This window comes from Coffea arabica, chromosome 10e (genome assembly GCF_036785885.1).
Source record: "Coffea arabica cultivar ET-39 chromosome 10e, Coffea Arabica ET-39 HiFi, whole genome shotgun sequence".
NCBI lineage: Eukaryota > Viridiplantae > Streptophyta > Magnoliopsida > Gentianales > Rubiaceae > Coffea > Coffea arabica.
Window position 1 is genome coordinate 14,636,492 of NC_092328.1, and position 72,089 is coordinate 14,708,580.

General features: G+C 34.2%; 3 protein-coding genes and 1 non-coding gene across 6 annotated transcripts; all 4 read right to left on the reverse strand.

The window, feature by feature from the left end:
• Positions 1–2,488: 2,488 nt before the first annotated feature.
• LOC113711660 (indole-3-acetic acid-amido synthetase GH3.17-like) lies at positions 2,489–7,307 on the reverse strand. 3 transcript variants are annotated; one of them, XM_027234829.2, is made up of 5 exons: positions 6,974–7,307; positions 4,927–5,220; positions 4,672–4,773; positions 3,794–4,575; positions 2,489–3,411 (listed from the first exon to the last, which is right to left on the reverse strand). In XM_027234829.2, exons 1-5 carry the CDS (start codon positions 6,976–6,978, stop codon positions 2,840–2,842), a joined length of 1,755 nt encoding a protein of 584 aa, XP_027090630.1. In that variant the 5' UTR covers positions 6,979–7,307; the 3' UTR covers positions 2,489–2,839. The 3 variants fall into 3 exon arrangements, with proteins under 3 accessions (XP_027090630.1, XP_027090631.1, XP_027090629.1); XM_027234830.2 differs by having other exon boundaries at positions 7,028–7,305; XM_027234828.2 differs by lacking the exon at positions 6,974–7,307 and adding an exon at positions 5,307–6,184.
• Positions 7,308–16,255: 8,948 nt separating this feature from the next.
• Positions 16,256–16,807, reverse strand: LOC113711330 (indole-3-acetic acid-amido synthetase GH3.17-like). Its single transcript, XM_027234494.1, has one exon. It carries the CDS (start codon positions 16,805–16,807, stop codon positions 16,256–16,258), a length of 552 nt encoding a protein of 183 aa, XP_027090295.1.
• A 16,537-nt stretch (positions 16,808–33,344) lies between these two features.
• LOC140004532 (indole-3-acetic acid-amido synthetase GH3.17-like) lies at positions 33,345–36,809 on the reverse strand. Its single transcript, XM_072067538.1, has 4 exons — positions 36,755–36,809; positions 34,514–34,807; positions 34,264–34,365; positions 33,345–34,167 (listed from the first exon to the last, which is right to left on the reverse strand). Exons 2-4 carry the CDS (start codon positions 34,804–34,806, stop codon positions 33,360–33,362), a joined length of 1,203 nt encoding a protein of 400 aa, XP_071923639.1. The 5' UTR covers position 34,807; positions 36,755–36,809; the 3' UTR covers positions 33,345–33,359.
• A 7,849-nt stretch (positions 36,810–44,658) lies between these two features.
• LOC113713124 (small nucleolar RNA R71) lies at positions 44,659–44,765 on the reverse strand. The gene has a single exon (XR_003453454.2). It is a non-coding gene; the product is annotated as a small nucleolar RNA R71 (small nucleolar RNA).
• Positions 44,766–72,089: the final 27,324 nt, after the last annotated feature.

Here is a 72,089-nt window from a genome sequence, read left to right on the forward strand (position 1 = left end):
TTTTATTGCTAGAAATTATTTTATTATACAAAGCAAAACAGGCTGCAATTGCTTCAGGAATTCGGTCAATTCGGTCAATTCGTGTTTACCGAATTCAATCCGAATTGAATTCGAATTCGGAATTTGGTAATTCGAATACGAATTAGGTCGAAATATCCCAACACCATTTACCGAAAATTACCGATTTCAACCTACCGAATTACCGAATTCGAATTCGATGCTCACCCCTAGTCTCAGCTAAGCATTTTGACAGGTGGTCAAATCCAAAGGAGTATGCTCAACTCTGTTCTCATGGTGATAACGACCAATGTACCCATTACTAACTATTATATCTTGTCCAGGTATAATAGCAACCAATCTGGGTATAGTTACATCTATGACATCTAAATTCAATAATTTTCTAAACACTTCTGGTGATGCGTCAAAGAATTTAAGTCTTAAGGTGGGTTTGATAAAACTGAAATTTGAAAAATAAAAGCTGAATTTTGAATTCATTAAGTAATTAAATTGTTAACTACTAAATATGATACATTTGGGTGTGTTTTACATTATGTGATAAGTGAATAACTTATCACTTATTTTTTAGAATTAATCTTTCCTACACTGTCAGTATACACTGTCAGTCTTGGATAAATGACAATTATGCAAAATCTGAATTTGAAATCCTACTTTTGCACATGTGTTATGAATCTAACGGCGATGATGTATACACTATCAGTGAATAAAAAATTTACCCTGTTTTTAGAGCATATTTTACCTAGAAAATTTAGTGCCATTTAATTAATTCAAATGTTTTATTTTTTATTATCAAATGCATCCGAATATATTACGATGTAAATTCAATAAATTTAAGTGTTGAATTGGATTATCAATGGAGATTTAGTTTTGCCAAATAATCCGTGCACTTGTTACCCTCATGCCATTCATGCTTCAATTCTCACTTCCATTGTTTAGCTAGCCAATTGTTTGATGAGGTCGAGGATCCAACGTTACAAGTTGAGCAAGTTAAGATTCCACTTGGACCAATGACACATGCTCAGGTTAAGAATGTGAAGGAATTATTACAAGCATTAGTGCGGGCCATTCAAGATCAAGTTGGTGTTCCAAGAGCTATTGAAGGCATGGAGGAAGCACGATTCATCAACGTGTTGGTGAATGAGGGTGAAGAAAAGTCGAACTAAGGAAGTCAAGAAGGTAGCTCGCAGGTTGCTCACCCAAACCCTAGTTCGCAAGCTTTAGTCTCGGTCTCATTAGTTTAGTTCGTTTATTAGTTGTCTAAATAGTAATAGTTGGCCGAATGTACTAGTGTTAGTCATTTGGTTAACTAGAGTTAGTTGATAGTTAGTGGATGAAATAAAGTTAAAACTATTGTCTTAACCGTAGTTAGGAATCAAGTTAGCCTTGTTGGCTTAGCCAAATTGGAATCCTAGTAGAATTAGGATGTTATAGTCGTGTCCTTTATAAGGGCCGAGACCACTTGTGTAATTCATTCAATTATCATTCGAGAAATAAAAGAGAGAAATTCTCAAATTGCTTCCTTGAAGCTTTCTTGAATTTCTTAGAGTGTAGATCTAAGAGTTCAATTGACTTATCAACTAAATCTCATGTTTTGGTTGTGAGGTCTTCTACCCTATACCAAGATTCGTTGCCCACGTGAACAACGGGTTGAGATCTTCCGCTGTGTTTGTGTTCAAATCTTGATATCAATTTAGATCCTCGGGCTTGATTTGCTACAGGTTTCGTCACAAGGTTAGCGGGTTCGTATCAGTGTTTATATGCTAAATTGGAGTGTAGTTGGGGTTTCCTCATGTGCCTTTTCATTCAGCTCCAAACTCACATTTTTGTCTGATTCAATCATCATTTTTCTGCAACAAATATCCCTTGCCATACTCAACCCATAAATGATGGCCCATAGTTCTACTACGATGTTATTTGTAGTTCCTAAGCTGACACCGAACCCATTCATTCAGTAACCCTCTTCATCTCTAATTAGTCCTCCTGCTCCGGCTTGTCCTAAACCGTTGCTTGATGCTCCATCAACATTTAGTTTGACCCATCCAACTTGGGGCTTACTCCAATTGATAAACTTCAGCTCCTTCTTCCATATTGTTGATATCCAGTCATAGCCTAGCAATCCATATTTATCAATATTGAATAACATTTGACCAACTTTTTTTTTTTAATAAAACATCATCATAACATTAAATCTATACTAATAGCACAAATTACATCAATCATCCACAAATACATACAGATTTGAAAAACAAATACTTGATATTACAAATCTAGAAAATTAATAGAATATTACACTGTGAAACTCCAAAAATATCAAAAGATAAAACACTTATTGCCCCAATATCATCTATGCATGCTTCCAACTGTGCTGCGTCTTTTCTCCCAGTTCTGCTAAAGAATTGATTTAAATTCAGACGTTAAAGTGAGATCTCACGAGGTAGATCTAAACGATTCTAGATCCAACAACCAAATATGAGAAAACTTAGATCTAATACAAAATAGAAAAAACTACAAAAACTGTCATTAGAAATCTCTATGAGAGGAGAAAACATCACTAAAAATCCTTAGGAGAGAATAAAATCTCACTAGGAAACTCCATAAGAGGAGAATATCTTTTGCTACTAGAATAGCATTACCCTCAATTTGACGAGTACAAGAGTTTCAGATACTGTCCTCATCCACCATGCTTCACAAACAAACTGAAAAATAGTAGAACACAAATGCATCCATACAATGGTGAAGTACTGTTTAATTTCGACATTGCAAGACAAGGTATATGAACGCCTAGGATGAAATATGCAAAAAGATTCTTGAAGACCACAGGCTACGAGTCTTGATTAGGCACTTCTCTGCTGTAAAATTTTCCCACTACTCTGGAGTCCAGAATTTCAATGGCTTTCTCAGACTTTATGTTCTTAGGTGTCTTGTACTGATTTAAAGAAGTTCCTTGAGAAACATAAAAGTCCATGAGCACGTTGAATGTTCCTTGTTTCACAACTCTAATTTCCAAAGGACCAATGGTACTGATGCTCTGATTCCTCAGCATCTTATATTTCTGGTCCAGAGATTGTTCCACTAAACTACAGCATTTTTCCATTTTAACCTGATCAAGTTCAGGTATATCATCGTTTGATCTGAGTTGAAGCTCCCAAAAGAGTACATAGTGACCAGGAATAGAAGATGTATCAGCATAGCTACTGTAATCCAAAAGAAAGAAGCCAAGTGGTTCAAGGATCTGCATTGCTATTGCAACTGCTTTTTGGAGGTCTTGTTCAGTTGTTTTATCTGTGTGAATACTCAAAACCACATTTGTCCTTTGTATAAATTTGAATTGGGGAGTGGAATTGTGAAACCCTGTCACCAGGAGAATATCCCCCATTCTGTACCTGTACAAACCTGAAAATACATTCTTCCATCAATATTCTAGACATTAGAGCATTTAAGCATTTAAACTGTCTAATCATCATTGGCTGTGTGTATCAGGAAAATAAATGTACAGAAAAAACAGAATGTAATAAACCTATATTCGACAAATTTGAACATCAGAACAAGTCGTGCACATTAGATGTCCAAGGCAATTGTTAAGTAGAAATTAATGGAACTACTATCCATATTAGAACATGATAAAGGGTTTAAAATGGAGACCAGTAGATAACTTCAAGAGGCGCTTCTGTGTTTTATCGAATACTTTTTCATGGGTCAGACTAACAGAATTATAGTTCATATCTGTGGTACACCACGGGCAGTTAGGGTCAATTCAAAAGTACAGTGATCTCACCTGTAAAGGTCGTGACAAGAAGTTCATAATGCTGGCCAATCTTAACATTAGCAAGATCCACAATGTGATCTTTCAAATGAGCATCTTTCCTGTTGGTGCAGTTTGGATCTTGATGATTGTCAATTGGTAAGAACTCATAGTAGGCCATGTTTGGTATAAAAGTATACGAGACATCATAAGGACTGCACAAAGGTTTCATGTTTATCCCAAAAAATGCCTCTGAAGAACCATAAACTGGTGAAACTACAGGTAACCCGCCCGTATAGAACTCAAGCGCAGGGATATATTGTGCCATGGACCCTGTAATAATGGCCAGGACATACTTGGTCCTTGGCCAGATCTTCTTAATTATCCCTTCCCAAGACTTTTCATGGCATACAATATCAATTGAATCAGCCAATTCTGGCATTTGTTTGTTCAAAATCAAGGAGACAGCCCTTTTGCAGTTAGGATCAGTGATCCAATCACTCATTTGTCCAGTTCTTATGTTGGAAGACATTTCTTGCCAATGTTCCTCGAAAAATTTGATTACCCTTAGCAAACCCGAGGCGAAATATGTACCAACACTTGCTATCGCATCTCGCTGCACAAGGCCACAAAGTAATTGACTATACAAGCTCTGATCGGTATCTTCACACAATATAAACTGAGGATATCTGTCTTTTCTGTTCTTTATCTCGCTTTCTGAGGTTGTTCTTAATACTAAGCCACCGGGAGTGTGGATATCCGGGTTGATAAGGACAAATAACAGCACTTTCCCATCGTTCAAGCCCTGGAGGTACCTTAGTTGAAAGCTATACGTTTAGCACTTTTTGTTCGACTCTTATAATTCTACTGAAGAAATAGCAACTGTAAATTCATTGCATTAGTGAATTTACCTATTCTGAACAGTAGCAAGGAGACAAGAAAAATAGGCCCTGCGCTCTCCCTCTTCAGCAGTTTTTGGAATCCACTTTTGCTTCCCACCTGAAGTGCCCGAGCTGCCAACGAAGTTAATGATTTCAGTTAAGAAAAACAAGAAATTCATGAAAAAGAACAGAAATGACTCGCGCTTCAGCATTATTGACTTTACTCTCACTCCATTCAGGAGTTTCCTTTCATCTAATTAGAACAAAACAAAGAAACTGATTTACCTTTTGAGTAGCTCAGTAATGGATTCATTAGTTAAAATCCGAGATGGCTCTCCATCCAGTGCAATTCGATCGATGTAAATCTTGATATCTTCATAATCTACCACAGGAACTTTATTCTTGAATAGTCCCTTATCAGAGTGACCATCAAGAAAACCTTTCAAGTAATCCGTGCTTGCATTTTTAGTTAAAATCTCCTCCAGGACCTGTTCTTGTATATGACCAGCATTGCTGGTTATATCCTCCAAAATCCTCAAACCAGCTTCAGTATCTCTTGGATCAAAGGTTGGCAGCATTCTGGTAAAGAAAAGAAATGCAGAATCTGAGTTTGGGGATGGGAAATATACAGGGAAATTAATTAATGAATAAGCACGCTCAACTACATTGTCTTGAGGAAAAGCTTCACGCCATGGTTAAGCCCTTTTAAACCCATTGGCCAGGTGATCCATCCTTTCATCCTCATTCCCTTCTCCAAGATGCCTAGTTAGCGTGCTGTTTGTTACCATTGTATATTTGTAATGGTGTAAACAGAAAAACTCATTGAGTTGCTTAGTCTCCTTATGCTATGCTCATCAATTGCACAATCCAAAATCACCAAATCTTGAATGTACCTTCGATCGAGCTCTTATGGATCTATATCCATGCTTGAGTTCAGTCAAAATCGAATTCAAATCGAGTTCGAGTCATTTGAGTTGCTATATGAATTGAGTTGGATCTCCATATAATTTTCCTCATTTCAGTTTATCCTCATAATTTTCTTGAGTCAAACTCAAGCATGAACACATGATATTCATTGAACTTGAGCTCGGACTCAACCACAAATTTATTTTCTTTGATCTTGAGTTCTATTTGGGCTTGATTTGGCTAATAACACCCCTAGAGAGGTGATCCAAAATTTAAATGAATGGCACATTTCTAGTTGTAAAAGGAAGCTTATTCGTATGCATCTTCCAAAATATGGCAAAAATATACTAGATACCAATTGTATTATGGAATTATCCTCTGTGATTTAATACTTTTCCATGTAACCCTCCTATAGTTTCCAAGGCTATGTATAAACTCTCATGTTTGAACTAAAGTTTTAAAGCGACAGAAATGGTACTCTGTAAGGGAACCAACTCATAGGGCTAAAAAATGAACTAACCTACTCGCTGTTCGAATCAAGGTCGCTTGGTAAGAACTCCTTCGAGTTTGATTAACCAACTAGTTAAGCCAAATTTGAACTGCGTTTATGCTCAATAACATTCAAATTTAATAAAAAAAAACTTGTTTAAACTCGATTTGGCAAATAAACAGGCTAAGTTTGAACAAAATTTCAAACTTGTTAAAGTAATCAAACAAACTTGACCATTATGGTTTTCAACTTAATTAGGTTCGTTTACAACCCTACCAACTAAAATGTTGAGATTACCCTCATTTAGAAACGAAAATGATTGAAATGACCAAAATATGTAAACATAGTGTGCATGATATTTTAGTCCCTTATGGTTTAGTGTTTTCCACATAACTCCCTTTTGTTTTCAAAATCTATACATAACATCCCTCTAGTTAATAAATAGTTTTCATATTAACATAGGAGTATTTTTCATATTTTAGTAGATTATGTTACTGAATGCAAATTCGGTCATTTTGACATTTTAGTCCAAATCATGATGGAGTTACATGCAGTTTTTGAAATGGTAAAAGGTCGATATGGGAAAAACAGTAAATCATAGGAGACTAAAGTGTAATCTATCCTAATTAATACAGAAGTGTTGATTTTGGGGGTTTTCTAGTAAACGGAGTTGCCAAATAAAAAGTGTAACTAATGTCACCAAACTTGTCAGCATGATAACCAAAACTCTGAAAAAAACTGAACTAAAAGAACTACATATTAAGACAGGATTAACAACTTGACTGTATGAATCTTGTTGACTTTCGACCTACAAATGCAAAGCATTAGAAAAAAATGTAAATATGCGGCCAAGTAAGCATACAGCATAGGAAAAAGAAAAACATATGAATCACATCAGAAACAACAAGAGGAAATTAATCAAGGAAGCCAATATACCTCATCTAAAAGGGACATGATTGCATGTAATCCTACGGCGCAAATATACCTCACCTGGAAAAATCTTGATTGGACTATGATTCCACCGCAAAAATCTTGCAGAAAATGAAGCCTTTGAGACCTAATTTTTGTCGACTGTTACTCAGTGACGTAGGCACTAGGGAGCAGTGAACTGAGTGAAGCTGCCAAGGTTGACCAATTAACAGTGATACAGGAGGTTGTCTGCATCGGTCCCTATTCATCAAAAGTTGACCCAAAATTGTAGGGAGAGTTGCAGTTTTAGTCCCCAATGTTTGGCCCATGTATCAAATTAGTCTTCAATGTTTCGATTAAAAGAAATGGGAGATTTGTAATTTTGGTCCTTAATCTATTTTGCAAAGCAAATGTAGTCCTCAATCTATCCAATTTTATGCAAAAATGAGCAATTGACGGATACCTTCCAATGTCTAGCGGAATGATGGCACATGTAGGCAAGTGCCAACACTTAAAGCATTTTCTTTAACTCAGAAAATTTAGCACTTAAAGCAGACTAATATCGGCTAAAAAGGGAATTATGCTGCAATTTCTGAAACGTAGTCTTCTTCTCCAATATTTGATGGAAGGGCAACTGAAACAAAAGATTTGTATGAATCCAACTATACCATCCTCTCTGCTGGCTGAAACATCAACAAGAATACCTCTTTCTCCCAAAGCCCCAACCACCACCACCATTATTACTACCCTTCCTACTCTCATACTGCGAAATTCATCTTTCAATAATCTTCTCACTTATCACCTCATTCCGAAGCTTGTCATTCTCTGAGTTCCAATAATACCTCTCTTTTGATGACAAGTTTCTAACAAGCACCTTTTTCGGAGAACATTTCAAAGGGTCCCAATTGCTTGATCTTTGCACTAGAACCACATTAACAACCACCGGTTCGACATTACTCTGCATCTGAAATCAATATTTTCTAAAGTAGCAGAATAATCCTTCAATGCTATATTAAACCAAGAGAAACCCAATAAAGCAAGCTCTAAAATATGCCAAATAACGTAACTGCGGAAAATTGTAAAATTTTCTTGCCGCACTTCTTGGCTCCTGGTTTCCGGTGGCTTGCCAGTGAATGGAAGTAGGGTAGCAGCACTTGTCTGGCTCGTTTGGGGAAGATGAGTAAGTTTTCGAAATTGCAGCATAGTCCCCTAGTTTTCCTTTTCAGCCGATATTAGTCTGTTTTAAGTGCTGAGTTTTCTATGTAAAGGGGGGAAAAAGGATTTTTAAAGTATTGGAATGTGATTGCATGTGCCACGATTCCCTTAGAAATTGGAAGTAATCAGTCAATTGTCTATTTTTACACAAAATTGAATAGACTGGGGACTATATGTACTTTACAAAATAGATTGGCGACTAGTTTAGCGCATAGATAATAGATTGAGGATCAAAATTATAATTCTCTCAAAAGAAATCTTGTCCCCAGACTTTATATTTTATTTATTATAAAACTAGAATTCTCCTTTTCTTCTACTACTTTATATTTTATTTATTATTGGTATATTGTCATCCAAATTATAATTTATTTAACAAAGATATATATGGGCTACCACCATGCTGTGTCAATATAATGTGTTTTCATGAAATTTTATGGAAATTTAGAAACATATTCATTGTATATTTAATTTAATTCACATATTATTTTATTTTTCAAACCTCTAATTGTAACTACTTCAAACTCATAGGACCGTAATGATCCAACTCCAACTTTAGGGTCTAGAAACACGAATTCAAAACTTTTGACTAACGCCAATTTGATGTTAACCATTAGTTATGATGATTTTCCATTAGTTGTCCTAACTCCTAAAGCTATCTAAAATCACAAATTTTGGGGAGTAAATTTATTTTGTAAAAAATATTGGGGATTAATTTGGCATATAGGCTAAACATTGGGAACCAGAACTATATTTTTCCCAAATAGATAATCCCTTGTGTTGTGAGATTATTAGATCTTCCCCTACCTAAAATCCCACCTGTTTTACTTTCCATTCTATATATATAAATTTCATTTGGTGGCCAACTAGGGGAAGGAACTTTCTGAAATTGCTAGGCAATTACATCATACAACTGATGACCCACATGGTGGTGGTGAATTTGAAATTGGATTAATAAAATTGATTGTCCAGACACAATTAGTTGCACTTAAGAGAAACATTCATTTTGATTTTGCATATTGTTGTATTACTGCTATTTATGAGAGTGGATTTCGTTGGTCAGGTTTGTTCACATTATCTAATGAAATTTTAAATACAAGTCTCGCTGCCAGTAATCTCTCATTAGCAAACAATCTTTAATAACCACTACAAGATACTTCGTATTAGGGATGCAGACCTCAAAGTTTGCAACATTGTATTCCTACTCTATTCCTAAGAGTTTGATGAATCTCTCAAAGTTTATGATAGCTGGTTGACGGTGGAGCAGTGGTAATAAAACACAAAAAAAATAAAAAATAAAAAATAAAAAACTTTTTATGTTGATCAATGGAAGTAATCTTCGTAATCCGTAATTTACATTGGCAATGTGATTGCACTATATTAAATTTCCACGGGATGCTACAGTCCTTGAAATTGTCAAATTACTATAATCTATCTACCTTATGATGGGCTCGGTAATGGTTTCGGCAGATATTAAATTAGAAAGCTCTCCGGCAGATATTCGGTCAATGAAAGGCTTGATATTTTTTCATCTTGAAAAGGTCCTTATTAGATCGGCCACCTATTGAGAATTACAACATTATGAGAATCCTTTTATATATATATATATATATATATATATATATATATATATATATATATATATATATTACATACATTACATCATAAATAATGATATATTATTATTTTCAAAGGGTTTTTCCAAATAATTATTTAACAAAACATTCTGTAACACCTCTTGAATATGTTGTCATTCATTGGAAAATATTTCTACAATTTTATAGCGCATATGTATTATAACATCACTGATTTGAAAAAGCTTTTCTAACACTATCACTTAACCAGGAGCTGAGCATTCTGTTGCAGTAAAAAAATTCCAATAAACTTGAAGAAAATATAAATATCACCAAGAAAAATTTGATTAACAAAAGTTTAGTGATCGAAAATTCCCAAACAGGGAAAAGGAAAATACCTCATTACCAAATTCTTGTTATTTTGTCTTCTTTCTTCCTCTCTCATCCTTAAGAGAATAAGATCAATAGATTGATTACAGGATAAGAAGAATAAACCCTTCATTAAACCAAAAGTAAAAAGAACAAAGGAAGGGATTTATTTAAACACACTGAAAAAATAAACTAAAAACCTTCGAAGAAAATTAAAAATAAATACAGGAACAGCAGAAGAAGAAGCTTTCTTTTTTTGGGATGCCTGTATAGTAGAGATGAAGTAGCCATCAACAATTAAGGGAATCAAGACTGTTTTATAGTTTAATGTTCACGTGATTAGACACGTAATCAACTTGCCTTTGCCTTTAGTTAGGGGCTGCTTGATTAAAGGGTTTGAGAATCACAGAATGGAATAAATCCCTTATTTATTGCTTGACTTAAGCCTATTGAAATGCAATCTTTGGAATCATTTCTAATTGCATTTCAAAAAAATAGGACTTCCTTCATTCCCGAGCAAATTGAGAGGTTTTGGACAAAACTCTCAACTGATTCCCTCAGATAATATTTATGACGGGCCTACCCTCTCTTTTTCTCCATCACACGCAGTACCTTCTGTTCTTTTTCTTCATCAAATTTCCTATCTCTTCTTCTTCATCTCTTATCCAAAATTTCTTCTCCGTTGCCTCTACAATTTTCTTCTCCGTATGCAAGCTTTTCTCTTCCTTCTTCTCTGTTTTTTCAGGCTACTCACTGGTTAGCTAAAAAAAAAAAAAAAAAAAAAAGAGAATAACACTAATTGGACCAAAATGCTATGCTCTGGACCCATCACCTTCTCACTTCTATTCCACTCACGCTACTCACTGTGTTTTCTTGAATTACGCATTCAATGGAAACTCAGAAACAAAGGGTCAATCGATTCTTGATATTTTGGTTATTTGATCCATGAATACTTGTATAGTTTGGGTGGGTTTCTGGTTGCCTTGTACCTATTTGTAAAATTTTTTGCTTGAATACCTTTCAGTTTCATAGTTATAGGCATTAAATACAAAACCTGCCAGTTTTCCATAAAGAGTTGGTATGTTATGGACAATTTTTTTTTTTTTAACTTTCACATATTTAATTTATGTTAAATACAAAACATACTAGTTTTCCTTTGGGCGCTATTTAACCAATTTTTCCCATAAAGAGTTGGTATGTTTTCCATAAAGAGTTGGTACAAAACATACTACAAAACCTGCCAGTTTCCCATAAAGAGCTAGTATGTTATGCGCTATTTAACCAATTTTTTATATTTAAAAAAATTTATGAAAATTAAAATAACATATTTGAAAGTTGCGTTTTTATTTGGCAGAACGCATTCCTTGGATGCATTTTTCACCCTTTGGGAAGAGACTCAAAAATCGCCACCTTTTGGGAAGTTAGTTTAAAAACTCCCTCTTTTTGGGAATTTACTCCTTATTAATGCACCCACTATATTTATTTTCTAGTATTAATTTTTTTTATGGTTTATGATTTTCTTATGTTTTATCAAAAAGTTAATAACTATTGTAGTTATAATTATGGAGATGTTAATTTGTCGCATGTGTAATTCTTTTGTTTTATAAGAATTATTATATCAGGGGTAAATTTAGAATTCAATTGCATTTAATTCCGAAACACTCATCAAACCAAGCATCAAGAATTAGAATGATGTTAATTCTAATGTGTGAACTATATTAGATATTGGAATGAAAAGTTTAATTCCAAAACTAGAGTCTATGATTCTATTTCTATTTCCGATTTCAATATACGAAACAAGCACCCCTTTAGTGGGCTACCAAGAGAGATTTGGCAAGTTCCTCTTATCCCATACACAAGTTTCATTAGCTTCCCCTTATCCTCTATCTAGGGAGTAATATATAGTCGGAATGGTACATGAATTGTTGCATGAAGGAAAGAAAAATAAAGACGAGTATCCATTTTGACTTTCAATCTGCAGATGCAAACCGTTCGAAAGTGTAAACATAAAATATTAAAATCTCGTCATCATTAGTGTAAACGACAATAGGATCAAGAACTGTATCCATATGGCTAAGCAACATATTAACAGCTTTTTAGCAATAGGATGCTGAAAAGTAACTTGATCGAGCAGGAAAATGAAAAGTTAACCATTGGGCTTTGGTCCAGTTGCTAGAGACAGTCTCTTAGAATTTTTTTCTCATGTACTAGATTAGGGGGGTTCAAACTCGGTCTAGTGCATCACAAAGAAGTTTCATTGCTTCCTTTGTTCAAAAAATTTAGGAAGGATACATCAAAAAAATCCAGAGAGTGCAGTAGTGCACTCCCTCTTCCCCATAAAATAGAAGTAGTATAGATTATTGCTATTAGACAAGGAAAAAAAAAAGACTAGGAAAAAGAAAAGCAAACATCTCTGACTTAAAAAATTTTATTGTACTAAGATCCCACGGCAAAATAATGTAGAAAATGTAGCCTTTGGGAGGGACTAAGACCTGCTATTCTGTCCCAAAGGGAGAAGTAGAGTAGAGCTGTCTGAACCAGTGATGTGACGAGGATGATGGTTTTAATGTTATTCAATAAATGACGACCGGACAATGTCATAATTCCTTATAGCATAAAACTTTTATTCGACTTTTTTATCCCACAGGTTTTAGCATCTGCACCAAGAACACGAATGGTTGTTAGCAATAATCATTCTGAACAGTATAATATTTTTTGAACAAGGTATAATTTTACATGAATTACTTGTAAAACTTAACAACAAAGACACAATTATTATATATGGGACATGCATGAATAAAAACAAAGTATCGCACCTCTGTTGTAAGGATGTATAAGAAGTTTACATAGAATTTCAAAATGTTCAAAAAATATTACGTCTACCTTCCCTGAAGGTTGATTAAATTATCAAATGAACCCTGTGATTTGAGCAAATTGCATTTATACCCTTGCAAGTAATAGCGTCTAAACTCAACAAACGGTAGTAGTGAAATGACAAATTTGCACCTTGCAAAATACTACATTTATCGCCCTTGAAATTTGTCCAAATTTAGAAAAGTTCCTATGTTTGACCACAATGCAATTTAACATTTCAATAGCCAAATACTTTATAAAAAAAATTGCTTTAATGTGATCCAAGAAAAACGAAACCTAAATTAAAAGAACTAAATCAATTACTAACGACTAAGAAATGAGCAAATAAAAATAAAATGAGAAAACATCTTAATTTCTTCTTTTTGTGACTGACTTATTTCAATTGTTACCATGCGCTTTCAACCCACTTTTTCCATTATACTATAATATATATATATATATATAAAAGTAATTTGTTGTGTGAAAATAGTATTTAGCTACACTATATGAATTTTTATCCATAACATAATACTAAATTTTTATCCTTAATTCTTAATAAGTGTCTTTTTAGGAATTTTACTTCTGATTTCCAAATGGAAGCCTTTGTATGAAAACCTTAACATTCAGTGCTTATTAGAGGATGTAAAGCAATAGGTTTTCTATTTTGGAAAAAAGAGTTTGATTATTTATACATTCACATGAAAAAGAACTCTTAGTATAGAGAATGTAACGCTAGTATAAAGTTGTATAATTATAGTCCTTACATTACATGTATCGGATGATAAAGGTATTTAGTGATTGTTCATTAGTTGTAATTGGGAAGAATGGAAACTGAGAATAAAAAGTGATTGAAAGAGTCAACACCATCTCGCCCTTTTTGTACTTTTATCAATAGAGGTTTAAACAATACATTATTTTTATATTTTTTTACACTAATCTTTCTAACTTTACGTATTCATGAGGGGATACTTGTACTATATTTTTTTGGGATAATTTCAGAAACCTCCCCTTTCTCATAATATCACTCAGCTCCCCTGAGATTTTTAAAATCTCATTTACTTCTCTTAAATTGACATTTATTGTAACATTTTAGCCCCTTTGAAGGAAATGCAAGAAAGATAAAACTTTTATTCCAGTACTATCTTTATGTTATCCTACTTATAAAGTTTCCAACAACAATAAAAAATACAATAAGGTTAACTTTTTATAACATGTGAATTTCTCCACTTAAACTATTTATTTTAGTTGTTTTGAAACAAAGCAAAATTTACACCTTGAAGAATTCACATATATGAAGAGATTATTTTAATTTTTCAATACAAGTTAAACAACATCATGTATTCAATGTAATTTCTAAGAAAATTTCTTGACTTTCATATAACTGTTTACGAAAGTTTTCAAGGTGTTAATTACACCAAAATCCTCCTAAGTGGTTGATTTTAACTAGATTTAAGTTATCCATGTCCTTTGCAATCTCACCATGATCTCGATATAAAGAAATATAGACCATTATCAGATAACAATTTTTTTTTGTTCTAATCTACATTTTTTGGTTTAAAAATTTTATTTTGTTTTGATTTTTTGGTTGAATAGTTATTAAGAGTAAGGGTAATATTGTGGATTTGTGACATCTGATAAGAATATTTAGTCTTATCAAGTTGACACGAGAGGCAAGTGAGATTTTAGAAACCTCAGAGGAGTTGAGTGATATTATGAGAAACCTCAGAGGAGGTTTCTGGAATCATCCCTATTTTTCTACTAAAGTTGCTGCTACTACGAAAATAATACACTAGAGAGATGTATGTATTATTGGACTATTTTTATACGGGGCAAAGAACGGTTTTAGGTTAGGTTTTTGTTTATTTTCAATTGTTTAAATTGGAGTAGATTACAATGTAGGAAAAATTAGATTGTTGTATCTAAGAAGCAACATATTGAGACCTAATACATAAATAATACTATATAAGGGCGTGAATCGTTTGAAAAATAGCGATCTAATTCATGCCTCCTCTTATCATGTCATAATTACTTGAACGAAACTAATTATTTTATTTTTATGTTACATCGATGAAAGATGAATTTTGTTCATCTTCTATTTGAATTTAATGTTGGAAAGTATTTATAATTACTTAATTACACTTGGCGTAGAACCAATTGGTTATGAGGAAAACATCTTCTGCTACTAGAATAGTATTACCCTCAATTTAACGAGTGCGAGAGTTTCAGGTACTATCCTCATCCACCAAGCTTCACAAACAAACTGAAAACATAGCAGAACAGAAATGCATCCATAATGGTGAAGAAGTACTTGTAAATATCAATAGTGCAAGACCAGCTAAGTACTTGTAAAAATCAATAGTGCAAGACCAGATGTACAACCGCCTTTGTATTTCATCTAGGATAAAATGCACAGAAAGATTCTTCAGCTCTAGGCTACGATACTTGATTAGGCATTTCTCTGCTGTAACAGCTTCCCGCTACTCTGCAGTCCAGTATTTCAATGGCCTTTTCAGACTTTAAATGAAGGATACTTTAAACCAAAAAAAGTTGCTTTCAATTGATAACAATTAACAAAATAACACCATCTCCTAGTGTCACCTTCATCGCCCAAGAATTAAATAAAGAAATATATGTGCTGCAAAGGGCATTCCAAGGGAAAGCAAAGTGGAGAAGACTCAGATGTAGATGATCTTTTCAAAAGAAAGAAAAATGAAAACCAAAATTAGTCGTATTTGTTTAGATATTACAAATCTAGAAATTTAATAGAATATTACACTGTGAAACTCCAAAAATATTAAAAAATAAAACACTTATTGCCCCAATATCATCTATGCATGCTTCCAATGCTTTTGTTCTCCCAGATCTGCTAATGAGCTGATTTAAATTCAGATGTTAAAGTGAGATCTAACGAGGTAGATCTAAAAGATTTCAGATCCGACAACCAAATATGCAAAAACTTAGATCTAATGCAAAAAAAAGCAAAAAAACTACAAAAGCTATCATTAGAAATCTCTAGGAGAGGAGAGAACTGCCACTCAAAATCCCTGAGAGAATAAACTCTCACTAGGAGACTCCATGAGAGGAGTGTAATATCTTTTGCTACTATAATAGCATTACCCTCAATTTGATGAGTACAAGAGTTTCAGATACTATCCTCATCCACCAAGCTTCACAAACAAACTGAAAAATGTAGAAAACAAATACGTCCATACAATGGTGAAGTACTTTTACATTTCGACATTGCAAGACAAGGTATATGACCAAGGATGAAATATGCAAAAAGATTCTTGAAGACCACAGGCTACGAGTCTTGATTAGGCACTTCTCTGCTGTAAAATTTTCCCACTACTCTGGAGTCCAGAATTTCAATGGCTTTCTCAGACTTTATGTTCTTAGGTGTCTTGTACTGGTTTAAAGAAGTTCCTTGAGAAACATAAAAGTCCATGAGCTCATTGAATGAACCTTGTTTGACAACTCTTACTTCCAAAGGGCCAATGGTGTTGCTCTGATTCCTCAGCATCTTATATTGCAGATCCAAAGATTGTTCCACTAAACTACAGCATTTTTCCATTTTAACCTGATCAAGTACAGGAAAGTCATCATTGGATCTCAGTTGAAGCTCCCAAAAGAGTACATAGTGACCAGGAATAGAGGATGTATCAGCATAGCTACTGTAATCCAAAAGAAAGAACCCAAGTGGTTCAAGGATATGCATTGCAATTGTAACTGCATTCTGGAGGTCTTGTTCAGTTGTTTTATCTGTATCAATGCTCAAAACCACATTTCTCCTTTGTACAAATTTGAATTGGGGAGTGATATTGTGAAAACCTGTCACCAGGAGAACATCCCCCATTCTGTACCTGTAGACACCAAATTTTTGTCAATTTTTAATATTTTCTCAAGATTTTTCTATTTAATAATTTATTTATTTTCTTACATTTTAATGTGCAATTTTCTTATTTTTTGCAGGTTTGTTTAGAAAAGAAAAAAAAGAGAAAAGAAAAAAGAAAAGAAAAGTAACATACAAAACACACTTCCTCAATTCACTCTCTCGAGGGTGGGACTGACAAGAAAAAACGGCATTTTGGGGCTCAAAAAATATGTACTCTTTCGGCTCTGACACAGGGAGACGATCCCTTGGACAAAACAAACACAAAAACACTTTCTCTCCCAATAGACATCTCTCGGCTCTCTCCAGGACAGAACAAGGAAGAAAGGAAAAAATTTTCCCTCCCTCTCTCGGCTGGGCTCTTCAGACAAGAAACAAAAACAGACAAAAAAAAAAAAGGGGAGGCTCTCGGCTCTCTCTCTTGTCTCAACCGAAAAAAAAAAAAAAAAGAAGCATTCTTCACTTTCTCCCTCTCTGGGCTTGGAACGCAGAAGAGAAACACGGAAGAAGAAGAAACCTTCGCCTGGCCTTTCCTCTTTTCCAATGTTTTTCCAACACACTCACAGGCATCAGAAAAACTTCAGCCAAGGCAATTTCACTTTCATTGAGGTACTTTCCAGTTTTTTTTTAAGGCATATGAGATACATTTTGGTTTTAATTTATCTTGCTTTTGCTGGTTTTTATTGTAATTATTGTGTTGCTGAAATTTGGGAAATGGCATGAACTAGATTGAGGAAAAGGAAATGTTTTTTATGTATGCATGTTAACTGTTTGAAAAAATGCCAAAAAATGGAAAAAAGGAATTTTAGGAGGCTGTTTTGCTTTATTTTAGCCCTTTTATGTTGTTTTCTTGTTAACTAAGATTATAGTTGTAATGTAGAAGTTATAAGGAGGGTTTTGGCATAATTTTTATGATTTTTGGTGGAGGTTTAAAGGTTTTAAGAAAATAAAAACTGGACTGATTTCTTGGTTTTTTGGTCACTTTCGGATCTTTTTTGTTGAAAACTAATACCGGAAATGGAATCTACGCGAAAAATGGAGTGGGGAGGTGTATTTTGAGAATTTTTGGTGACCGGAGAAGTCGCCGGCGACCGCCGCCGGAGGCGGTGGCGGCGGTAGCGACGCCGGCGGCCGCCAGCTGAAGCTGAAGCTTCGGCTGGCCGAAGAAGAAAGAAGAAACGAGAGAAAGAAGAAGGTGAGGAAGAAGAAAGAAAAGAAAAGAAAGAAAGAAAAAAAAAATGATTTGGGCTAATGTTTTATTTCGGTTGGGCCAAGAGTGAGTTTTGGTTGGGTTTTGAAAATGGGTTTTGGTTTATTTTCTTTTGGGTTTCTGTTGGGCTAAGAGTTTTGAGTCCATATATTTTGGTTGGGTTTGAGTGATAAAAGACGGGCTGGCCTGTGTGTTTTAGCTTGGGTTTTCAGTTGGGCTTAGGTAGGTTTGGCCCAAGTAAAATAAAAAGGGAGGCCCGATGCCCTCTTCTTGCCCAAATCAGAAACGAACTTGCACTTCAGTCCCTGTACTTTCAAGTACTTTCACTGCGGCCCAGAACATTTTAAATTCCTTTCAACTCGGTCCTTAAATTAATTTCACTTTGGTCCCTGAATTTTATCTTTCATTTAATTTGGACCCCTGAACTTTGGAAAATATAATTTTTGTCCCCCAAAAGTTTTCAATTTTTGTAATTCAGTCCTTGACAAATTTTGGCTCTCTTTATTATGATTGTTTCTTTTCTTCAATAACTAATTATGTTACTTTTGAACATATTCAACTTGTAATTTTTAGATATTTTAAATTTCTTTATGTTTGACATATTAGCGTGAGCTTAGTACTTTTATTATTATTGTTTTTTTTTTAAATTAAATTGGTGCCATGATTCTTTTGTTCATTGTGAGTATAAATAGGACAATTTGACTCCATTTAGTCACCACTTCAAAAGGGAGGTACCTCATTATTATTATTTCAATGTCAATTACGTGCTCTTATGTGCTCTTACGTGCTCCTATATGTTTATATATTTTTATATGCTTTGTTTATTTGATTTGAATGATCATTTAAATTTTCTTATACTTTTTTAGTTAATTTTATAATTATTTGAGAGGCATTTAAATACCTCAAAAATGTAATAGATAGGATAATTAGATTTGTTTTATTTTATTTCCCCTTTTAGATTGTAGTTAGGCGCTCCCCGATGTAATAGATAGGTTGTGTGCTTATGTGGCTTATGTGTTACGTGCCTTACTTGCTTTCCTTAGGATTTTTGCATCTAGATATTATGCTTATGTGTTACGTGCTACGTGCTCTTATGTGTTTATTTGTTTTAATTTATGTCTACTTGTCTTATTATGTATTAAAAATGCATGACGTCACCACACTAGTCCAACGCTAGTTGTGGTTTCTCCCTCCGTTTACTTGCTAGTCCAACGCTAGTAAGGATTTTTAGAAATGGGTTAGTCCAACGCTAGACCCTTAGATCGTTCGTGCGTTAGATTCATTTTTGTGTGATATTCATTACATTTTCACGCATATTTTCATTTTTAGGATCTTTTCCCATTTGCATGATATTTCCTATTATATTATCCCCTATCCTCTATATGTGTTAATCGTGTCATTTAGAATTGCATTTCATTTAGGATATTGTATAATAAGTTAGCTCATTTGTTTGTGCATATTAGGAGAATTATTTTTCAAATATGGGAAATGGGTGATTATAACTTTTTAGTTTAAATACCCCATTAATCCCTGTATAAGAAAATTATGTCACGAGTTTTTGCCTCCCATACCCTTTATGTTGCATTCCCTTTTTCTTTGATCACTTATATATGTATATAATTTAATTTCTTTTCTTTTATTTTAATTTCATCATTCACATACTCGTGACACTTTCAAGGAATCATTTTGGCCTTCGCAATTAATGCGATTGGTTCAATTAAACCCTTGAATGAACATGTTGCCCCTTTCGATATTTTTTTTATATTTAGATTTGCATTCATGTAGGAAACATCCAAATGTGATAAATTAAGGGTTAGATTAGGAAAATTTTGACTAAATCTCGCAACTAGTTTAGACTAGGTTGAAAGGGTGCCTTAGGTTTGAGTTAATCGAACCTTTGCCTTCCCTTTCTTCAACCGTGACTCCCGAATCCATTTTCTCTTGTTTTCAAAGACCTGGAGTTGTCAAAAAGGGTTTTATTTTATTTTATTTTACTTTATTTTTTGGGTGACTTGGTACACCAAAATTCCATACCAAGTGGCGACTCCTATTTTTTCTTAAAAACCCTTTTAGACTAAATTTTGGACCCAAATTGTCGCATTCTTTAAAGTCCCATTCTAGGTCCTTTTTCATTTATTTTAAAATAAGATTACATATTTTGTAAATACCTATTTTTATACTTATATTTTTCCATCACGAAAAATGGGGCGCGACAACTTGGCGACTCCACTGGGGACGTAAGAGAGTCCAAGCACTTGGTTTAGTCGTCTTTTCTCTTTTTAACCCTTATATTTATCATATTTGGATGTTTTAGGTTGCATTTTTCTCTTTTAGGATATTTTGCATTTCACCCTCGTATTCGTTTATTGTTCCTCGTATATGTGATGAATGATTTATTTATTTACTTATATGTATCGCGCATTGCATTTGGGGGTGGGGAATATTACCCTAGAGCCTCGCATTGGTTCTCGATCTCTCCCCTCCAAACCGAGCACTGGCATACGTGCATACGTTTTATTTTTTATCCCTTATTTATTTTTCTTTTAGTGGCTTGTCACGCCACTCTTCCCTGTTAGGATTAGGCGACCCACTTGGACGTGTGATCGCGACACGACGTGTGCGTAGCATGATCCGAGGGGTCACTCAATCTTCCATTTTAAGCTTTGGGTTGATAGCCTTTAGCTTTTAGTCGAAGATTGAGGATCTTTGATAGATTCACTTGGACATGTGGTCGTGGCACGACGTGCGCGTAGCAATGTCTGGGGAATCGCTCGAGCCACCGACAAAGAATCTTGGGGTTGATGACCTTTGGTTTTCAAGTCTGAAGGCTCGGGGACCTAAAACCTATCGAGTCTAGATGCATTAGTAAGCCAATACCTCATGCATCCATGATAGTTTACCTAAGGTAGAGTCTGTCTTACCCTATTAGGAACACTATTCACGAGGGGAGGGATCCAATCCCTCTTTTGTTTTTATTGTTTTATCTCTGTGTATTACTTTGCTACAATGTGTTATGTGAATTTATCTGATTGAACTAACTTTTCTTGATTTTTTGTCCCCACTGCATTCACAAACCTTAGAAATAAGAGTCCTGACGTGGTATTCGTTAAGGCAGACCACCCTTTGTAAATAGCACGTTTAAATTTTGATTTATCGCATTAATATTATGTATACGTATGTATTGCACATCATTTTAAGCTTACCTCGGCATTTAAATGAGGCACTTTAGGTCATATTTCAATTATTTCATTGTATATTTAATCGCTTTAATAAACTGGCATCATACATCAACTTTAGAGGGAATGCCGCATAGGGGATCCCACGTTAAGAATAAGCCACCTTTTGTCTCGGATATATAATTCAATGAGACTTGCACGTTTATATTTTTGTACCATCCAAAGTGGTAGTGCACAAGGTAAGGTAGGATTCGATCCCTTTCGTGTGACGGCATTGAGAATGATGGAACAGTTTTTACACATTAGAATATGAGCCTTTAATAATCACTTTTTGGTCATTTTATTAGAATTGGTAAAAATCCCTTGCGTAAAGGACATTAAGTTGAAGAAATTCACAAATTCCTCATTTGTTGAGATGATAAGTATATTAAGGCCAAATCTTGATTTTCGAAGGCTCATAGACTAATAAATCACAATGAATTTTTTAAAACTACTAAGGGGCAGACAATTCCATCGATTTTGATAAAATCATCAATTTCATTCAATCCATTTTTACATCTAAGATGATTGAATCGATTTTTTCATAGATCATTCGATCCTTACAATTTTGCTCATTTTTTAATTTCATTTTCATTCAATTTCATTTTGGATAAATCATCAATTTCATTCTGTTCATTTGGCTAGTGATCCCGTCGATTTTTGAATAAACTGTCAATTCTATCCAATCCATTTGACCAATTTATTCATTTTTAGGACAATACAATCAATTTTGAATAAATCATCAATTCCATTCAATTCATTATTCATTTAATCAATTTTATTTTTTTGAATAAATTCTCAATTTCATCCAATCCATTGGATCGGTTTTATTCACTTTCAGGATAATCCAGTCAATTTTTGAACTAACCATCAATTTCATTCGATTCATTTAACCTATTTATTCTCTTTTAAAGTTTCGATCTATGGTTCACCGAAGAAATTAGTCGAGACATTTCAATCCTTTCAAAAGTAAGTTTTATACACTAAATTGATTTTGATATCATTTTATGTGTCAATCAAAGCAATCAATCCATTCGGACTTTGTCCTCATTTTGTTAGGACAAATTATCTCTTGTTACTCCAATTATCCAGTCATTTCAAAATTGTCTTTTCATTGAATCTCAATAAGTCGATCGGATCCATCAGGTATTGTATGATGCCTACCCCTAAGGATTGCATTTTTCATGCTAGGCCAACCCTTGGCATAAAAGGGCTCACCCATAGAACATGCATACCGATTTTGCAGTTTTGCTTACTAACTCTGGGTATTTTGCTTTTATTTTTTCCCCCTCCCCTGCATTTATAAAAGTTGTTTTAACAAGGTAAAAAAAAAATATTTTTCCTATATCTGATAATATTTTTGGGTCTAATAAATTTTGAAAAAATTACAAATGTTACTTGATTCTTGGGCAGATCCTACAATGTGAAAAAAAAAATGAAAAAAAGAATGAAAAATCCATTTGGAAATGCTAGTGTAAAGCATCTCAAAAATCTCTTGATTCATTGTTTCTAATCCATTTTGTCTCAAAAGATAGAAAGAGAAAGTGTGTATATATTTGAAAGTGTATTCTTTAGAGATTTTTATTTTTCTCACATGTATTACATTTGAGAAATTTTCAAACATTTGAATAATAAAGTTTTATTTAGACAACTATTGTTTTGTATATACTCATTCTTTATTTGCTCATTGGGAGATTTCATGATGAATCCTAAGAAATAAGGCTAAATTGAAATTTTTTGACCTCTTGTTCGAAATTCATGAGTGTATGTCCAATTCTCAAAATTCTTTGCATACACTAGATTTGTGGTCTAAACTATTCAATGAGAGCAGTCGAAAATAAAGAGGGGTCATTTAAGTTTGATAGTTTGTCATAGAATATCAACCCCGACACTTTTCTTTTTCATTTTTTGTCCACTTCTATTGAACCTACAAAGTCAGTCACCTTGGTTGACTAGCTTCAAAGTGAGATAATTTTTACCGTGAAATGTTCACTGTGTCTAACCAGATTCAATTCACATCTGAGTGAAAGCAAAAATGTCCATTATTTCTTATTTGTTTTGAAAATTTGGAATGATACTTTAGGCTTTTCGTTTCTATAGCTATATAGATTTTATCAATTGTTCTCCCATTTGAACCTTTTAAAAGTACAATTTCACTTCAAATAAGAGCCTTAGTGATCATAATTTTAAACGTCAAAAGGAAATGGATTTTCTCAACGGGCTATTCTTTACTTTGGTTGTCATGAAAAATAAGAATGATGCTTTGGCCGTTGTTTCTACTATCCAAACACTATCCATTCTTTGCATCCTCGTTTGAGCCTAAATTGGTGGTTCGTTTCAAAAGCACTTATGATCGCACCCCCACACTGGGGAAGGAGATTTGAGAATTGAAAAAATGGCAAAGATGCTCAAAATTTTTGCAAGAGAAAAATTACAAGTTGGGGGAATTTGACTCTACCATTGATATTTTGGTCTTCAATATCAAAAAGAAACAGGGGCCATCTACACTCCAAATTAGGGAGTTTTCAATTTTATCATTGACATTGGGATATCAGTATTGATAAAAAAAAAAAAAGGGAAAAGAGAGAAAAAGAAAAAAAATGAAAAAAATGAAAAAAATGATGAAAGAAAAAAAAATAAAGAAAAGAAAGAAAATGCGAAGACATCCAATGCTGCATTCCCCTTAGTGATTGTTGAAGAAAAAAGAGGATTGATAAGAAAGAGAGTCAAAATGGGGTTCCGGATTTCAAATCCAAAATTGGGGCAATTTTTGGGAAGAAATGCGATTTTAAGTGCATTGTCCTTGAAAGTTTTTTTTTAGCTATCGTTGTTGAACTACATTACAAGTTCATAAAGTCCATTGCTGACTTATCTTTCATGACAATTTGAAGTGAAAAATTTGTCTCTAAGGAATCTACCAATCACTCATGATCATGAAGCCATAACCTGTTTTCATATATTTAGCTATCGTTTCTACCCATATATATACAAGCCTATACAGCTTATATGTTGACTGGGTTTTCTCAAAAAATAAGAGTGATAAACTATTTGCTTTTACCAAGATGTGATATTGAATGTGTTGGATACAAAAAAAAAAAAAAAAAAGAAAAAAAAAAAGACAGATCCTGACATACCATTCCCCTGAGCCATCTCAAAGTCCTGAATAATATCCATTTGATTAGTCGGAAAAGATGAGCTTATAAGAAAAGTGATCCTTTTCCCTCAACACCAATCCCAAAACAAGGAAGAGATCTTTTTCAATTTGGTCTTATTTTGAGGGATTTATCATGGAATCTTCTACATGAGTTTGGATATGATATTTAAATTCTTCATTTGAAAAATGTAGTTTCTATTCACATTGTATGTGATTATTTTGCAACTAAAATAACCCTAAATCTGGGGCAAATTGTTTGTAATATATCTATGAGATTTCACCATATAAGTTCAAATTGAAGCAAAATTTTATAATACATTTGTAGGGTATGTCCAAGATCAAGTATATATTTTTAAAACCTTGATAAGCCAATACTTTGCATGAATCTTAATTGTTACATCATTGCTTAAAAAAAAAAAAACAACAAAAACAAAAAAACAAAAAAAAAATTGAAAAATTCAAGCGCTTTGAAAAAATTCCCCTTATGCAGGTGTTTTTGGTTGAGATCGAGGAAAAGGTGCAATTCAAAACTTGCAAATTTGGAGATTAATCACGAATAAAAATGGAGCAATAATGCTACATTGCAAAGTGGAGGATCGGCTATTTGCTCAAAAGGAGTACATACTTTAGCAGCCAATTTGAAAAAAAAAAAAAAAAAAAAAAAAGAGAAAACGAGGGGGGGGGGGAATAAAATAAAAGAGAAAAGAAAAGAAAGGGGGAATGAAAAAAGAAGAGAAAAGAAAAAGGGGGGAATAAAAAAAAAGAGAATAATAAAAAAGGAAAAAAATAGAAAAAAAATGAAAAAAAATGAGAAACAAATAAAAGAGAAGAGAAAAGAAAAAGGGATAAAAAAAAAAGAGAAAAAGGAAAAGAGAGTTTTTCCTTCGATTTTGCAAATTTTGCAATTGAACTCTGGGAGCATTCCATTGGAGATTACATTTCTAAGTTAGGACAACACCTTGCCCTCTTATGCTGAAATGGAAGTGGTAATACATGCCAAAATCGAGATCCCGTCCTTGCACATTTTGACAAAGGCTCAGGCAGAAGAAATCAAATGGATTAAGGAGCACAATGAGTTGCTGTCTCTGATTGATGAAAAAGAGGTTGAATGTTTGTCATGGACAATGCTATCATCAAAGGATGGTTCGTTAGTTATGACAAGAAAGACAAATCTCGCTTATTTGAAGTGAGGGATATGGTTTTGAAGTAAATTCTTCCGATTCAAGAGGAGGTTAAAGAAAAGTTTGCTTCAACTTGGCAAGAGTCATATATTGTTCAAAGAGTGCTATCCGTAGGAACGTCCATTCTTACAGAACTGGATGGACAGGTCTTTCCTCTGCCAATCAATTCAGACATGTGTAATAAATTCTTTCTTTGATTATGTGACTTTTCTTTTTGAAATACCATCTATGGCGGATCAAAGGCAAGCCTTCTTCTTTTCTCTTTGAACATCTTACCCCTAGTTTTCCCCATTGAACCTGCAGAATAATTTAACCCTTCATTTGATAGCTCTCCTAAAGATTGCAAACCCCATACTGGGGTAAATTTTTATCTCATATTTGTCATGAAAAAAAACAGAAAAAAAGAAAAAAAGAAGTCAAAAGCCAAACTGGGGCAATTTTTTCGGTCTTAATACCCTCATACTGGGACAAATATTGATAAAATGCGGTCTTAGGGTTTTTGAAACCTCTTTGAAAATTTTTCTTTGAAGCCTTAACACTTTTTCTACACCCCACATGACCCCATCATAAAAATCATAAAGTCTCGACCTCCGCCTTAGTGGTATTTCTAATAAAAATCACTTAATCAAATGGCAAATGATGTCAATATACCTTCACCATTTTTACATGGGAAGGGTTGTCGCGCTGATGCCATCCTTTCTTTAAATACATTTCTGAGTTGATAAAGGTCGTTAAAAAGATTTGTTCATTAGGTGAAAACCTGAAAGGGTGTCTTCAAAAGAATGGAAGAAAGGAAAAAAAAAAAAAAAGAGAGAAAAAAAAAGGATGAAAAGAAAAAAAAAAGAGAAAAAGAAAAAGAAGAAAAAGAAAAAAGAGAAGGACGAAAAGAAAAAAAAAAGAAAAAGGAGAAGAAAATGAAAACAAAATAAAATAAAAAGGTGTGACCTTTGTGAAAATCCGAAAGGTTAAGGTCATCAAGGTGAGATTTTGGAGCACAAGAGAATCATGAACGAAAAGCGGGTTGCCGACACTTGAGATACTGGCCATTCATTCAAATCTGGTCATTAGAAAAGTTGATTTGTGGTACAAAGTAAGGTATGGCTGACTGATACTGAAAAATTGAGAAGATTCAAAACAAGTTGCAGCACAACTCTTGAGGAGCAATTTTGACATCGAAAGATCATGCTTGCATGGTTCTCAGGGCCAAAAGGAGCACAATGAATCACATGGTATTGGTATCATATGATCATTCTTTTTGCTTTTTCGAAAGCATGAAAATACGGCCTTCGTTAAACATGATTTACACTGGGGTAAATATCAAAAGGAATGAGTTCCAATTTTGGTAATGCATTTAAATCGGCTTTGTAAAAAAAAAAAAAAAAAAAAAAAAAAAGGTCTTTTAAAATCGAGAGGACAATGACATATGTATGTATCTCTCAAATCTCTTGAAGGGAGAGTTGTCTTTGGTATTCTTCAAGTTTTAGAACTCGTCACTTTTGATTTTTTTCAAAAAAAAAAAAAAAAAAAAAACAAAACAAAATGTGTGTGTTTCTTTCATCTCTTCTAAAGTTTGAAAAAAAAAGTGGATTTCTTTCATTTCTTCTAAAGTTAAAAAAAAAAAAAAAAAAAAAGGGATTACAAATCCACCAACTTGAGCAACATGCATTCTAATCTTTCAGTTTGATAGTATTGAACTTGCATTTTCATTACTTTCAGTGCTTAATTGGGCTCGGGTCAATCCCACCAATCTGTTTAAAAAAAAAAAAAAAAATCAATCAAGAAGATTTAAATTCATGTTGGTGAGTCTCAGCGTCCACCGCGCACCCTTCTATCCCCCTTCTTGACAATTTTATTTTCTGTTGGAGCGTAATCGCGTCTCTCCGCGCATCAATTTAATTTCCTGTTGGTGAGTCTCAGCGTCCACCGCGCACCCTTCTACCTCCCATTCTTGACAAAATTTAAATTCCTGTTGGAGCGTAATCGCGTCTCTCCGCGCATCAATTTAATTTCCTGTTGGTGAGTCTCAGCGTCCACCGCGCACCCTTCTACCTCCCATTCTTGACAAATTTAATTTCCTGTTGGAGCGTAATCGCGTCCCTCCGCGCATCTTTTTCTAAAAGACAAATTTAATTTCCTGTTGGTGAGTCTCAGCGTCCACCGCGTACCCTTCTACCTCCCCTTCTTGACAATTTAAATTCATGTTGGTGAGTCTCAGCGTCCACCGCGCACCCTTCTATCCCCCTTCTTGACAATTTTATTTTCTGTTGGAGCGTAATCGCGTCTCTCCGCGCATCAATTTAATTTCCTGTTGGTGAGTCTCAGCGTCCACCGCGCACCCTTCTACCTCCCATTCTTGACAAAATTTAAATTCCTGTTGGAGCGTAATCGCGTCCCTCCGCACATCAATTTAATTCCCTGTTGGTGAGTCTCAGCGTCCACCGCGCACCCTTCTGTCCCCCTTCTTGACAAATTTAAATTCCTGTTGGAGCGTAATCGCATCCCTCCGCGCATCAATTTAATTCCCTGTTGGTGAGTCTCAGCGTCCACCGCGCACCCTTATGTCCCCCTTCTCGACAATTTAAATTTCTGTTGGTGAGTCTCAGCGTCCACCGCGCAACCTTCTATCCCCCTTCTTGACAATTTTATTTTCTGTTGGAGCGTAATCGCGTCCCTCCGCGCATCAATTTAATTTCCTGTTGGTGAGTCTCAGCGTCCACCGCGGACCCTTCTACCTCCCATTCTTGACAAATTTAAATTCCTGTTGGAGCGTAATCGCATCCCTCCGCGCATCAATTTAATTCCCTGTTGGTGAGTCTCAGCGTCCACCGCGCACCCTTATGTCCCCCTTCTCGACAATTTAAATTTCTGTTGGTGAGTCTCAGCGTCCACCGCGCACCCTTCTATCCCCCTTCTTGACAATTTTATTTTCTGTTGGAGCGTAATCGCGTCCCTCCGCGCATCAATTTAATTTCCTGTTGGTGAGTCTCAGCGTCCACCGCGCACCCTTCTACCTCCCATTCTTGACAAATTTAAATTCCTGTTGGAGCGTAATCGCGTCCCTCCGCGCATCAATTTAATTCCCTGTTGGTGAGTCTCAGCGTCCACCGCGCACCCTTCTGTCCCCCTTCTCGACAATTTAAATTTCTGTTGGTGAGTCTCAGCGTCCACCGCGCACCCTTCTATCTCCCATTCTTGACAATTTTATTTTCTGTTGGAGCGTAATCGCATCCCTCCGCGCATCAATTTAATTTCCTGTTGGTGAGTCTCAGCGTCCACCGCGCACCCTTCTAACTCCCATTCTTGACAAATTTAAATTCCTGTTGGAGCGTAATCGCGTCCTTCCGCGCATCAATTTAATTTCCTGTTGGTGAGTCTCAGCGTCCACCGCGCACCCTTCTGTCCCCCTTCTCGACAATTTAAATTTCTGTTGGTGAGTTTCAGCGTCTGCCGCGCACCCTTCTATCCCCCTTCTTGGAGCGTAATCGCGTCCCTCCGCGCATCCTTTTCTAATTATGACAAGTTACGTTTCTTGACTGTTTTGACTAATAATTGTGCTTTCTCATTCATTTTGTGTTTCATGTTTAGAAGTTCTAAGAAGCTCAAACTTTTTCAACTTTGCAAAGATCGCAGTTGGTCAATGCACTTGTTTCATTGTGGTTCACTTGCATTTGAACTACATTTGACCTGATTCCCATGGTGGGATACGTAGGCAACTCTATATGGGTTCGGTCACATTTTCTGCGATGTTATTGCATCATTTTGTCCAATAATTTCAGCCAAGTGTTGGCTTGTTTATTTTAGCTCAGATACAGCTAGAGGAGACATGTAAGCAATTTGGTGTCTACGTCTTTGTCTTGAGTTTCTTTGAAACTCTGGACAAAGAGGGGCAAGCTGTAGACACCAAATTTTTGTCAATTTTTAATATTTTCTCAAGATTTTTCTATTTAATAATTTATTTATTTTCTTACATTTTAATGTGCAATTTTCTTATTTTTTGCAGGTTTGTTTAGAAAAGAAAAAAAAGAGAAAAGAAAAAAGAAAAGAAAAGTAACATACAAAACACACTTCCTCAATTCACTCTCTCGAGGGTGGGACTGACAAGAAAAAACGGCATTTTGGGGCTCAAAAAATATGTACTCTTTCGGCTCTGACACAGGGAGACGATCCCTTGGACAAAACAAACACAAAAACACTTTCTCTCCCAATAGACATCTCTCGGCTCTCTCCAGGACAGAACAAGGAAGAAAGGAAAAAATTTTCCCTCCCTCTCTCGGCTGGGCTCTTCAGACAAGAAACAAAAACAGACAAAAAAAAAAAAGGGGAGGCTCTCGGCTCTCTCTCTTGTCTCAACCGAAAAAAAAAAAAAAAGAAGCATTCTTCACTTTCTCCCTCTCTGGGCTTGGAACGCAGAAGAGAAACACGGAAGAAGAAGAAACCTTCGCCTGGCCTTTCCTCTTTTCCAATGTTTTTCCAACACACTCACAGGCATCAGAAAAACTTCAGCCAAGGCAATTTCACTTTCATTGAGGTACTTTCCAGTTTTTTTTTAAGGCATATGAGATACATTTTGGTTTTAATTTATCTTGCTTTTGCTGGTTTTTATTGTAATTATTGTGTTGCTGAAATTTGGGAAATGGCATGAACTAGATTGAGGAAAAGGAAATGTTTTTTATGTATGCATGTTAACTGTTTGAAAAAATGCCAAAAAATGGAAAAAAGGAATTTTAGGAGGCTGTTTTGCTTTATTTTAGCCCTTTTATGTTGTTTTCTTGTTAACTAAGATTATAGTTGTAATGTAGAAGTTATAAGGAGGGTTTTGGCATAATTTTTATGATTTTTGGTGGAGGTTTAAAGGTTTTAAGAAAATAAAAACTGGACTGATTTCTTGGTTTTTTGGTCACTTTCGGATCTTTTTTGTTGAAAACTAATACCGGAAATGGAATCTACGCGAAAAATGGAGTGGGGAGCTGTATTTTGAGAATTTTTGGTGACCGGAGAAGTCGCCGGCGACCGCCGCCGGAGGCGGTGGCGGCGGTAGCGACGCCGGCGGCCGCCAGCTGAAGCTGAAGCTTCGGCTGGCCGAAGAAGAAAGAAGAAACGAGAGAAAGAAGAAGGTGAGGAAGAAGAAAGAAAAGAAAAGAAAGAAAGAAAAAAAAAAGGATTTGGGCTAATGTTTTATTTCGGTTGGGCCAAGAGTTAGTTTTGGTTGGGTTTTGAAAATGGGTTTTGGTTTATTTTCTTTTGGGTTTCTGTTGGGCTAAGAGTTTTGAGTCCATATATTTTGGTTGGGTTTGAGTGATAAAAGACGGGCTGGCCTGTGTGTTTTAGCTTGGGTTTTCAGTTGGGCTTAGGTAGGTTTGGCCCAAGTAAAATAAAAAGGGAGGCCCGATGCCCTCTTCTTGCCCAAATCAGAAACGAACTTGCACTTCAGTCCCTGTACTTTCAAGTACTTTCACTGCGGCCCAGAACATTTTAAATTCCTTTCAACTCGGTCCTTAAATTAATTTCACTTTGGTCCCTGAATTTTATCTTTCATTTAATTTGGACCCCTGAACTTTGGAAAATATAATTTTTGTCCCCCAAAAGTTTTCAATTTTTGTAATTCAGTCCTTGACAAATTTTGGCTCTCTTTATTATGATTGTTTCTTTTCTTCAATAACTAATTATGTTACTTTTGAACATATTCAACTTGTAATTTTTAGATATTTTAAATTTCTTTATGTTTGACATATTAGCGTGAGCTTAGTACTTTTATTATTATTGTTTTTTTTTAAATTAAATTGGTGCCATGATTCTTTTGTTCATTGTGAGTATAAATAGGACAATTTGACTCCATTTAGTCACCACTTCAAAAGGGAGGTACCTCATTATTATTATTTCAATGTCAATTACGTGCTCTTATGTGCTCTTACGTGCTCCTATATGTTTATATATTTTTATATGCTTTGTTTATTTGATTTGAATGATCATTTAAATTTTCTTATACTTTTTTAGTTAATTTTATAATTATTTGAGAGGCATTTAAATACCTCAAAAATGTAATAGATAGGATAATTAGATTTGTTTTATTTTATTTCCCCTTTTAGATTGTAGTTAGGCGCTCCCCGATGTAATAGATAGGTTGTGTGCTTATGTGGCTTATGTGTTACGTGCCTTACTTGCTTTCCTTAGGATTTTTGCATCTAGATATTATGCTTATGTGTTACGTGCTACGTGCTCTTATGTGTTTATTTGTTTTAATTTATGTCTACTTGTCTTATTATGTATTAAAAATGCATGACGTCACCACACTAGTCCAACGCTAGTTGTGGTTTCTCCCTCCGTTTACTTGCTAGTCCAACGCTAGTAAGGATTTTTAGAAATGGGTTAGTCCAACGCTAGACCCTTAGATCGTTCGTGCGTTAGATTCATTTTTGTGTGATATTCATTACATTTTCACGCATATTTTCATTTTTAGGATCTTTTCCCATTTGCATGATATTTCCTATTATATTATCCCCTATCCTCTATATGTGTTAATCGTGTCATTTAGAATTGCATTTCATTTAGGATATTGTATAATAAGTTAGCTCATTTGTTTGTGCATATTAGGAGAATTATTTTTCAAATATGGGAAATGGGTGATTATAACTTTTTAGTTTAAATACCCCATTAATCCCTGTATAAGAAAATTATGTCACGAGTTTTTGCCTCCCATACCCTTTATGTTGCATTCCCTTTTTCTTTGATCACTTATATATGTATATAATTTAATTTCTTTTCTTTTATTTTAATTTCATCATTCACATACTCGTGACACTTTCAAGGAATCATTTTGGCCTTCGCAATTAATGCGATTGGTTCAATTAAACCCTTGAATGAACATGTTGCCCCTTTCGATATTTTTTTTATATTTAGATTTGCATTCATGTAGGAAACATCCAAATGTGATAAATTAAGGGTTAGATTAGGAAAATTTTGACTAAATCTCGCAACTAGTTTAGACTAGGTTGAAAGGGTGCCTTAGGTTTGAGTTAATCGAACCTTTGCCTTCCCTTTCTTCAACCGTGACTCCCGAATCCATTTTCTCTTGTTTTCAAAGACCTGGAGTTGTCAAAAAGGGTTTTATTTTATTTTATTTTACTTTATTTTTTGGGTGACTTGGTACACCAAAATTCCATACCAAGTGGCGACTCCTATTTTTTCTTAAAAACCCTTTTAGACTAAATTTTGGACCCAAATTGTCGCATTCTTTAAAGTCCCATTCTAGGTCCTTTTTCATTTATTTTAAAATAAGATTACATATTTTGTAAATACCTATTTTTATACTTATATTTTTTCATCACGAAAAATGTGGCGCGACAGTACCTGTATAAACCTGAAAGTACACGCCTCTATCAATATTCTAGATATTAGAGCGTTTGAGCTTCTAAATTCCCTAATCATCATTGTTTATGTTTATCAGGATAATAGATGTACGAAAAACCAGAATGCAGTACCTATATCTGACAAATTTGAACATCAGAACAACTCTTGCACATTACATATTCAAGGCAATTGTTAAGCAGAAACAAATGGAGATACTTCCATTTTAGAACATGATAAATAGATTCAGATGGAAATCGGAAGACACCTTCTGGTGATAAGATGCAAACAGTTCAAGAGGGAATTTTGTGTCTGCAGAGTACTTCTTCATGGGACAGACTAACAGAATTATAGTTCACGTCTACAGTATACCATATGCAATTGGATCAATCAAAAGTATAGAGAACTTTTTTTAGGTCAAAAGTCTATAGATCTTACCTGTACAGGTTGTGACAAGAAGTTCGTAATGTTGGCCAATCTTAACATTAGCAAGATCCACAATGTGATCTTTCAAGCGAGCATCCTTGCTATTGGTACAGTTTGGATCTTGATGATTGCCAATTGGTATGAACTCATAGTAAGCCATGTTTGGTATAAAAGTATATGAGACATCATAAGGACTGCATAATGGTTTCAAATTTATCCCAAAACATGCCTCTGAAGAAACATAGACTGTTGAAACTATAGGTAACCTGCCTGTATAGAATTCAAGCGCGGGAATGTACTGTGCCATGGACCCAGTAATTATGGCCTGGACATACTTGGTCCTTGGCCAGATCTTCTTAATTATTCCTTCCCAAGATTTTTCTTGGCATACAAGATCAATTGAATCAGCCAAATCTGGCATTTGTTTGCTCAAAATCAAGGAGACAGCCCTTTTGCATTTAGGGTCAGTGATCCAATCACTCATTTGTCCAGTTCTTATGTTGGAAGACATTTCTTGCCAATGTTCCTCAAAAAATTTGATTATCCTTAGCAAACCCGAGGCGAAAAATGTACCAATGCTTGCTATCGCATCTCGCTGGACAAGGCCACAAAGTAATTGACTATACAAGCTCTGATTGGTATCTTCACACAATATAACCTGAGGATATCTGTCTTTTCTGTTCTTTATCTCGCTTGCTGTAGTTGTTCTTAAAACTAAGCCACCAGGAGTGTGGATATCTGGGCTGATAAGGACAAAGAACAGCGCTTTCCCATCGTTTAATCCGTGGAGGTACCTTAGTTCAAAGCTATACATTTAGCACCTTTTATTTGACTCTCATAATTCTGCCGAAGAAATAACAACTGTAAATTCATTGCATTAGTGAATTTACCTATTCAGAACAGTAGCAAGGAGACAAGAAAAGAAGGCCCTGCGCTCTCCCTCCTCAGCAGTTTTTGGAATCCACTTTTGCTTCCCACCTGAAGTGCCCGAGCTGCCAACAAAGTTGATGTTATCAGTTAAGAAAAACAAGAAATTCATGGAAACGAATAGAAATAACTCGCTCTTCAGCACTATTGCCGCCCACTCCATTTAGGAGTTTCCTTTAATCTATTTACAATAAATCAAAGAAACTGATTTACCTGATCAGTAGCTCAGTAATGGAATCATTAGTTAAAATCTGAGATGGCTCTCCATCCAGTGCAATTCGATCAATGTAAATCTTGATATCTTCATAATCTACCACAGGAACTTTATTCTTGAATAGTTCCTTATCAGAGTAACCACTAAGAAAACCTTTCAAGTAATCGGTGCTTGCATTTTTAGTTAAAATCTCCTCCAGGACCTGTTCTTGTATATGACCAGCATTGCTGGTTATATCCTCCAAAATCCTCGAACCAGCTTCAGTATCTCTTGGATCAAAGGTTGGCAGCATTCTGGTAAAGAAAAGAAATGCAGAATCTGAGTTTGGGGATGGGAAATATACAGGGAAATTAATTAATGAATAAGCACGCTCAACTACATTGTCTTGAGAAAAAGATTTACGCCATGGTTAAGCTCTCTTAAACCCATTGGCCAGGTGATCCATCCTCTCATCCTCATTCCCTTCTCCTAGATGCCTATTTAGTTTGCTGTATGTTACCATTGTAAATTTGTAATGATGTAAACAGAAAAACTCATTGAGTTACTTAGTCTCCTTATGCTATGTTCATCACTTTCACAATCCAAAATCGCCAAATGATCTTGAATATAGCTTCGATCGAGCTCTTATGGATCTATATCCATCCTTGAGTTCAGTCAAAATCTAACTCAAATCAAATTCGAGTAATTTGAGTTGCTATACGAATTGAGTGGGATCTCCATATAATATTCCTTATTTAGCTTATAGAGTTTTTATCTATATTTTGTTGAGCAAGCTTGATCTCAAGCTTCAGCTCGTCCTCATAATTTTCTCGAGTCAAACTCAAGCATGAACACGTGATATTCATTGAACTTGAGCTCGGACATAACCACAAATTAACTTTCTTTGATCTTGAGCTCTAGTACCTTAACATTTGGGCTTGATTTGGCTAATAATACCCCTAGAGAGGTGATCCAAAATTTAAATGAATAGCACATTTCTATACATAAAAGGAAGCTTATTCGTATGCATTTTCCAAAATATGGCAAAAATATACTAGATACCAGTTGTATTCTGCAATATAATTAATAGGGCAAATTATACTTTACCCCCTATGATTTAATGCTTTTCCATGTAACCCTTCTATAGTTTCCAAAGCTATGCATAAACCCTTATGTTGGGACTAAAGTTTCAAAGTGACAAAAAGGGTACTCTATAAGGGAACCAACTCATAGGGCTGAAAAATGAACTAACCTATTCGATACTCGAATCGAGTTCGCTTGGTAAGAGCTCGTTCAAGTTTGGTTAACCAACTAGTCAAGCCAAATTTGAATAGTTTTTTATGTTCGATAACATACAAACTCGATAAAAAATTCGTTCAAACTCGGTTTGGCAAATAAATAAGTCAAATTTGAACAAAATTTCAAGCTTGTTAAAATAATCAAACAAACTTGAACATTAGGGTTTTCAAGTTGATTAGATTCGTTTATATCCCTATCAACTGAAATGTTGAGATTATCCTCATCTAGAAACTAAAATGTCTGAAATGGCCAAAATATGAAAACACAAAATGCATGACATTTTAGTCCCTTATGGTTTAGTGTTTTTCCACATAACTACCTTTTGTTTTCAAAATCTATACATAACATCCCTTTGGTTAACAAGTAGATTTCATATTAACATAGGGGTATTTTTTATATTTTAGCAGATTATATTATCGAATGTAAATTCGATCATTTTGATGTTTTAATCCAAACTATGATGGAGCTACGTAGAGTTTTTGAAATGGTAAGAAATTTATATGGAAAAGCACTGAACCACAGGAGGATATAGTGTAATTTACCCTAATTAATACAGAAGTTATGATTTTGGGGGTTTTCTAGTAAACGGAGTTTGCCAGATAAAAAGGTGAGTAGTGTTTTGACTACCAATTTACCAGAGCTTCGTCCTTCAACCAAAGGCAACTAATATCACCAAACTTATCAGCATGATAACCAAAACTCAGAAAAAAACAGAACTAAAAGAATTACATATTAGACAGGATTAACAACTTGACTGTATGAATCTTGTTGACTTTCGACCTACAAATGCAAACCGTTCACAAAGATGTAAATATATGGCCAAGTAAGCATATCGCATAGGAAAAAAGGAAAACATATGAATCACATCAGAAACAACAGGAGGAAATTAATAAATGAAGCGAATATACATCACCTAAAAGAAACTTGATTGCATATAATCCTACGGCGCAAATATACCTCACCTGGAAAAAACTTGATTGCACTATGATTCCACCGCAAAAATTTTGCAGAAAATGATTCTTGTTTGCATTCTTGTTTGCAGAAAATGTCCGTTTGGATTCTTGTTTTTGGGCCAGTTTTTGAAAAACTGTTTTTCACAATCCAAATGCTACAGTAAATGTGTATTTCAAAAACAACTCCAAAAACACCATATCCAAACAACATATCAAAAACAACTCAAAATACATATTTAATATGTTTATTTCAATTTGTATATTTCAATTATGTATAGGATATATATATTATATTAATTTAAATATATTTATTTATACATATTATAAATATTTTATTTTATATAAAATATATTTTATATATTTCTATGAATATTATATATTATATATATTATAAATATGTTATTATACATTTATATAAATGTTATATATTATATATATTTAATATATACATAATATATATTATATATATTGAACATTTATATAAATGTACATTTAAACATAATATATATATATATATATTTATGTATATTTATAATATACATTTATATTATGTATTATATATAATATAATACATTTATACATTTATATTAATATACATAATATTAATTATACATTTATACATAATATTAATAAATTTATACATTTATATTTATTACATTAATACATTAATACATAATATTAATATATATTTATAATATTTTAATTTATACATTTATATAATATTCATTTATAATTTATACACATTTATAATAATATACATTTATAAATTTATAAATATATTTATATTATGTATTATATATAATATAATACACTTATAATACATTTATATATTTATTTATAAATATAATTATAATAAATAAATAAATATAATACACTTATTTATTTATATATAATATATAAATTTATTTATAAATATAATACACTTACTTATTTATAATAATATATAAATATATTTATTTATAAATATTTATAATTGTATTATAAATGCATAAATGTATATAAATATAAAAACATAAAAATTAAAAATTAAAAATTATAATATACATTTATAATTTATATATTTATAGTAATATACATTTAAACATTTATAAATATATTTATATTATGTATTATATATAATATAATACATTTATATATAAATATATGAATATATTTATTTATAAAAGTATAAATATATTTATTTATAAATATTTATAAATGTATTATAAATGCATAAATGTATATAAATATAAAAATATAAAAATTATAAATTATAAATTATACATTTATATAATATTCATTTATAATTTATACATTTATACATTTATAAATATATTTATATTATGTATTATATATAATATAATACATTTATATATTTTTATATAAATATATTTATTTATAAATATTTATAATTGTATAATTGTATATTGTTATAAAAATTATAAATTATAAAAATACTCGAAAATATGTTTTAAAAATACATCTAAAAATAATCCATAAAACATCTACAGTAAAAGTTTTTTATATAATTTTTGAAAACAACCTCAAAAACAACTAATCCAAACGGACTTGTATTTGAAAAACGAAATGCTACAGTGCTGTTTTTGAAAAACAATCCCAAAAACAGCTAATCCAAACGGACCCGAAGCCTTTGAAACCTAATTTTTGTCGACTGCTTTTCAGTGATGCAGGGACTAGAGAACAGTGAAGCTGTCTGAACTCGAAAGGTTGACCAATTACCAGTGCTACAGGAAGTTGTCAGCGTCAGTCCATATTCATCAAATGTTGACTGAAGATTATATATTTAGATAGGGAGAATTGAAATTTTAGTCCCCAATATTTGTCCCATGTATCAAATTAGTCTTTAAAGTTTTGATCAAAACAAATTTAGTCCCCAAAGTTTGTGATTTTAGACAGATTTATGACAATTAGAGGAAATAGATCGATGACTAATAGTTAACATCAAATTATCCTTAGTCAATAATTTTAACTTTGCACTTTTAGTCTCCAATATTTTGATTTTGAATTATTATCTTCTCTTAAATTTTAAACAATGATATTAAGGATTTAATATTAAATGAGATGTAAATTAAATGGGTATTAGGAATTCTAATTAAACTTCTTTTTCTTCTTTTTTATTTTTATTTTATTTATTCATGCCAATAGTATCCCATATGTTTCTTCTCTTTTGCATGGTTAGTCTAAAATTTGTTAAAATATATATGTCTTATTGTTTCTCACTATTAATAATTAATTGATAATAGGTTTTATTATTTTTATTTTTAATGATAACTAAAAAAACTTAATTAAGTTTCCCTTTGAATACATACTTTTGTAATTAATTTGATTTTTCTACATTTTAATAGGTTAACATTTGAGTTTGAAATGAAATTGGTATTTTTTACACATCATATGAATCATTAAATGATTATCAAAATACATAGATCAGATCAAAGTACATTAAATGATTATCAAACTTTATAAGGTTGGATTCTTCTCCTTCTTTCTTCCTTCTCTCTAGAGAAAACTCTTTAAGTAAAACTCCATTCTAACTCTCCCATGGGAGAGAGATCTAATTTTTTTAATCTTTCCCCATGGGAAGAATCTTCCCTATAATTTTTTTTCATTTGTGTGAATAAAATCTCTCCTAAAATTTTCTAGTGAATGTTTCTTCTCTCGTTAGAATCGTCTAGTGAGAGTATTTTTCTCTCCTAAATTTTTTTAATGAGAGTTTTCTTCTCTCCTAGAATTCCTAGTGAGAGTTTTACTGTATTTTTTTTAATTTTTCTTCTATTAGATCTGAGTTTTTTCAGATTTTGATTATCAAATTTGAAATTTTTTGGATCTATTCGGCAAATCTCACCATAATAATTGGACTTGAAGTAGTTAATCTGCAGATCTAGCGATTGAAAACATGCACAGATGTCCATGGAGTTACAATTATTTTATCTCATTTTTTTAAAATTTGATTTTTATTGTATTTCAGATCTGTAGTATCCTTTCTTCAGATCTGTTCTTTGATATCTGTGTATGTTTAACGATGTAATTTCTACCATTAGTACAGATTTTAATGACATTATGATATTTTACAAAAAAAGTACATAGATATTAAAAATAAATGCTTTAAATCTACAATATTGGAACATTGGATTTTAATTTATAAGAAAGACAACAAGAAATAAAGAAAGTTTTCTAAAGAATTCCTAAGATCACTTCATATTGATACTTATCTTCACTAGTTTTTATAATTACAATGGCTAACTACAAGGATTTGAAGTCTACGCACGCAAGACATGCAACAATTTGTGCAGCAGTAATTATAATAAACTTAAATTATAAAACTAGAATTCTCTTTTTCTTCCACTATTTTATATTTTATTTATTATTGGTATATTGTCATCCAATTATAATTTATTTAACAAAGATGTACTACTTAGGCTACCATCATGTTGTATCAATATAATGTGTTTTCATGAAATTTTATAGAAATTTAGGAACAAATTTGTCATATATTTAATTTAATTCACATATTATTTTATTTTAAAAGCCTTAGTTATAACTACTTAAAACCTATGGGACCATAATGATCGAAAAGTGAAACATTTGGGACCAGAAATATAAAATTCAAAACTTTTGACTAACACTAATTTGATGTTGACCATTAGTTATGATGATTTTCCATTAGTTGTCCTAAAGCTGTCTAAAATCACAAACTTTGGGGACTAAATTTGCTTTTGACAAAATATTGAGGACTAATTTGACATATAGGTTAAACATTGAGAACCAAAACTATATTTCTCCCAAATAGATAATCCCTTGTGTTATGAGATTATTAGATCTTCCCTTACCTAATTTCCCACATGTTTTACTTTCCATTTCATGTGTATAAATTTCATTTGGTAGTCAACTGGGGGAAGGGAGTTTCTGAAATTGCTAGGCAATTGCTTCATACATGGTGGCGGTGGATTTGAAATTGGATTGATAGGCTTGATTGTCAAGACACAATTAGTTGCAGTGAATAGAAACATTCATTGTAATTTTGCATATTGTTGTATTACTAGTATTTTATGAGAGTGGATTCAATTGGTAAGGTTTGTTCACATTATCTAAGAGAAGTTCAAATACAAATCTCGTTACCAGTAGTCTCTCATTAATAAGCAATCTATAAGAACTACTACAAGACACTCCATGTGACATCTAGAGGATTTTAAGGTGCTTTATATGACATATGGAGAATTTCGAGAAGAATTTGTTGTGCAATTTCTGGGCATTTTTTGTACTGATAAATGCATTGTTAGCTTGCTCTGGATTGGAATAAGATAATCTTGTTCTCCACGTACTCAAACATTATTATTACTAAAAAAAATAAGACTACATGCTTTTTTTGGCATCCTGTTAGGACTTGTTTAGATCAAACCAATGATTTTAAACCCGGACCGGAGAGTGAACCGGAGAACCTTTCGGTTCACAGTTCAATCGGTTCAACCGGTTCGACCCTGGTTCAAAGGTTAATAATTTTTTATTCATTTTAGTATTAAAAATTTTGAATAAAACTAATATATTTATTTTAGAAAATAAATAATTAATAAAAACTGGTTGAACCTCCTGGTTTTCACCGGTTCAATCGGGTCTTGACCGGTTCAATTGATTCTTTCGGTTTTTAATTGAACCAGACCGGAGGCATGGTCGGTTCACGGTTCAACTGGTCGAACTGTCCGGTCCGGTTCGATTTTCAAAATATTGGATCAAACTAGCTGAAACAACAATTGTGTCTAGATTTGTCGCTCTACCACTAACTTAACGGAGCAATATTGTATTCCTGCTCTGTTCCGAACAATTTGATGAACCTCAAAAGTTTATGATGATTGGTTAATGGTGGAGCATACACAACGAATTCATATATTTTTTGACAATTAACGTCAACATATTGATTTACAGAAGAAAGTTGTACAGTTTTTAATGTGAGTTATGATAAATTTAGGTTAATTGGAGTAGCCACATGCAATAAGGCTCAATTATAATTTTGCCCCTTTATTCACCAAGTATGCATATCAAACCCCATGACTAATAGTCAAACCCATGAAATGAACTTTGGTTCATGTCAGTAGCTGAAAAGACAATTATGCCATCATAATTTCTAGCCTTGATAAGTTCACCCTTCTCATGCCATCGGATGAAAATAGCATTCTCCCATTGGAGGAAATATGTCATTTAAAAAAGATAAATGTATGACCTCTGAATTTTTACCCTTGAATTTTGTGTTGGGATCCAAGTGTGGAATACATGACTATTGAGATATCAAGTACACAACAATTTAATGACAAATAAACCATAAGTATGAAAAATAAACGACACACAAGATTTAACGTGCTTTGCCTCCATCACTGAGTGTACATCCATGGAGAGAAATCCGTTCTTTGTTATGAGAGTAAAACTCTATACAAGAATATAATTTGAACCCAAGTTTAGCCCTTATATACGATCTCTCATATCTCAAGAATCCTCTCTCACTTCATGTATAAGACTACATATCGCCCTTATGTGCTACCCTGTAGTATGCCAACTTCACCTATTTATAAGTTACATTACTTGGCCAACATTCAAATAATAACAAGAAATAATTGCTAATTCCTAATCTCACAAGGAATAGAAAATAACTCCTAATTCCTAAACTCATACAAATATGAAATTTCTTGGTTACTACTTCAAGTAACTAGAACAAATTAGAAAACTAGTTATTTCCACACAAATTAAGAAATCTGCCTAAAAGAAATTAAATCAATTTCCTAACAAATCTTCACTTTGGAGAATATTTCTTTTAACAACCATTTGTTTTCAACTATCAACTAATATGATACCGAATTACACATCTAAATCAATACAGTTCTGACACCCAATTGATTCAATAGCCAAATGAATATAATAGGTTGAAATTTGTTATTAAATTTATGATTAATTTTCCCTTTATTCTTACCAAATATTGTTTTAATTGTTAGATTCTACTGATATTCAGTTAATGGTACTACTTGTAGGAAAATATGCGAAACACGATCAAAAGGAGCAATTTTCCAGCATTCTAAGAATTGATTTGATGGTGGCACATTCATGGCCTATTTCTAAGTCAAAATCGAACTCAGGGCAGTTTTTGGATGAAGATTTTGAAGACTTTAATTTTCATTATTAGTTTTAGTATTGAATTAAAAAATTTGAATTATAATCTTTAGTAGTTTCCTTTGTCTATTTGGAAAACATGTTTTATTATTAGCAGTTGTTGTTAAGTAGGAAACAAAGAGGAACAGAGGGACGGACCCATTTGATTAGGAGTCGGCCAAAAAACGAATTGGGGGTGACTCTTTGGAGCATTCGAGAGCCATCGCTTGGTTCTTTTTTTCTTCTTGTTTTTTTCCATCTACTTTTTGAGAGAACCAAATGAAATTTCTATCAAGAAACTCTTGTGGATTTTTTTTCGATGATGCATAGCTAAACTTTTTTTTTCTAGCTGAGGAGTAACAAGGAGCTTGGTTCACTAACAACTGTGAGATCTAACTATTTTTATTAATTTCTTTTATTAGTTAATATTTGTATGTTTTCTGGTTTAATTTTTTATGGTTGTTAATTGTTTGAATATCAAAGGCATCTGATATTTAATTCAACCTAACAAACTATTGTTAATTAGGACAATTAAATCCGTAATTATTTGATTGTCTTAAATTAATGACAACTAATGTGATTGGGACCATGCTAGAGAGATATACGATCTAATTTAAATAAACCCTGGTAGTGGGTTTGTTAATTAGAACACATTTTTTTCTGATTTTTAATGCAATTAAGAAATTAAATCCTTTGGACGTACTTAGAGTTATCTCTTGGATAGGGAAGTAGTTAACGAGCGTACCGTGACTATTGAAACACTACGAAAAAGTTGATTGTTTATCGTTTGTATAACAACTATAACCTGTTTATTAACGAATAATTGAAATAATTCTTACATCAATGATCAGTTATTTGAATCACTCGTAGAGTTATTTCTTTGGTTAGAGCTCGCTTATCTTGAATTAAATTAAATTTACTTTAATTTAATTATTTTTAATTTGTATTGATTGTTTATTTTTATTTTCAATTATCCAAACTCTCCCAGATTAATTTTCACATGAAAAGAAATAAATTTTTCTCCTAATTCCTGTGGAGACGATCCTACTTGTCATTGTACTCGTTTACATCTTTGAGAGTAGGTATTTATTATTACACAATTCCCGACAACTGTCAATTTTTTGCACCATTGTCTGAGATTGGCATTAAAATATTTGTTTCTTTTCTTATTTTATTTTATTTTATTTTATTTTTTGATATTTTTGCTAGTTTATGTCTCGTTCTTCTCGTATAGGTGATTTAATTTTGATCGCGAGATTGAGAAGACAGCGCGTAGGCTACTAAAAAAAACCCGAATACGAAAGGAAGAGCAGTCATTTACTGCATCTCCAGGGATTAATTTGGCTGTGGATTTATTGGAATCTGCAAGTGAGTACTCAAGCGATACTAACCACGAGAAAATTATAATGGCAAATAACAATCAAACCTTGAAGGAGTTGGTTGCTAAGGATTTAAACCAGCAGCCTTTATGCATTACTTTTTTTTTTTATTATGCTGAAAATGTAACGTTTGAATTGAAATCAGGACTAATACACCTCCTCCCCAATTTTCATGGTTTGCCAGGTGAAAAACCTCACAAACACCTACATGAATTCATTGTGGTATGCACAAGTATGAAGCCACCGGATGTCATTGAGGAGCAAATCAAAATGCGGGTATTCCCTTTTTCATTAAAGGGAACTGCCAAGGACTACCTATATTACTTGCCAGCAGGGAGTATCTCAATATGGACGGATATGAAAAGAAATTTCTTGAAAAAAAACTTCCCTACATCCTGGGCTGCCAGCTTACAAAAAGAGATCTGCGGAATTAAGCAGAACTCGGGAGAATCTCTCTATGAATATTGGGAGAGATTCAAGAAATTGTATACCAATTGTCCCCAACATCAAATTAGTGAACAACTTCTCATCCAGTACTTTTATGAAGGACTGCTTCACAGAGATAGGAGTATCATTAACGCTACAAGTAAAGGTGTTTTAGTGAATAAAACCTCTCGAGAAACTTGGGAATTTATTAAGGGAATGGTTGTAAACTCCCAGTAGTTTGGCACAAGAGAGGGTACTCCAACTCATCGTGTCAATGAGGTAAGCATTTCATTGGTGCAAGAGTAGTTGGCAGAGTTAACTTCTGTAGTTCGTCAGATAGCAATGGGGAATATACAGCAAGTCAAAACATGTGAAATTTACAAAAATATTAGTCATCCCACTGATGGATGTTTAATGCTACAAGATGATAGTACGGAACAAGTAAATATGGTTGGATATGTTCCCGCGACCCGTAGGCAATACGACCCTTACTACAACACGTATAATTCGGGTTGGAGAAACCACCCAAATTTTAGCTATGGGGGGAACAAACAAAATTTTGGCCCCAACAGACAGTAAGGGTTTCAGTCACAACACCCATCAAAACCTCAACCCTCCTCATCCAACACAGATACATCCCTAGAGGATATGGTCAAGATATTAGTTATTAAAATTGCGCAATTTCAGCAAAATACCTTGCAATTTCAGCAGAGGACGAATGCAAGTATACAAGATCTAAGAAATCAGGTAAATCATCTAACCTCTATGATAAACCGTCCGGAATTCCAAGGATCAGGGAGACTACGTTCTTAACTTGAGGTGAATCCTAAAAACGTGAGCGCCATGACCCTTAGAAGTGGGAAGGAAATTGAAGGGGTCAAAACCTATAGTTCCGAAGGACAAGAACGATGATCAGATTGAAAAGGAGCCAGAGGAAGAAGTAAGAAACAAGACAATTCTTGAGGTAACTCCGGATCCTTCAATTAAAATTAACACTAACCCACCATCTTTTCGTAGCAAGTTAGAGAAGTCAAAAAGACAAGACAAGGAGAAGGAGATCCTAAAGGTATTCCGGAAAGTGGAGATAAACATCCCTCTGTTGGATGCAATTAAGCAGGTGTCCAAGTATGCCAAATTTCTAAAGAATTTATGCGTCAATCGAAAGAAATTGAGAGGCGATGAAAGAATTGTAGTGGGAGAAAATGTTTCAACTGTAGTACAAAAGAAACTTTCACCAAAGTGTGGAGATTCAAGAGTTACTATTAATGTGATACCGGAAAACATATATACCTTCTTAAATCTAGGACCCTTAAAGGAAACAAGCATTATAATTCAATTAGTCGATCGTACTAACACATACTCCGATGGATTGGTTGAAGATGTATTGGTCCAAATTAATGAACTTGTATTTTTCGCTGACTTTTATGTGCTTGACATGAACGATGAACGTTTACTAAATCCATCACCGGTTATATTAGGGATACCTTTTTTGAGTATGGTTGGGAAGAAAATAGATGTTAAATAGGGCACACTAGCAATGGAATTTGATAAGGAGGTGGTTCATTTCAATATATTTGAAATTATGAAATACTCATCTGACTCTCGTACTATCTTTGCTATGAGTGTGATTGACCCTATGGTACAGAAAATTTTTGAGATTGATGGCAGGGATGAACTAAAGGTTGCTCTTACTACACATCTCGAGTTGGAGGCAACTTATAATATAGAATTAGGAGAAGAGCTTGAATGTATGATTGGAACACTGCAGTCGTTGGCATCTGCAAAAACAAGGTATGAACTTGCACTCCTTTCCATACCAGATTCTCATCAAAAGTTGTTACCTTCTGTGATACAGGCACCTGAAGTGGAACTGAAACCTCTACCAGAGCACTTGAAATATGCATATCTAGGAGATAAACAGACGCTTCCTATCATCATTTTTGCAAAATTAGATCCCAACCAGAAAGAAAGATTAATTTGTATCTTAAAGGACCATAAAGAGGTAATAGGATGGATCATAACTGACATTAAAGGTATAAGTCCCTTGGTGTGCATGCACATAATATGGCTTGAAAAAGGTACGAAACCTGTAAGACAAGTACAGAGGAGACTAAATCCTTTAATGATGGAAGTTGTAAAAAAAAAAAACTCAAATTACTGGATGTGGGAATGATCTATGCTATCTCTGATAGCCCATGGCTGAGTCCAATGCAAATAGTTCTAAAAAAAGTCGAGATTACAGTAGAAGTTAATCATGATGGGGAGTTGGTTCCTATTCACAAACTAACGGGATGGCTGTAATACATCGACTATCGGAAGTTAAATACCGTTACTAAAAGGACCACTATCATTTCCCTATTGATCAAATGGTTGAAATATTAGCTTGTCGTATTTACTACTATTTTTTGGATGATTTTTCAAGATATTTTCAGATTGCAATAACGCTAGAGGATCAGGTGAAAACTACTTTTACATTCCTATTCGGTACATTCGCATATAAAAGAATGCTCTTTGGATTGTGTAACGCTTCTGCGACTTTTTAGATGTGTATGGTAAGTATTTTCTCTTAATATGTTGAGAAAATAATAGAGGTCATTATGGATGATTTTAGTGTCAATAGAGATAGTTTCAATGAATACCTTGAGAATTTGACTCTAATTCTTAAAAGATGTATTGAAACTAATCTCGTACTTAATTGGAAAAAGTGTCACTTTATAGTTGAGCATAGGATAGTTTTAAATCATGTAGTGTTATCTAAGGGTATTGAAGTCGATAAGGTAAAAATAGATTTCATATCCTCCTTGTCATAACCCACTAGTGTGCTGGAAGTGTGTTCTTTCTTGAGACATGTAGGTTTTTATCCCAAATTTATCAAGAATTTCTCCAAAATTGGAGCACCATTGTTTAGACTCCTGTAAAAAGATATAACATTTGATTTTGATGAGAAGTGCAAGAAGGCATTTGATCGTTTGAAAGAGTTGTTGACTTCTTCACCCGTTATACAACTTTCGGATTGAAATCTTCAATTTGAGATCATATGTGATGTAAGTGATAGCGCAATAGGGGCTATACTGGGCTAAAAGACTAGAAAGGCTATACATGCAATTTACTATGCGTTCAAGGCTTTGTGTGGAGTTCAACTGAATTACACAACCATTGAAATGGAGCTTTTAGCAGTTATTTTTTCTTTAGAAAAATTCCGTTCTTATTTGTTAGGAGTTAAAGTGATTGTGTGTTCTAACAATGCAGCCCCACGATACCTGTTGACCAGGAAAGATGTTAAACTAAGACTAATAGGTAGATTTTACTTCTACAAGAATTTGATTTGGAGATTCATGATGAGAAAGGAGCGAAAAACTTAGTTGCGGACCATTTGAGTTGCTTACCCGTTGTTCGAGACGATTTCATAATAAGGGAGACTTTCCCTGATGAGCAACTATTTTCTACTCGCTCTTCTCTCCCTTGATATGCAGATATTGTGAACTATTTAGTCAATAGTTAATCGCATCATGGGGCCCAGCCCAGTGGGAGGGTCAGTGGACCACTGCCTACAGGTTGGTCAAAAGCAAAAAAAAAAAAAAAAAGTTTAGGAGTAATGCTAAATATTATTTGTGGGATAACCCTACTTATGGAGACAATGTGCAAATCAAGTACTACGAAAATACGTAAGTGAAAGTGAGTTCAATTCAATTCAAACATTTTTTTCACTCTTATACATGTGAAGGTCATTTTGAACCGTAAAGCACGGCTCACAAAGTGTTAGAGAATGGTTTTTACTGGCCCACCATTTTCCATGATGCATATTTATTCTGTAAATCCTGTGATAGATGCTAAAGGATAGGAAATATATCCTATCAAAATCAGATGCCACAAATTCCTATGATTTTTTGTGAAATTTTTGATGTGTGGGATACTAATTTTATGGGTCCCTTCCCTTTGTCTTATAATTTTCTTTATATATTGTTGGCTGTAGACTATGTGTCAAAATAGGTGGAAGCAAAAGCCACCCAAACTAATGATTCTAAAGTGGTTGTAAATTTCATTCAACCGCATATTTTTGTTCATTTTAGCGTTCCACAAGCTATGGTCAGTGATAAAGGAAAACACTTCTGTAATAAAGTGCTGGTGGCTCTATTCTGAAAATATGGAGTGACTCATAAGGTGTCTACGTCGTATCATCCCCAAACGAATGGTCAAGCGGAGGTTTCGAATCGAGAAATCAAATCTATATTGGAGTCCCCGATAGAAAAGATTGGAGTTCTTGGTTGGAAGATACATTATGCACTTATAGGACCGCCCACAAGACTCCTATAGAGATATCTTCCTATAGGTTAGTATTTGGAAAATCATGTCATCTGCCAGTTGAACTAAAGCACAAAGTATATTAGATAATAAAAAACTGCAACATCGATTTCGACGAGGTCGAAATGCATAGAAAACTCCAATTACAAGAATTGGAGGAGTTGAGAAATGAGGCATATGAGAATGCAATCATTTATAAGGGAAAAACGAGGATTTTTCATTACTAATAAGTGACAAGAAAATCCTTTGTAGTTGAGCAAAAAGTTCTTCTCTATCAATCTTGTTTAAAACTCTTGCCAGGTAAGTTGCATTCTCGTTGGATTGGTCCATTTGTTATGACTAATATTTTTCACTATGGTGCAGTGGAAATTCAAAATTTATAGATAGATAAGCAATTTTTGGTCAATGGCCATCATGTTAAACCCTATCATGAAGGTGTTTCAATGGAGAAAGTGGACATAATACATCTTGAAGATCTCACATATACTGTTTGAGCAATATTTAACCCTGTCTAACCAAAGACGTTAAAGAAAGGCGCTCATTGGGAGGTAATCCAATTCTTTTTCTGTTGATTGTCCATTTTTATTATGTTTGTCCTAGATTTTATATAGTTAATAGGTTTCATTTGCATTTTTTATGATTAGCAGATGTCCCCCTAACAAGACGTGTCCGCGTCTTGTGGGCACGTGCTAATATGGAATTAACTAACTCCACAATCAGAAGATTATAGACCAATATAATGTGCCCATGTCTTATTGATGGAGAACTCATATTCCAATTTTAAAAATTTCACCGGATGACAAAGCGACAAGATGTGCCTATGCCTTGAGAACATGTACTAATGAGAAATTGTTCAACCTCACCATTAGAAGACTCTAGATCTACAAGACGTGCTCACGTCTTGTTCCACTAAGGGAGGGCAAAAAAAATTTTCCTTTTCTTCTTTTTCTTTCTTTCTTGCAAAAAAAAAAAACTGACTAATCAAAAAAATATTCTTTTTTCTTTCTCTCTTTCTTCTCCAGATGCATGCTTGACCCCTTGCTCTTCCCGCAGCCGTCACCGTAGCCCCTGTCCCGTGCCACCTTCCCGCTTCGCCACTGTCATCAATCGTCATCACTATCGCCATCTCGTGCCGCAATCCCTTTCACCACAAGACCCCGTGGTCGCCATTGGCCCCTTTTTGTTGTAGCCGTCGCTTGTGGTTTTCTCTGATCGCTGGCTTTTTCCTACGCTTTGGACGTCAACTTCGTTTCCATCTGTCATCGCGTCCACCAGTGTCAGCATCGCCGTTCTGCACTTTCTGGCTGTTCACCCCTGGGCCATCACTAGTTAGTTATTCCTTGTCCTCTCGTTTCTCTTTATCACTAGTTGGACATTATCTGTGTGGTAGTTATTTCCTTTCTTGTTTAAATCTGCATCAATTGTCTCCACAGTTGACTATTGCCTTGTTAATTTCTATTTCTATTTCTCGGGCTCTTGGTATTGAACTTTGCGTGGGCAACTTAAAGAGAAATTTATTGTTGTTTTCTTGACTACTTGGTTACTACTTGGGGGATTGACTACTCGTGTTAATTGTCCTGACATAGTTAATTCTTGGTGCGTGGTGGTTTTTTTAATCGATTTCGTCATTAGATTGGATGAATTGGACCTTCTGTGTTTCTTTGCTCATCTAGAAAATTGACTGTGCCATTGTGAATTCTATTTCCTTATTGTCATTGATTGTGGTTGTTGATGTTTCCGTTCTTCTATTTGTTAAAGTTCACTTTCTTAAAGCGTTATTGCTTTATTTTGGGTTAGATTGCTTGGTTGTAATTAGTAGTTCGGCGTCCGTTGGGAGTCTGTCCGTAGCAATTTCATAATCATTGTTTGGTGCTCTATTTGATTCACTGTCTTGATGGCTAAAAAAAAGTTAGCCTCTAAAATCAAAACCTCTAAGGCCAAGACCATCACATTACAACCAACTATCCTCACCAGCGATTCACACCACCATTCTTCTTTAGGTAAACGAGCACGCTTAGGTAGGAACAAGGGTGTCCATATTTCTTCTCCCTCTCACTTTGGAGGACATTTGAATTTCACCAGAGCCGTTGACAAGTAATGATACTCAACTTGTTGTGAACAGCGCATTATCCCTTACAAGTACCTTAACAATCTTACCATGACTGCTCTGGGCATCCGGGCTGATGTTGAGCGGATGTTCACAACCATAGGGTGGCGCCCTTATGCTGCAGTTTACTGTCCTGTGTTTGTTGAATTGGTCAGAGAGTTTTATGTCACTTTTGAGTTTGTCCTTCCTACAGGTTATTCTATAACAACTCTCGATGTGATTCGATTTAGGCTTATGGGTCAGCAGGTTAATTTTTTCATTACCCAGTTTAACTTGGTTTTTGGGTTCATTGACGACGAGTATGCCAATTCTAGGGAGTATGCTGAGAGTGCATGTAATTATGTAGAGTCATTCTTCTCCTTTCGCATGGACATATAGAATGAGGTGTCTATGGACGGGGATTGTTATGATCCTAGTCAGTCCAAGAGTTCCTATCTCAAGGACCCCAGTTCTCGTTATGTCCAGCGCTTCTTGGGTTACAGTTATTCAGCTAGGAAGGACAACTCAGGAACTTTTTCTAAACCTAATTTTTTTTTATTTGCTGTATGCAAAACAATATCAAAGTTAACTTGGAATGTTGGCTGGCCTCTTAATTTAAAACAATTTTGACTAAATGAAACAAGCCATTGATTCTTGACTCGTACATCACCTATTTGGCAGTTAACTTGGGCGTTCTTGATCTATTTGACCACAATTTGCATGTAACTTGTCAAATGGATCCTTTGGATGAAGTTCAATTAGAAAAAATAGGTGTCATGGAGTCAGTTAATAACATAAATTAGTTTCCTCCCCTGGGCTTACTCGTATCCCCGCTCGCCGTTCTTTCATGCGTGCTGGCCCCTCATCTACTTTGAGAGTAGCCGTCGATGAGCCTGGTTCCTCTACCTCAGCGCCTTCTTCGCAGTCATCTTTGGATGCTGAATTGAGGCATCTTCGAGCACAAGTTCATCATATCGATGAGTGGGTGACCAATTTTGCACTTCATATGTCCTAGATTTCCTAGAATTTTGCGGCATTCTTCCACCATGTGGGGTTTATGCCGCCATTCCTGCCTATTCTATAACTGGCCATAGTCCTCCCTCACGATTATTCAGGAAAGTCTCATTGCCTCTCTTTTTCTTTGTGCTCTTACTTGTTACATTGGGGACAATGTCATGTTTAGGTGTGAGGGGGGTGATAGTATAGCGAGTACTGTTCATTTTAGGTGTTTTATTTTCTTTTTGTCACTTTTGGGTAGTTTTATGGTTGTTTGTGATCAAATATAGTTAGACGGCTCAAACTTTTCTATTGCTAAGTTTTCTTATGAGTTGAGTCTGATGTGGCGAAATCTGAGCATATCTCCTTGGTGAATGTTGAAATTTTGTGACTTTTACGGTTCTTGGCTAACTTGTTTAGGCAACGTGAATATTTTCTGGCATTTATTATATAAATTAGTCAATTTTTAACCTTAGTCCTCCATATTTGAGAAATGAAATAGGTTTTGTGATTTTTAATTTTATTTTTTTCACTTTGGTGCTGTTTGAATATTTTTTGGCTGTACTCCGCTAGTGTCGTCACCTAGTAACTGGGAGTTTTCACCAAAAGTGTCAATTTTCGCGTCAAAAAGTGGTGATATCTATGAATATGTGGTTCCAAGGCGATAAAAGTTGAGTATTTGGGTTTCTTCATTTGGTAGATATCAGAGTTCGCGTCAAAAGACTTTTCTTCAAAAAAAATTAGAAAAAAGAAACCGATGACAAATGAATGAGAGTTGTGAAAAAAAAAGATGAAAAATGTACCTGCTGATCCATGGGTTTAGTGTTGAAATTTTGGTTAACAATTGAACCAATTGTTGATAAATACCGGTATAATATTCTAATTTCTTAGATTAGTTAGTTGTGAATTGGATAAGTCTTTGATTTTAGAAGTTAACCGAAGAATATGTCTTGGAACTTAGCCACTAATGCTTGACGTGGGTTGATTGCATCTTGGCAATAGATGGTGTAAGTGATGACCATTGTTTGAGTTTATTTGCTAAATTGTTGTTCTCATGCTTGAGAACAAGCATGGACTAGGTGTGGGGGAAATTGATAGGTTGAAATTTGTTATTAAATTTATGATTAATTTTCTTTTTATTTTTGCCAAATATTGTTTTAGTTGTCGGATTTTACTGATATTTGATTAATAGTGCTACTTGTAGGGAAATATGCGAAACATGATTGAAAGGAGCAATTTTCTAACATTCTAAGAATTGATTTGATGGTGGTGCATTTGGGGTCTGTTTCCAAATCCAAGTTGAACTCAGGGCAGTTTTTGGAGCAAGATTTTGAAGATTTTAATTTTCATTATTAGTTTTAGTATTGAATTAGGAAATTTGGATTATGATCTTTAGTAGTTTCCTTTTTCTATTTGAAAAACAGGTTTTATTATTAGTAGTAGTTGTTAAGTAGGAAACAAGGAGGAACAGAGGGATGGACCCGAACCAAATGAAATTTCTATCAAGAAACTCTTGTGGATTTTTCTCCATGATGTGTAGCTAAACTTTTATTTCTAACTGAGGATTAACAAGCAGCTTGGTTCACCAACGATTGTGAGATCTAACTATTTTTATTAATTTCTTTTATTCGTTAATATTTGCATGTTTTCTAATTTAATTTCTTATGGTTGTTAGTTGTTTGAATATCAAAAACGCCTAATATTTAATTCAACCTAACGAACTATTGTCAATTAGGACAATTAAATCCGTAATTGTTTGATTGTTTTAAATTAGTGACAACTAATGTGATTGAGACCATGTTAGGGAGACATACGATCTAATTTAAATAAATCCTGGTAGCGTGTTTGTTAATTAGAACAGGATTTTTCTAATTTTTAATGCAATCAAGAAATTAAATGCTATAGGCATACTTAGGGTTATCTCTTGGTTAGTAAAGTAGTTAACGAGCGTACCTTAACTATCGAGACACTGAGGAAAAGTTAGTTGTTTAGCGCTTGTATAACAACTATAACCTGTTTATTAGCGAATAATTGAAATAATTCTTGCATTGATGATTAGTTGTTTGAACCACTCTCGAAGTTATTTCCCAGGTTAGAGCTCGTTTAGTCTTGAATTAAATTTAATTTGCTTTAGTTTAATTATTTTTCATTTGCATTGATTGTTTATTTTTATTTTCAATTGTCCAAACTCCCCCAAGTTAATTTTTACTTGAAAAAAAACAAATTTTTCTCCTAATCCCTGCGGAGACGACCCTACTTGCCATTGTACTCGTTTACATCTTTAAGGATAGGAATTTATTATTGCACAGGCCAGATACCTGCCAGAATATGTGTGGTTATCTTGAGTCCAAATCCAGTTGACTCGCGAGAAGGTATTTCAATTCATTATCTCGCTTTTCTTCTCACCACTACTTGCAATTCGGGATCTCATTCAATTAGTTCTATTTCCAACCATTGAGACAACCAAGTGATAAAATTATCATACTTCTTTTCATTCTCAGGATTGTCTTACCATGTGTGATTTCCAAGACTCCACCTGCAACGAAAAACTCATAACTATTAGAGTCTTTTGGTGCTTGGAAATTAGGTTCTTTTGTTTCTTTAGGACACACGCCACACCATCTAAAGAATATAATTCGAATCTAAGAACCACCTGGGATGATGTATCAACTGATGGAATTGTGAGAAAGTTTCCACTGATTTATGTTCAAATTCAATAATGGATTTCATTTTTTTTTTACTCTTGAACCATCTGTCTAGATTCACACCGTCAAATATCTTCATGCTTTCCGACTTCCCATCCTATACCATCAATACTTTTTGCCAAACCATTGAAACAAAGATATCAACCACTAAATTGTTGAATTGGTAACAGGCACCAACTCACTTGATTTCAATAGTCAACCAGGATCTAACCACGAACCTCGCTCTGATACTAGTTTGTTGGGATCCAAGCGTGAAATATATGATTATTGACATATCAAGTACACAACAATTTAATGACAAATAAGTCACCAGTATGAAGATAAACGACACATGAAATTTAACGTGATTCGACTCTATCATTGAGCCTATGTCCACGTAAAGAAACTCATTCTTTATTATGAGAGTAATACCTTATACAAAAATATAATTTGAATCCAAGTCCAATCCGTGTATACCATTTCTCATCTCCCAAGAGCCTCCTCTCACCCCATGTCGCTCTTGCGTGCTACCTTATAGTATGCCAACCCCACCTATTTATAAGTTACATAACTTACATTACTTGGCCAACATCCAAGTAATAATAGGAAATAACTACTAATATCTAATCTCACATGAAATAGGAAATAACTCTTAATTTCTAAACTCATATAAATAGAAAATTTCTTGACTGCTATTCAAGTCATTAAAACCAATTAGGAAACTAGTTATTTTCACACAAATTAAGCAATCTCCTAACAAAAATGAAGCAATCTGCTAAAAGAAATTAAACCAATTTGGTAACAGTTTGCTACTCTCAACTTGAAAAATAAGCATTTTGACCGGTGGTCAAATCTAAAGAAGTATACTCAACCATGTTCTCATGGTCATATGACCAATTTACCCATGACTAACTATTATACCCTCATGGTGCAGAATCTAAAATTTTCTTCTCTATTATGTCCTTGTTTGGGTGGGATTACAAATACGTACAAAACACATGTTCTTTAACGAAAGGTCTTCTTCAGCTATTTATTCTGTGCCAATATTTAAAACTAAAATGTCTCCTTTGTACATAATTGAATTGGGGAGTGGTACTGTGAACACTTGTCCCCATGAGAATATCCCCCATTTTATACCTATAAAACCCTGAAAATAACACAATATATATGAAAACCTAAGTTGAAGATATATTGCACAGATTGTCGTGAGTGGATTCAATTGGTAAGGCTCATTTGTTTTGCTTAAAAAAAAGCTGAAATTCAACTTCCGTTATCAACAATCTCTTATTAATAGGCAATATGTAAAATCCTCTATAATTCTTTGAAAGATGCGTCATTGGCCTACTCTAGCTTAGAATGGAATAACCTTCGCTTCTTCTAAACTTTATTATTACAAAAAAAAAAAAAAGACTGCATGCTATTTTTGGCATCTTGTCACTTGTCAGGACCTGTTTGCAGATCAAACCAATTGAAACACCAATTATGTTTAGATTTGTTGCTCAACTACTAACCTAGTGAAGTAATGCTTACCAAGAAACTTTATGGACCAAGGACACCAACAGTTATCAGGAACAACCATTCTCAATAATATAATATTTTTTGAACAAGATGAACTATTTGTAAAACTTACAATACAAAAACAATTATTACATAGGAAATCCACAAAAACAGTAACAAAGTATCACATATTTGTTGGAACGATGTACAAGACATTTACATAAATTTAAAAAACATTCAAAAAATGTTATACTGTTCAATGACGGTTGATATCAATCGTCCTTGGCCCACTCCCCTAGTTTATAACTTCCAGGGGGATGAAATTTAACTTACTTAGCTATCAAGTATCCTTTGTACAGACGACAAATGGTAAAAAAGAAGCTAAGTTGCTTCTCTAAAAACTCATCTACTGAAGACACCGCAGCAAAGTTTTTATTTTATTTTATTCCGACTACCAAAATTATTTCAGTAGAAAATTAAAGCAGGGATTGAGGATTTAGTCCCTCTTGAATTTTGTCTTTCTTCTTAATTTCTTATCGATAAATTCACCTTTTATCACATTTCTTACCACCAATCCACCAGAAGTAGTTATAGGGGGTGCCATGAAAAGAAAGTGCATCCGTTTTCCTCCATTCAAGATTGAGAAATACCTGAATCGCAAAAGAAGATCAGCTTGCTGTATATTCTTCTTTGGATTGTTGTTTTCAACCTAAAACAAAAAGTTGAAAATAGCTTTTCTTCGTTTTCTTTTCTTGTTTGTTTAGCACTGTAAAAGCGAGATTAATGTCGAAGAATGCACAGAAGTTTGGCTTTTCACGGGTTGTTGGGATCAATTTGTGCTTCCCTCCTGAAGTACCTGAGCTGCAAATATTTCAACAAGACTACTAAAAAATCACAGTGGTAAAAAACAAAAAAAAAAACTTTTTATGTTGATCAATGGAAATAATTTTCGTAATCCATACTTTAAATTGGCAATGTGATTGCACTATATTAAATTTCCACGGGATGCTACTGTTGGAAATTAGTTCGTAGTATGAAAATTGATCATGACTTGTAACATGAACTTTCTTTTCATGTCTAGAAGTTTGATTTATGAATTTCTTACAAAATTCATTGGTACATTGAAGTATCTTCTCAAGTCCATTAGTTCATTTATGAAACCACTCAATTTATGTACTTGGTGTACTAAATTCATAAATGGATATTAAGTGAAGATACATTGATATATCTTCTCAAGTTCATGAGTTCATGAAACTACTTAATTCATGAATGTGAAATACTAAATTCATGAATGGACATTAAGTGAGAATACATTGTTGTATTTTCTCAAATTCATTAGTTCATGTATGGAATTGCTCAATTCATGAACTTGGTGTATTATATTAAAAAATAGACATTAAGTAAAGTTCATGTAATTTTGCTCTTGGATTGCCTATAAATGGAGATATTTTAACTTCTCTTGTGGGAGAATTTCTTAGAATATTGCTAAAATAAAAAATTATCCAAAAAATGGTGTTATTTGAGGGGCTGCTCTGATTTAAGGGTTGCCACAACTATGAAATGAGGCTACCAGTAAAAATAATATTAATTTAGATTTATTTTGGCTACCTTCATTTTAGTCAATTTTCTGCCCCTTTTTCTTGCTCATCAGATGAGCGGCGAAGCATCAAAATTCCATTTCCACTTTTTGACTTTTTGTTCACATGTGCACTTTTCGACTTTTTGGTCATTTGCAGCGTACTTTTCATGGGCACTTTGTTGTTCATTGGCTACTTTTTTTCAATTTTTTATTTTCCTGACATCGCAAATTTCATTTGCGACGTCATTTTTTTATTTTCCTTCCACCACAAATGTCGTCAATTAGATTGCGGCCAAAAATTTGTTTTAGTGAATTTTTTTTATAATGAAAAAAATATTTTAGTGAAATGTTAAATGCTAAACCCTAATTAAGCCTAATTTATTATCATTATTACATTCTATAAATATTGTTCAATGCTACATTATTTATCATTATTTAAATTAACATTAACATTAAAAAAATTTCAAAAATATGAGTTAGTCAAATTTTATTTGCAATTTAATAGCATATTTGATTATAATCTTAATTTATAAAATTAACATAATTCTAATATTATATATTATATTTTTTATAATTCTAGTTTATAATAGGATTTTAGTAATACGATTTACAAATTTTGATTTTAAAATTACGGTTAAAAGGTTACACTGTGAGGGGCTTGAAAATTAGGGTTTTCATGTAAAATGTTAAATCCTAAACCCTAATTAAGCAAGAACAAAATAACTTTCGTCGCCATTAGGTTTTGGTAAAAAATAAAAGGAATGTATTGCTGCTCATGAGATGATCGGCGACGCGGAAGAAAATTAAAAACTTTCGAAAAGTGAGAACAAAAAAATTCCTTCGCTGCTCATTTCTTTTACAAAAGTGAAAACAAAATTAAAAAAAAAAGAGTTAATTTTACCAAAGGTGCTTTCGGACTCAAAAGCTTTTCTAATAGGATAGGAGTAAGGCTTTTTTTTGGTCTTTTGTTTGAGAGATGTCAACCTGACTCGGAGTAGCAGAAGGCTTTTTTATATGGAGATAATTCGTCAACCACCAAATCAAACTTCTAAGGAAACCCCAACATGCCAGAAGTGTGATTCCTTTGCTTATACTTTGGTTCACTTGGTTAGCTTGTCCTTGAACATGAGGCATGAGACAATCGGCAATAATTGAAATAATACTACTTTGACGTGAACATGACATTTTTTGGCAATAATTGGAATAGTGATACTTTGATGTGAACATGGATTTGTCGGCAATAATTGGAATAGTACTACTTTGGCCTGAACATGACATTTTCCGGCAATAATTGGAATAGTGATACTTTAATGTGCTACTTTGACGTGAACATGGATTTGTCGGCAATAATTGGAATAGTACTACTTTGACGTGAACATGACATTTTTCGGCAATAATTGGAATAGTGATACTTTGATGTGAACATGGTTTGAGACATTATTGAGTAAGTCGGTAGCTTTGATTTTGCAGATCTAAAAAGTTTGTTGTGATTGAGGGTGGAAAAACTAACGCCGCAAATTCAAATTGCGGCTTTAGGTGGCCGCTTTTTTTTTTACAAATTTTTTATAAAAAAATTAATAAGAGGTTGAGCGCTTTTTTTGATAAAAAATAATTAGAGGTTGAGATGGGAGGAAAACTATTGCCGCAATTCCCATTTGCGATTTTACTTAAAAAATTGCTTTTTCACTAAAATATTTTTTTCATTATAAAAAAAATTTTCACTAAAAATTTTTTTTGGCCGACGGTGCACGATTAAAAGAAAAATTGACGACATTTGTAGTGGAAGGAAAATAAAAAAATTAACACCCCAAATGAATTTGTGGCGTCAGGAAAATAAAAATTTGAAAAAAAGTAGACGCAAATGAACAAATGAAGAAAAAGTCAAAAAGTGGAAGAATTTTGATGCTTCGAAACATTGGAAAAAAAGGGTAGAAAATTGACTAAAATGAAGGCAGTCAAAATAAATCTAAATTAATATTACTTTTACTGGTAGCCTTGTTTCATAGTTGCGGTGACCCTTAAACCAGAACAACCCCTCAAACAACATCACTTTTTGGATAATTTTTTATTTTAGCAATATTCTAAGAAATTCGCCTCTCTTGTGGCAAGTTGTGTTTAAGGTATTTTAGATTTACAAAACTAACTTCTTGCATCTCTTTCTTGTGAAAACTAAACTTGTTATACGATAGTTTTCGTTTCCATTATATCCTAAAGGTAATTTGCCATTTCAACCCAGTTAGCAAGATTGTGGAGGCAAATAACACCTTAAGAAGAGTGATCACATGCCTTGGAAACTTTCTTGAAATCCTCAAAATTATTGATCAAGTTCTTGAAATTATTCTTGTAATAGCTCTATAGTAGGTTCCATACACGTGTAATCCCCATATTCTCCAACAGCTACAATTCTTAAATTATTATAATCTATCTACCTTAAGATTAGCTCAATAATGGTTTCAGCAAATATTAAATCAGATGGCTCTCCAGCAGCGATTCGGTCAATGAAAGGCTTGATATTTTTTCTTCTTGAAAAGATCCTTATTAGATCGGCCACCTGTGAGAGTTACAACATAGTGAGAATCCTATTTTTGTTATATTTTAAACACATTACATCATAAAAAATGATATATTATTATTTTCAAAGGGTTTTTCCAAATAATTATTTAACAAAACATTCTGTAACACCTCTTGAATATGTTGTCATTCATTGGAAAGTATTTGTACAATTTTATAGCGCATATGTATTATAACATCACTGATTTGAAAAAGCTTTTCTAACACTATCACTTAACCAGGAGCTGAGCATTCTGTTGCAGTAAAAAAAATTCCAATAAACTTGAAGAAAATATAAATATCACCAAGAAAAATTTGATTAACAAAAGTTTAGTGATCGAAAATTCCCATTTAGGGAAAAGAGAAATACCCCGTTACCAAATTCTTGTTATTTTATCTTCTTTCTTCCTCCCTCATCCTTAAGAGAATAAGATCAATAGATTGATTACGGGATAAGAAGAATAAACCCTTCATTAAACCAACAGTAAAAAGAACAAAGGAAGGGATTTATTTAAACACACTGAAAACAATGGACTAAAAACCTTCGAAGAAAATTAAAAATAAAGACAGGAACAGCAGAAGAAGAAGCTTTCTTTTTTTGAGATGCTTGTATAGTAGAGATGAAGTAGCCATCAACAATTAAGGGAATCAAGACTGTTTTATAGTTTTATGTTCACGTGATTAGACACGTAATCAACTTGCCTTTGCCTTTAGTTAGTGGGTTACCAAGAGAGATTTGGCAAGTTCCTCTTATCCCATACACAAGTTCCATTAGCTTCCCCTTATCCTCTGTCTAGGGAGTAATATATAGTAGGAATGGTACATGGGCTGTTGCACGGTGGAAACAAAAAACAAAGACGAGTATCCATTTTGGTTGGTCAATACTGCATTAGTTGATCAAGACAATGATTACCACAGAAAGATTATTTAATTTTAATTGAAATAAACATATTAAATATGTATTTGGAGTTGTTTTTGATGTATTGTTTGGATATGTGTTTTTCGATTTGTTTTTGAAATACACATTTACTGTAGCATTTGGAATGTGAAAAATAGTTTTTCAAAAATAGCCCCAAAAACAAGAATCCAAATTCTTAAGTGTTTTCTTTGTGGCTTTTACTTCTGGAAATAATCATGTGTGCTTGGATATATCGTCATTTTCCAAAAAAAAAAAAAAAAAAAGAGGTTGACTTTCAATCCGCAAATGCAAACCAGTCGACAGTTTAAACATAAAATCTCGTCATCATTAGAGTAAACGACAATAGGATCAAGAACCGTATCTGTATGGCTAAGCAACATATTAACACCTTTTGAGCAATAGGAAGCTGAAAAGTAACTTGATCGAGCAGGAAAAAGAAAAGTTAACCATTGGAATTTGGTGCAGTGGCTAAAGAGAGCCTCTTAGAGCTTCTGCCATGCTAGGTCGGGCGTGGGACGGGGGTGGGGGATTTAAACCCGACCTACCCTGACATAGTGCATTACGAGGAAGCCTCGTTGATTCCTTTGTTTCAAAAATCCAGAGAGTATGATAGTACACTCCCGTCTCTCAAACGATGGAAGGAGAATAGATTATTACTATTAAAAAAGAAAAAAAAAAGAGTAGGAAAAAGAAAGGCATACATACCTGCCTTAAAAAAATCTATTGTACTAAGATCCCACGGCAAAATACTGTAGAAAATGAAGCCTTTGAGATGGGTTAAGACCTGCTGTTCTGTCCCAAAGCCAGAAGGGATACCTTTATGGCATGAACGCTTTGACCGTGCCTATGGTAGGAAGGCCTGCAGAGAGCGACATGTGTTGGAGTTGACAGTAATCCAAACGGAGACGTTAAGTTGTGGCAGAGCGCGTGGAGAACAAACATGCATGCACCGTCTGCGGATCCAAGCAAAAAACACATGTTCTAACTTCCGTTTTCCAATGTTGTAGGTTGGGCCAGGGAAGGGTAATTGCTCTATAGAACCACTGGCATTTATCCACTTGCAAATGTACCCATTAGCAATGGAAAAATGCTGCAAATGCCTTCGACAAAAAAATGTGTGTAAAGAAGGTACCGAAATTTTAACAAATACTAAATGTAAATGTCACACATGTGGGGGATAATAATTTGGAAGAAGGAAAAGTGGAGTAGAGGTAAACGTAGTAGTTCCGCGGCAACTCAGAACACAAAGGGATTGAAGCCTTCATTATATATTTATATACATATATAAATTTAGTACCCAAGTGTTCAGCGTAAGCATCCGGGAAAATGGTGGAGTAACTATCGTTATGGTAAAAAAACAGTTTTAGACATGATATAATAGGTTATAAAAATTTTAGCGACCATTTGATTACCCGTTGAACCTATCCACTTGAATAGGATTATAGGTAAAAATAAGGAGGTAAGTTTGTCATCTAAAATGGTAAGTTAACGTAATAAATTAGTAACTTTTGCATTCCAAAAGATAAATTGAAAGTAATATGAAACATACTTTTTAAAGAGATAAATTACTATTTTATATCCCAAATATACTTTTGAGGGAGTAGGTATATCTGAATTAATAGTATTTTTTTGTATACAAAATAGTGATTTATACTAATAACATAATAAATTTGATTAATGACAAAAACATGCTAATTTACGGCAAAAATAATCTACTATGCATAAAAAACTTATACCAAGCCCATATTTTAGTGTTATTTGAAATAACAGTAAAATATTTTATTAATGATTAAAACTGAGTACCTTACTTCCTAAGTACTGTTAATATAATTGTATACATACTTGATCATATGTGAATGTATTAGTATTTTTGAAATTTATAGGGAAATAAATTTTTTGTTTTGCAGTTAAAAAAAAGGTAAGGGAAAATAATTTTCCCTGAGCACAAAAATCCAGAAGTCAAAATAGATGGTGTAAAAGGGAAAGAAACATCCGAATATCATTGTTTAAAATATTAAATAAATAGATGTAAAATGGACGTTAAAATCAGGTACTTTGACATATAATAAAGGAAAGCCATAAAGAGCAGGCCATTTACGGGAAAAGTTATCATTCAGAGAAAGAGCAGGTCTTCACGGTTGTCTTACCAGTCGTCCAACGTATGAGCAAAGTGGCAATAATTAAAATAGTATTTCTTTCGATTTATACATAAGTAACTGTTTTTTTTTTGCATTTAAAAAAAATTAATGAAAATCTTTTAGCAGAAAGCACATAAGTAAAAAAAAATGGTCTAAAAGGGAAAGGAATAGTAGATACGTAGAGTACTTGTAGTTCACATTCGAAGGACTGCAGTGCTGTTTTTGAAAAATACACAAAAAAATATGTAATCCAAACGAAACCGAATCTTCATTATTTCTACATGACCAAATATGTGATTGTGTTTTAAGTGTTATGTATTGGTATTCTAAAGTATCATTTTCCCATCAAATATCACATTTTTAACACCCATTTTTTCATGAACAAATTTATTTATCAAATAAAAAGAAAATAAACCCGTTTTCCAATAAAACACTAGCTCTTTATGGCTTTCCTCCATTATAAGAAAAGAGTACCCATTTTCCCATAAACAAATTTATTTATCTGAATAAAATAAAGATAAACCCGTTTTTCAATAAAACACCAGCTATTTATGGCTTTCCTCCATAAATTATCCATGTTCCCATTTTTTCATGAGCTAATTTATTAGTTGGATAAAATAAGAATAAAATTGTGTTGAATGCCAAATTACCCTTTAGGATAGAATGGAAAATAGGAAAGTAACCTATAGCAAGTTTAAACACCGTTTCCACTACAAAGATATGCAGGAAATTGTTTTTGCAAACTGAAGACACCCAATTTATAAAGTCGAAAGGAACCTTTACAACCGTTATACAAAGCAACTTGTTCATTCTAAAATTTTAGCATCCATTTGATTACCTTTTGGACGTATCAATGTCAATAGGGTAATATGTATTTTCTGGTACACTAGACATAATAAGAATTAAACTTGTATTAATGTAGACCTAACAAAATGAGAGAAGTAGCGTAACAATTAATACAATAATAAGAATAACAGATTTGGTATAACAAAATTAGTATAGTATGAAATGTTATTTTCGTGTGCAGATAGTTCACGAATATAAGATTCAACCACTAAAAAGAATGACATGCATATGTAATCTAAAACTAAATATAAAATAAATGTAGTTACATTGTGTCATCCGGTATTCGAGTCCATAGTGCAAGCCGGAGTTCAATAATGCCATGCCAAAGTTGAAGCTTACTTCAGATGCCATTGGCAAGAAGTGAGTTCACAAAATAATTGGTACAAAGGAAAGACCCGGAGCAGAAACACGAGTGAAACCTTTGCAGTAAATGGCGGGAAAATGAAATGAAGCTATGCAAATGGCGGGAAAAGCGATGATAGCTGGCACGGTCCCACACCGTCCTTGCCAAAAACGCGTGGTAGGGGACCGGTTTGTTGAAAAAGAAGCATAGACGTAAGGACTGTGCAGTCCATTTACACCGTGCTTGACTTCATCCCTGAAACCGGACACACAACAGCGGAATTGTGGCTACAGAGGTTGTCTGGTTGTGCACCGTTCATTGCTATCTTGGAAGCCTCAGTAAGCATGTAAGTATTTCAACTTTTTAGAATACTTGCTTATATATTTTCAGTTTTCACCTATGTGCATATGCTTACCATAATCGGTGTAAATAGTTGAAGTAAATGCTGCTACAATAATCAATGGTGAACACCATAAATGAGGGGAATTTACAGCCACCACAGTTGTCCGGCTTAAACACAATAAAGACATGCATTAATCGTATAGGTAGAACTATTTAATCGCGCCTTCTTAGGTGCGTAACTTTTTGTCTAGTGAGAAGCGGACACGATAAAGTTGAAAATGGTCGAAAGTAAGCGGCAACTACTTTTTTGTTTGTTGGTAGCACAGGCCTAGTCGTGGGCCACCAATACATTGTTATTTTTTTATTGGTCCAGATAGGTAATGAAGAACAACATTTTGAATTGTGCACACCCGATGACAAAATTAGGAGATATATATGTATATATATAGCCACACACACCTATATATATATGTATATATGTATATATAATATATGGGTTCGAAACCAACACTTAGAGCAGCAAAACTAGTTTGAGGCCACATCACTAAGTTAGCAAGGCAACCCATAAACCCACTTGATAAATTTTTTGGTAGGGTTCTTGTTTTGGGGGTTCCTGTGTAGGGGATGAAATGTTTGTGCATCTGGAGGCGTTGTGTTTATTAGAGCATATTTTTCCAATTGCGACTTGCATCTCATGGATCTTGTCCGCCCGTGCAACCGTAAAACGCAAGGACGACGAAGATGGGAGTATGGACTGGAAGGTGCTCCTGTCTCTTTACTCCAGTTCATCCACAACTCCATTACCGTGTATAGAGGGGGAAAATTGCACAGGGGCTGTTGATGGTGGCACTGGTGTGTCAACGGATCTTGCCTACTTGTTGAAGTGTAGTCCGATGGGAGGAATATCTAACAATCGTAATTGTCGTTCCTCACATGTCGAAAGTAGTGCAGGGTAGGCACTGCAAGTGAGTTAAGTAGGTATATAGCGCCCAATATTTGCAGCTTATGCATATGTTTTGAAAGCTACCATGCGTTGCCACCTTGCATATACTAACTTCGTTAGCCATGGATTCTTGCAGGGATGTATGTTGACTAGTCCAACGAATTTGACGAATGTGAAGGAAATGATTGATTGGCTTACAACGGACCAAAGACAAGTTGTATGTGGCTGTGATTTCACTGGCATTCTTGAACTTATGCCTTTTACGCTGGATCCACAAATATTGTCATGGATTATTAATAGTTTCAACACCGAAAGTGGTTGTGTGAATGTCCACAGCCACTTTGTGCCAGTCACCGCATCAGATGTTACGGCATGTTTTGGAGTCCCGCAAGGCAGCAGAGACGTATCCAATGGTTTACGTAGTACAGGCATTAGTGCGGCAGTTGAAGATGAGCTCCGCATCCCAGTTATAGAAGGATGTATTGTGTACAGCGAAGTGCATTGAAGCCTTCAAAATCTTCAAAGTTGAGGCGCAGAATTTAGGGTTAAATTCATTCTACTTTTGATGTACAACCTACTGTACCTTGGGGAAAGTGACGGTTTCTATAGAGAATTTGCGTCGTTTGTTGCACGGGTAGGGGAATTGGCAAAGTACGACTGGAGCAAATTTGTATTTGATAAATTCATGTTCGGGATAAGGATAGCACAAGCCTTAGCAGTGCGCGAGGTGTCTGGATGTGTGACGCTTCTTGTAGTGAATTGTACGACTTATGTCGTTATCATGAACTATATTGCAGCATAATAATTGGTGAAATAATGATTACAGCTGATGCGTGCATGTTTGTAGATAATGTACTTTGGCCGATTTGGCTTGAGAGATGATTGTTTGCAGTCCAAAAATGTTGCTGGAATCCCATGGATTAGGCAATGGCGGCAAGCTGACATTGATTTGGCCATGGCAAGGTTGAAGTCTGTCGGCGTCTTTGACGGACAGATGAATTACCCGGTAAGCAGAAGCTATGTTTGTGTGGGTTGGTAAATAGTTATCGAAGTACTGGTTTAAAGTTACCCAACTCTTTTCTTAATCCACCGTGTTGCGAGGGATTAAAATTTTCCTGGCAGGTAAAACTAACCGTGAAGACACATGCGGAACGTGATGAATGTTCAACTCCTGTTCAACCTCCTCCGTCGGTTGACCGTAGGCTCACTCTTCTTGGGAAAAGCAACAACGAGTTGAAAGCGCACCTAATAGCTGTAAGGGAAACGATGAGCAGCAGGGGCAGTCGTTAGATTTGGTGAGGGAAGCATTGGTGAGAGGGGATGAAAGGACTTGTGTAGCAGAGAGCGACACTACAATTAGGTGTCGACGCAGAGGTAATGCGCACCTCCTCTCACCAAAGGGTGCTGACAGCAGTCGAGGGTGTGCCAACCGTGCTGCAAATCTGGCCAAGCTGAACGCCACTTCCGTTGTTTAGCTATCGTCGTCTGGTGGTGGATACTAGTCTCAGTATGCAGATGTGCAAGACTCTGGACATAGATTGAACTCTTTACACATTCAGGATTCCGACAATGGCCAATCAAATGATATAACCTCCCCGATAAAGGATAGTAATGTGAACGTTATCAATGGTACGAAACTTGGGTGCATGAAAGCACTGTAGCCCTCATCTGCTGCACCAAGTGATGCAATTCGCCTTGTTCTCATTGCATCGAGGGAGAACTCTCAAATGTCGTCCACAACCTCCAAAAAACTTCAGCCCGTTGGAATGAAAAAGTGTAAAGGTTTGAAAAGGTCAGCAACTTATAAGCTGAAAGGCAAGCTACAGACATCAGCGCGGCGTCAGCAAAAGGTGGCTGTTATATAGTGTCCGTGCTTGCCCACGTTACTGTGCTTGACATCTACCCCAAATCCCTTATCCCTATCGGTGTAAGTCATAACTATGATGCGCACGCATGCGTCTGTGTGATAGATGGCGTACATTATGCTAACACTTTCATAATGTGTAGGGTATGTTTCGTGGAGTGAGTCCATTCTCGCAGCCAGAAGCATCATCGCTTAATCAAATATTCAACGTTGGAGTAAGTGACAGCTATGTGTATGTGTATAATTGTTTGTGGACTAAATGCTTCACAATAACCCCCGTCTTACGTGTTCTTGTCCCCAACGCTGTTTTTTGCCGTACCAATCATAGGACAATAATGGAGTGGACTACGGATACTTATCATTTCACACATTTTCCCAAATTGTTGATTTCATCTTCCACAATCGGCATATGCAAAGGTATTATTGTTGCGTTCCTGTACCGTTGTTTTCATACTTACACATGCTCACGCGTTCGTATTGTAACATGCAGTGAAACGCTGCTCCTCATATTGGGTCAGATTGCATGTCGAGACCATCTAATGAGTCTGTCTCCCAAAATTTGGATAAGTTCTGAGGTATCATGCTTATTAGTACCTCCTAACTTGAAATGCGGTCCAAGTAATATATGTGCCAATTACAACAAAACTGAATTATATCACTCATGTTGTGCTGCGGTCATCAACTGTTATACTGGTTGGCTAACTTGTCGATTTCGGCGACTCAACCCATTTGCCACGGCAGCAACATGGTTTCTCCCTGCCGTTGTCCAGGTCTTCAACTTCCTGCTTTCCCAAGTATTCGTTGCCCAACACATTTATTTGCAGAGTCAATTGTGCGTCTTATGTTGTGCACATGCTGTTCGACGTTCCACCTAGTCAGCCTTCAAGTGTGTGTAATAAGCATGTGTCACCATCTAGCCTGCTTTGAAGCATACATGAACAACATATCCATTAAGTTTACGTAAGACATGTCCATCCATCCAAATATTGTTTCTGCCTTGTCTCATTAACTGACATTTTGTTCCGCTGAATAACACCTGGTATTGTCAACCAATGTGGCTGCCGAGACATTGTATACGGACTACCTAACAGAGACATCATTTGGCGGACCTTTGTATGCCTGCAGCAAGGTATGGCGTACAAATGGCATAGCTATTTGTTCTCTCTGTTGGATGGTTCTTGAGTTACAGCAGACTTGATACTTTCACATACGATTGTCTGTATGGTATAATCATAACATGTTTTGTTTGTTGCGTTCGAGGCTTGCAGATTTGTATCCCAATGAACCATCGTTGTGAGCACTGGTTCCTCTACATCGTAGACATGACTGAGGGCAAAGTGCTTATATACGATAGTTTGCCTGATGAAGAACAAAATGCTGGCCGTGCGGCAATTACAAGATTAGTGGTCAGTTTGTCAGCACTCATCCACTCACCTATCTCAAAATAGTATTGTTTGACATTAAGATGTACCTCTTCACTTTCAAACCATCTGATACGGGCCTAGTTTTGTCAAACATCATAAGTCCTGCCTTTGCCCTTTCTCCAGCTCACCCCAACTAATGTAATCTGTATATATGTTTACTTATAAGCCAGCAGATAAGATCGTAATCCTTTTTTCTTGCTTTCACTCCTTGTAACTGCGCAGAATTCACGGGGCTCTGTTGTTCGGTTTTGGACCACGGTACAAACAGAACATATGGCAATTTCCCATTAAAAGGGCATTGTGGTGTCCTCGCCAAACCAACACGTTACGACTCTAACCTTATATTTCATATGATTTCCCAATCCAACCTCCCTAACCCATTTCTTACTTTGTTTAAAGTTTGACTGCGGACTATACGTCATGAAATTCATGGAGCACATTAGTGAGTTTCGCCCGGGATTGAATCTTGAGGTTTGGCACAACAATAATTGCGCCTTATACAAATGTCTTATCCGCTACCTTTCAAAACATTAACGCACTATTTATATCACCGCAGTTGATGTCCAGCCAGGAGAGGTTCAAGATAGCCGTTAACATGTTCCTTTCCGGATGCAACGCAGCAATGAGAGTAGTGGTGCTGCAAGGCATGCCGGGGTTCGATCATCTTCTTCGTGTTGCACTTCCCGAGCCACCAATATGAATCGCGAGATTTTGGTTAATCTAGCACTGTATATAGGGGGAACAGTAATGTAATGCAACTTATATATTAATGGCAGTGGGTGAACAATATTTTGGGAGGTAATGTCTTTAAGTGGTTGTTGTGCGAGTGCTATCAGCGCAAAACAACTGAAGAAGCAATGCACGTATGTAAGCGGCAGGCTTTTTTGTGTTGGCCATAATATTGTGATTATAATGTTGCCAAAACAATTATATAATTATAATTCAAATTATGTTGTTATTTAACTATAATTTTATTTTTAATTGTATTATTGTTATGTGTGAATTTGTTTTAACTGTTATCCATTGGTATCCTGCATTTATGAAAGGTAAATGGGTGGATTATACATTTAACGTCAATTAAATATGTAAAAGTAAATCACCCATAAAGAGCGGGTGGTTTGTTCATATGTTGGAGTAGTGCATAAAGAACAGGCATGTTATCGTAAATTAGGCACTTCATGCAGCAAAACTGTAAATTGGTGGCATTTGTATGAAGAATAAATGAAAAACGGGTATAATAGTATAATTGGCCATTTGATCTGCTTTTATCTGATAAATTAGTAAGCATACGTTACCCTGCAAAATTAATAAAAAATTTATGGGAAAATGGGTATAACATGTTAAACCCACATATTCAGCCTTTACTCTGATATTATCTGATGACTAAATTATTAATAGGTAAAAGGCATAAAGAGTTGGTGTTGTATTGGAGAAAGGGTTTATTTTTATTATATCCGAATTAAAAGTTATTTTTGGCTCGGAAATGGGCACTAATTTGCTATAATGGAGGATAGCCATAAAAAGCAGGTGTGTTATTGGAAAACACCCTTTTTAAAAAATGTAGCCGATAAATAAATCTATTTTTTCCTCCACAATGAGTACACTTTTGTTGTAATGGAGGAAAATCATAAATTTGCTGGTGCTTTACTGGTAAATGGGTTTGATTTTTATTTTATGCAATAAACAAATTTGTTGTTCGCCTCCAAAATGGGTAGTATTTTGCTATAGTGGAGGAAACCCAGAAAGAGTTGGTGTTTTGCTAGAAAACACCAATTTTTTAAATTGTATTCGATAAGTAAATCTGTTTTTTCCTCCAAAATGGGTACACATTTATTGTAATGCAGGAAAGCCATAAAGAGATGGTGCTTTATTGGAAAACACCATTTTTTTTTCTAAAAACAAATTTGTTTTTCGCCTAAAAAATGGGTAAAATTATTTGTTATAATAGAGGCTAGTCATAAAGAGTTGGTATTTTATTGCAAAACACTATTTTTTTTGTAATTTTATCCGATAAGTGAATATGTTTTTTGCTCCAAAATGGGTACACTTTTGTTGGAATAGAAGGAAAGTTATAAATTTGCTGGTGCTTTATTGGAAAAAAAATTGTTTTTGGCCTCCAAAAACAAAGGAACTCTTTTGTTATAATGGAGGAAAGCCATAAAGAGCTGGTGTTTTATTCGAAAACAGCATTCTTTTGTAATTTTATCCGATAAGTGAATATGTTTTTTGCTCCAAAATAAGTACACTTTTGTTGGAATGGCAGGAAAGTTATAAATTTGCTGGTGTTTTATTGGAAAACACAAATATAAATTTCTAAAAAAAAAAATTTGTTTTTGACCTCCAAAAACAAGGGAACTCTTTTGTTATAATGGAGGAAAACCATAAAGAGTTGGTATTTTATTCGAAAACACCATTTTTTTTTTGTAATTTTATCCGATAAGTGAATATGTTTTTTGCTCCAAAATGGGTACACTTTCGTTGGAATGGCAGGAAAGATATAAATTTGTTGGTGCTTTATTGGAAAACACAAATATTTTTTTTCTAAAAAAAATATTTTTTTTTTGGCCTCCAATAACAAATATACTCTTTTGTTATAATGGAGAAAAGCCATAAAGAGCTGGTGTTTTATTCGAAAATACCATTTTTTATAATTTTATCCGATAAATGAATATGTTTTTTGTTCCAAAATGGATACACTTTTGTTGGAATGGCAAGAAAGCTATAAATTTGCTGGTGCTTTATTGGAAAATACAAATATTTTGTTTAAAAAAAATTATTTTTGGCCTCCAAAAACAAGGGAACTTTTTTGTTATAATGGAGAAAAGCCATAAAGAGCTGGTGTTTTATTCGAAAATACCATTTTTTTTGTAATTTTATCCGATAAGTGAATATGTTTT

Coding starts and splice junctions, on each gene's coding strand:
- LOC113711660 (XM_027234828.2), bottom strand. CDS start 5,386: ATGAGGATGAAAGGATGGATCACCTGGCCAATGGGTTTAAAAGGGCTT. Junction 4,576..4,671: donor CTTGCTACTGTTCAGAATAG/GTAAATTCACTA, acceptor CTTTCAACTAAG/GTACCTCCAGGGCTTGAACG. Junction 3,412..3,793: donor TCTTGTCACGACCTTTACAG/GTGAGATCACTG, acceptor ATGTATTTTCAG/GTTTGTACAGGTACAGAATG.
- LOC113711330 (XM_027234494.1), bottom strand. CDS start 16,807: ATGGGGGATGTTCTCCTGGTGACAGGTTTTCACAATATCACTCCCCAA.
- LOC140004532 (XM_072067538.1), bottom strand. CDS start 34,806: ATGCTGCCAACCTTTGATCCAAGAGATACTGAAGCTGGTTCGAGGATT. Junction 34,366..34,513: donor ATTACTGAGCTACTGATCAG/GTAAATCAGTTT, acceptor CTTTGTTGGCAG/CTCGGGCACTTCAGGTGGGA. Junction 34,168..34,263: donor CTTGCTACTGTTCTGAATAG/GTAAATTCACTA, acceptor CTTTGAACTAAG/GTACCTCCACGGATTAAACG.